The 71480-nt window shown below is 35.3% G+C and overlaps 6 protein-coding genes across 14 annotated transcripts in view; 2 read left to right on the forward strand and 4 right to left on the reverse strand.

The window, feature by feature from the left end:
* Nucleotides 1–4568, reverse strand: part of LOC108992365 (probable protein phosphatase 2C 12) — a 5554-nt gene extending 986 nt beyond the window's left edge. For 2 of the 3 annotated variants that reach the window (XM_035686135.1, XM_018966918.2), the window contains exons 1-8: nucleotides 4417–4568; nucleotides 3727–4016; nucleotides 2724–2895; nucleotides 1950–2103; nucleotides 1810–1873; nucleotides 1231–1338; nucleotides 565–690; nucleotides 170–405 (exon numbers count right to left, since the gene is read on the reverse strand). In XM_035686135.1, the coding sequence (XP_035542028.1) occupies nucleotides 170–405; nucleotides 565–690; nucleotides 1231–1338; nucleotides 1810–1873; nucleotides 1950–2103; nucleotides 2724–2895; nucleotides 3727–3924 (1058 nt within the window). In that variant the 5' untranslated portion in view covers nucleotides 3925–4016; nucleotides 4417–4568. The remainder of the gene's footprint in view (nucleotides 1–169; nucleotides 406–564; nucleotides 691–1230; nucleotides 1339–1809; nucleotides 1874–1949; nucleotides 2104–2723; nucleotides 2896–3726; nucleotides 4017–4416) is intronic. The other variant, XM_035686136.1, reaches the window with a different exon arrangement.
* Nucleotides 4569–12022: 7454 nt separating this feature from the next.
* Nucleotides 12023–21119, reverse strand: LOC108992356. 4 transcript variants are annotated; one of them, XM_018966893.2, is made up of 7 exons: nucleotides 20600–21119; nucleotides 14269–14326; nucleotides 13866–13946; nucleotides 13687–13722; nucleotides 13183–13422; nucleotides 12926–13067; nucleotides 12023–12570 (listed from the first exon to the last, which is right to left on the reverse strand). In XM_018966893.2, exons 1-7 carry the CDS (start codon nucleotides 20776–20778, stop codon nucleotides 12077–12079), a joined length of 1230 nt encoding a protein of 409 aa, XP_018822438.1. In that variant the 5' UTR covers nucleotides 20779–21119; the 3' UTR covers nucleotides 12023–12076. The 4 variants fall into 4 exon arrangements, with proteins under 4 accessions (XP_018822438.1, XP_035541589.1, XP_035541590.1 ...); XM_035685696.1 differs by lacking the exon at nucleotides 20600–21119 and adding an exon at nucleotides 19247–19643; XM_035685697.1 differs by lacking the exon at nucleotides 13866–13946 and having other exon boundaries at nucleotides 20600–21118.
* A 1982-nt stretch (nucleotides 21120–23101) lies between these two features.
* On the forward strand, nucleotides 23102–30437 carry LOC108992357. The gene is made up of 7 exons (XM_018966896.2): nucleotides 23102–23604; nucleotides 23739–23827; nucleotides 23938–24076; nucleotides 29012–29113; nucleotides 29264–29386; nucleotides 29509–29771; nucleotides 29926–30437. The coding sequence occupies exons 1-7, from the start codon at nucleotides 23460–23462 to the stop codon at nucleotides 30034–30036; spliced, it is 972 nt and encodes a 323-aa protein (XP_018822441.1). The 5' UTR covers nucleotides 23102–23459; the 3' UTR covers nucleotides 30037–30437.
* Nucleotides 30438–31461: 1024 nt separating this feature from the next.
* LOC108992367 (DPH4 homolog) lies at nucleotides 31462–34418 on the forward strand. Of its 3 annotated transcripts, none has more exons than XM_018966925.2 (3): nucleotides 31462–31727; nucleotides 32446–32629; nucleotides 33649–34418. In XM_018966925.2, exon 3 carries the CDS (start codon nucleotides 33682–33684, stop codon nucleotides 34231–34233), a length of 552 nt encoding a protein of 183 aa, XP_018822470.1. In that variant the 5' UTR covers nucleotides 31462–31727; nucleotides 32446–32629; nucleotides 33649–33681; the 3' UTR covers nucleotides 34234–34418. The 3 variants fall into 3 exon arrangements, with proteins under 3 accessions (XP_018822470.1, XP_018822469.1, XP_018822468.1); XM_018966924.2 differs by having other exon boundaries at nucleotides 31540–31727; nucleotides 32379–32629; XM_018966923.2 differs by lacking the exon at nucleotides 32446–32629 and having other exon boundaries at nucleotides 31540–31727.
* A 7574-nt stretch (nucleotides 34419–41992) lies between these two features.
* On the reverse strand, nucleotides 41993–44853 carry LOC108992347 (succinate dehydrogenase subunit 5, mitochondrial-like). The gene is made up of 4 exons (XM_018966879.2): nucleotides 44512–44853; nucleotides 43378–43688; nucleotides 43108–43293; nucleotides 41993–42304 (listed from the first exon to the last, which is right to left on the reverse strand). The coding sequence occupies exons 1-4, from the start codon at nucleotides 44693–44695 to the stop codon at nucleotides 42248–42250; spliced, it is 738 nt and encodes a 245-aa protein (XP_018822424.1). The 5' UTR covers nucleotides 44696–44853; the 3' UTR covers nucleotides 41993–42247.
* A 12447-nt stretch (nucleotides 44854–57300) lies between these two features.
* Nucleotides 57301–68245, reverse strand: LOC108992346 (patatin-like protein 2). Of its 2 annotated transcripts, none has more exons than XM_035686122.1 (7): nucleotides 68133–68245; nucleotides 59547–59728; nucleotides 59228–59417; nucleotides 58918–59079; nucleotides 58489–58791; nucleotides 58206–58378; nucleotides 57301–57567 (listed from the first exon to the last, which is right to left on the reverse strand). In XM_035686122.1, exons 1-7 carry the CDS (start codon nucleotides 68139–68141, stop codon nucleotides 57480–57482), a joined length of 1107 nt encoding a protein of 368 aa, XP_035542015.1. In that variant the 5' UTR covers nucleotides 68142–68245; the 3' UTR covers nucleotides 57301–57479. The 2 variants fall into 2 exon arrangements, with proteins under 2 accessions (XP_035542015.1, XP_018822423.1); XM_018966878.2 differs by lacking the exon at nucleotides 68133–68245 and adding an exon at nucleotides 59906–60153.
* Between the last annotated feature and the right edge of the window lie 3235 nt (nucleotides 68246–71480).

The raw sequence follows: 71480 nt of genomic DNA on the forward strand, positions 1-71480 counted from the left end.
TGAATTCCACATAAGCACATCTTGCATTACAAAGATATAAATTCACACGATCACTCAAGCACACGAGATCGTGCCAACATAATGGACAAGTATGAAAATAGGCATTGGTCACATGATACCGGATATGGGGAAAACTCAGACTAATAGACATAGTGTTCAAAGCACCAACCTCTCTGAAAGCATAGCAGATCCTTCCTCAAATAGTTCCTCCATCACATCAGGCTCAATGTATTCTTTATCAACATGAGAAGATGATTCCGAGGATTTTCTACGAAACATAGACTTAAACACGCCTTTTCCCAGCTTCTTGGGCGCTGGTAAAGGAGCAACTGGCTTCTGCTGTGGTAATATGTCAATTACAATGCAGGTTGTATCGTCACGAAGTCCCTTTGCTTGTAATGCTTCCTGGAGTAGAACAAGAAAGAGTAAAACAAGCCATACAAGTAGGCAAGCAGGCATGGACTTTGAAAAGTTTAGGAGTCAGGGCTGTAAATGTTGTGATTAACCAGAAGGAATTTTGAAGTGTTCTTAAAAAGCAGCATCTGTTTTAATTATATAACATACTTTAACAATTTGTGCAGCTGCAGCATCTACCGGCATCTCACGACAACAATCAAAAGCTGTCTCAGCAGTTAAAGCATCCCAAACACCATCACTTGAGATAATAAGCCTACCACCAGCTGTAGATAGCTGCAGATATAGGATTTGTTAAAAAAGGTCAACTAAATAGTTTAGTTGTGTTAATAGTTAAAGCATCCCAAACACCATCACTTCTGTAAATAGTTTACTTGCGTAATTCAGTACACTTCGTGCTGGGGTGTTACTGTTATAATGTACATTGTAATGTGTATATGAATAAATCTCAACTAGCAGTTTGAATAATATTGTGTTGTTAGAAAATTTAATATAGTTTCTCATGTATCTCCGGTTTGTATTGTGGATATTTTTTTAATTATCACGCTGGTGTATATGGCACATCCTCCATACCGCTAACCTGGTAAAATTTGATTTGCAAGATAATTTAATTTAAACTTCTTTTACAGCTCAAAGCGGTGTGGAGTGTGTTCTCCACACCAGCTTGCAAGTAGAAGGACTCGTATTGAAATAGGTACATATGCAAACAAGGAAGATCAAACAAAAAATTTGCATAGAGAGAGGATCCTCGAATTTAATCATACAATTGGAGATTTCCAGAAGTAGAAGAAGAAGAAAAGTAGAGTATCCTCGAACCTTCACTTGCTTTACATAAGGAACAGGAACAATAAACTCGCCAACATCCATATCACCAATTGATCGGGAAAGGCACAAACCACCAGGCCAACACCTCAAAGGACCAATCTACAAAAAAAAAAATTCATTAGACTAGTTAAATAACCAGCTTTATTTCATGGATGTAAAATCATATGTAGAATTCCTCAATGTGAGTGTTCAAAGATTCCAAAGAATTCGACAGGAGGAGAAATCGATTTAGCATCATATACAGGCAGATTGACATCATGGGTGCATCTGAACAGAAATATTTAATTGCAAAAGATTTTGAAAGATTCTAAAATCTTGTATGCTTTAAGTTATATGTTCCTATGATTCAAATCGATCATAACCTAGAAACTATGGTTCATTTGGTAAGAATTGCCCATGCTTTTATCAATGATTCAAGTTGGCCTGGTTTTCATTCAAATTTTCATGTCTTGAATCAAAATCAATGATGAAAAAAAAGAATTATAATTACGAAGAGCGATGGATTACAACTTTCTCACCACTTTATTAAGTTCAAGAATTAATTCAAAAGAAATTCAAACATATAGATACCTCTGCACCACCACCTGTATTAAGCCGACCCACCTCACCCCCACTAGAAGTGATTCGCTCCCTCCTAATAAAATAGAGAAAACTTAGGGCTGATAGGGGCATTGATAAGTGAGTCTAAACACCTTATATTGATAACTTACTCCTCTTCATTGCAATCAAGTCTGTGATCTGCCGACAAGTAATAAATACCACCTTCAGCAGGTTCAAGTATGCAACGGGAATCACCAACAGATGCAACTGTTATGACCCATCCTTCTATTATTACAAAGGTGACAGTTGTTCCTGATCTCTGTGCTGAGGTAACCATAACAAATGCATCAATGGCATGCATGGAAAGTATAGTACAAGAAAATGAAATAGAGACATTATAGGTAGAGACATAAAGCTACATAGCAAACTGTCCAACACACTAACCTTTACAAGAAGAAAAACAAAAGTTAATCATTGTTACTATTGCTTTTTTTATAGGTAATCATTGTTACCATTGTTACACATGTATACATGACGAGTAGTCTGTGTATCTGCATTTTTGGAAAGCTGATATGGAAAACCGTTAGCTACCAACCTATACAACTAGAACTACAAAAATGGCACACAAGTAGAAATACAGAATTCCAGAGCTTTTAAATCGAGGGCATAAATATAATTCTAAGCCTACATAAAAGCTCCACGACAACGAATCTGGCAAAACCTGAGGTCCTGAACTTGTGAATATGCCAGGAGTTACAAAGGCATTGATTAATAGTCTGAATAAGTTAGGTTAAAATTACAGGAGCCAACTTGATTATATCTACATTGAACCCGGATTAACTCTTTATATATATATATATATATTTTTAAAAGATAGATGCTATGAAGCCTACAAATAAGAAAATAAAACAAAAAATTAACATTTGTGTAGAAACTACTCATACCTTGCTCTTGAAAGTCTTTATCTGTTTTAACAAAGCCTGCAACCAAAGCCCTAGGAAGTGCTGCAACCCATTCATCTCTATTAAGATCTGAAGGAATAGCGCCTAACACATTATTGAGGAGATTCTCCTTAGAGTATATAGCAGCAGCAGATCCATTATGTCCATCAAATAGCTGCAAAACATGGTTTAGTAAGAGCAGCCTACAAAATATGAAGGGGGACTGTGAAGGATCAAATACTACAATATAACATAGATGAAATGTAGGCACCAGTACTCCAATGGTTTTCAAGCTCATAGATAACTAATGTAGTAGTAAAAAGGCACAAATATACCAAAACTGAACCAAAAACCACAAATCAGCATAAACAAAAATGGAGAAAATATAAGCAAAATCACATCAAGCTAACTGATGACTACATACCCAAAAGGCAAGCCTTTATATTCCTTGTCTGGCTTAAAATATTGTGAAGACCAAATCAATCTTTTGCCAAAAAGGGAAGACCTGTATACAGAAAATCATTCATGTCTAGCTAAGAGCCAACTCGAGATCAACCTAACCTTGACTTTCCCAAGGAACTCCCCATCATTAAACACCTGCATATTCTGATTCCTTTCAGCTATCAACTAGCATTTGAACGGTTTAGATCTAGACATGCATGTAATGGAATGTGGCACTAAGCAATTAAGGTCAATGATAGACATGGTAGAAAAAACATTATTTTCCACGTTTCCGAGCAACCATTTTTAATGTATAAGTTTAGGGATTCTAATATTAAGTTTCTGCCAATTCATCAACCTTAATTCCATTCAAACTGCTAAAAGATCATCAATTGACATCCTATACAATCAACCCATATCTCAAAAGTAGTCCACCACGAATAACAAGAAACTCTAAAGTCAAAGAACGTACTGAACGCAAGTACCAATCAATCAACATATCAAACCAGGCAAGAAATTTTGATGCAATCCCACACAATGTAATATTCAAACAAAAAAACCATACCCCAAAAACAGAGTAAGTAGAGATCCCATCTCCAACCACCCTTTGGCATTCCGTCTTCAGTAAGGTAAAATCCTCCCCTTTCTTGCTCTGGCTGGCCTGACCATGGACAATTTCGGGCCTCTCAATCCTCTCGTTCTCCAATTCACGCTTGAGCAGCAGCGAAAGCGGGACTGTGTGACGCTCACTCCTCGTTGACATTGTTCTCGCCGCAAGAAATCCCAATATAGACTCTCGCCAAAGAATGTACCCACCCACCAAACTCTAATCCTCCATGTGCTCTCAGCAAAGCCCTGAAACAATCAACCAATTCTCAAGAATCAGACACTTCATAAATAAGTTCCCAAAATTTCCAACTTTGACTGGAAAATCATAGATTTCGAAAGCTTCACAGCGACCACTGGGACGAAAGAGTTAGGATCTTCAAATAAAATGGATACACATAGAAAGGAGAAATAATATTACAACCAAGAATTTATTACATAGAAAAATAAACTGTAATTCTCCATAACGGAGTAACTCATCGTAAACTGATCAGAAAACGCATATGAGAAAATAATGTCGTAAACCCATGTCAATGTAGATGATAACAGAACCACAGAAAGCTTTAAAAAGGCAAGATTTCACAAATTCTGATGGATACAATCACAAGATCGAGAAACAAAAATGAATTGAAAAAGGGGATATATTTACGGAAGGGAATGGAAGCTGACGGTGGCTACGAGCGGCGAAGGGAACGAGATGATAGCAATCGGAACAGGCGCTGCGACCAAGGAACATGGATCCCGGCGTACTGCAAAAATTCCATCGTCGAAGAAAAACAAGAGTATCCAAAATTAAAAAAATAGAACAAGAAGAAAAGTGCAAGTGCAGCTGTTCTCTCCTCTTAAAGCAGCCAACATGGCACCAAAACGCAAAGTCCAAGCTCGTTCGGCGCCCACGACCCGAGCCGACGTGTGGGCTCGACCCAACATCGTTGTCTTTCGCTTGCGGCTCTTTCCGAACCGTCGGATTAGGCAATTTTAGGGACGTAAAGGCCGACCCCACCTTCAAAAATGTGGATAGTTTGGGACATGTCGGACACGTGGCTTCTTATATGGATGATATTTTTAAACGTTGAAATGAGTTGAGTTGAGATAATAAAATATTATTAGAATATTATTTATTATTATTATTATTATTTTGAGATTTAAAAAAGTTGAATTATTTATTATATTTTATGTTGAGATTTGAAAAAATTATAATGATGAATTGAGATGAGTTGAGAGGAATTGTGGTTCCAAACGAAGCCTTAATATTAGAAATGATATTTGTAGTGTTTTAATGCTGTTTAATCTTTAAAAAAAAATAAATAAATATAAAATTTATATAAAAAAAATTAATTTTTAATAATAAATTTTGTTTTTTTTTAAATAATTACGATTACATATTCAATAATTTTTTAATATGATATATATATAATTATGTTTTTTTATAAATTTATTTTTATAAAATTTTTTATGGTTAGAATATTTCTTATTTATCAAGGATAACAAAAAAATGTGATGAAGAAGCATTACTCCCCTTTTGTCAATGGGTTGGTTGGCGTTGGATAAGAAATCTTTTGTTCAAGTACATATTTGGATGCTCAGCAAAAATATTCTCAACTTTATAAAACTTCTCATCTCAATATATTTCATTTATTTATTAAAATATCTATTTTTAATACAAATAAGCATTAATTTAAATAATAAATATTATAAATTTATTATTTATATAATTTTTAGAGTAGAACCCACATTTAAATAAAAAAAATGCTAAATGTACTTTAAAAAACTTACAAAATCTCTCCATTTCTTGACTACTTTTAAGAAGTCAATAATTAAAGTCCGGTTTGGATATAAAAAATATTTCATCACATCTCATCTTATATTATCATTGTAATATTTTCAAATTCACATATAATATAATAAAAAATTTAATTTTTTCAAATCTTAAAATAATAATAATATTAAAAAATAATATTTTAATAATATTTTATTCAACTTTTAACTTTCATCTCAACTTACTATTGAAACGGCATCTTATTCTTTTAAGAAACTTCTTAACATTTTACATCCAAATATCCTCTTCATCATTTAATTTAATTAAATGTTTCACATCAATAAGCATTGTTAATAGTAATAAATATTATTATAAGAAAATACTATCCATCATAAAAATGATTATTAAAATTATCATTAATAATATCGTTTTAAGAGTATCATGTCAATTTGATCAGAACCAAAGGTTTGTCTCTTGTGGAGGGGTAGCTATCGGACTCTTGTTGCTTGAGTAGTTATTAGTTAATTTCAAAGTATAAATATTATAATATTGTCATCGTATCATAAAATATCATTAGGTCTAATCATAAAATTTTCGACATAACCACTTTTTAATGACGATATGTTGACACGATAAAACTATCACGTTATAATATAGAGAAATTATATTTATATTCGTTGAGTGAGCAAGCGTCACGTAATTGTTTTTTAAAAAATGAATACATATAGAACTTATATGAAAATAAATAAATAAATTTTTAATAGTAAACCTCATTTTTTTTTCAAAACAATTATACGACGTTTGCATACTCCACGACTGTATATAATATTACTCTATAATTTATAGTCTGAAAACACTTTATGTATGTTTGGATAATTAAATAAGATAAAAATTATGTCAACAGTAGTGAAATAATTTAAGATAAAATATTTTATTTGAAAAAAAAAATTTGAATAAAATTATTATAAAGTTAAAATATAATTTGAATATAATTTTTTAATTTGAAATTTGTATTATTTTTTGTGTTTTGTTTGGAAATTTTGAAAAGTTGTAATGATTATGTAATAATTAAATAAAAATGTAGAAAATTTGAGATTGAAAATTATTTTGTATTTAATTGATATTTGAGAAGGAAATTATAAAAAAATTTGAGATAAGATGAAACCTTATCTAATAATTATTCTATTATTTTAATTTTATCCTCAAATTGTTCCGAGTTTGATAACATTTCTACTAGATGTCAACATTTTTTTGTAACGTGGACTAACGTACAAAGAAAAGTTACCATGGGCAAGTTGACATATTGTCATATGGCTTTATCTTGTTACGAGGATTAACGCCCAAAATAAAACCAATGCTATAATTTTTTAGGCTTAAAAAAAAAAATTGTTTTTAACTGCAAATGAATTTCAGAAAACAAATTTAAAAATTGATGTAATACCTCAAAATATAAAATTATTTTTATTATAAAATAAATATAAATATAACATATTATATAAAGTCATGATCGATTTGTAAATTGAAAAATATTTTAATCACGAAAATATTTTATAAAAATAAATTTATAAATTAATGTGATTTGATGTAATATATTAAATTATAAAATAAATTTAATATATTATATAAAATTAAAGTTGATTTTTATAGATTTTTTTAAAAAAATGTTATAACACTTTACGGTAAATTTACTTTTGAGAAATTGTTATGAACACTTATCAGCAAAAAAGAAAAAGAAGAAGAAGAAGAAAAAATAAAAAGTAAAAAATTGCGAGCTTGTTGTGTTATGTGTGGGGCCTGCGGACCATGGCGCGTGGGCCCTCTGAGAGACCAGGGGCAGGCACCCATGATTTATTTCATTTTTTCAATATAACCATTGTTTAACCTCCACGTGTATGCCCCGCAATTCTCGGCGCCAGTTAGTCCGTGAATAAATTCACCGGCAAGGCCCACACGCACCCAACGTGCTTGCACAAAGTGGCTTTTCTTTTCTTTATTTTCTTTTCATTTTATTTTTATTATTATTAAAATTCTATGTAACAGCTTTACATCACATTTTTATTTTTATTTTTATTAATGTATATACAGTAAGGTTGTAGAAGAACTCTTATTATTATTATTATTCCGGTAAGATTATTACAAATCTTACTGTAATAATAGTGCTTTTAAAATTATTACGGTCCCTTTTAATAAATTATATATTTGGTAAGTTTATTAAATATTTAAAACTTTTATTAAAAAAATTATGCAGATAATATTGAATGCTATTGTATATTTAATAAACAGTAAATAACTTTTCATTAATAGAATTTTATAATTAAAAATTTATATATTTAAAAGATAGATTATTTACAGAAATTCTAAATATTAACTTATTTCACGAATTTTTTATAGATTTTCTATGTAAAGAAGCTTTGGGGTCAATTGAATTGGGGCGTGTGGTTAAGGAGACGAGAGGCGCGTGTCGTGCTTCACTTCAAGCTATGTCAGTTATAGGACAAACACCGCGTGAATGAAAGAACTTGATTAATAAGAGCGAGCCAAACGGCTGAATAGCGCTTTACGGCTTGAGAAAAAATGGCTTAGCGGCTTGGTAGTTATTAGACCCCAAAACAAGAAATCACTAATATTCCATAAAAATAAATAAAAATTTATCACTAATATATTTTATTATTTTAATGTATAAAAAATTTACTACAAATAAATTTGTGTATTTTCTAAAATATTTTAAAAACAGAACGAATGGATGAACTAACAATCACACCCAACCGAGTTGGGTGGCCAACTAGTAAAACCCAAAATAAATTAGGTAATTTTTAGATTTAAATAATTTTATAATGATTATTTTTATAATATTATCTTAAGATATGTAAGGATTGCGTAGTTTATTTTAAAAAAATAGATAAATATAAAATTTACATAAAAAAAAATTTTAATAGTAATTTTCACTTTTTTACAAAAAGAATATCATGAATTTGTATACCTTAAAATTGGATAAAGCATTACTATTTTTATAAGTTAATATATTATATTAAATCACCTCAATTTAAAATTTATTTTTATAAAATAACTAAAACATTTCTTTAATAAAAATTTATGAATAAGTTGTTAGCAAAATTTTAAATTTCGTACCGTACCGGCCGGTACGGCTAAAATTTTTCGTTTCGGCCGTCCGGCCGGTACAAGTACTATATGTGTTCCGTACCGGCCAAAATACCGGCCGTACCGGACTGTACCGGCCGTTTCGGCCTAAATTTCGGTCTGTACCGGCCTATATTTCGGCCGGTACAGGCCGATATTTCGGCCTGTGTATTTTTTTTTTCGTTTTTTCAAATTACAAATTTATTTTTTAACCCCTAATTCAGACTAGACTATTTATAATTTATATATATATATGTATTTATATATAATTTATTTATATATAAACTATTATTTTGAAATATAATTTTTATATATATTTTTATATATAATTTATTTATATATCGACTATCCCGAAACGTTATCCCGAAACACTATCTCGAAACGGTATCGGTACCGAAATATTTCGTTCAAGGTGCCTTGACCGGTACGTCGTCCGGTACGGTATTCAAAACATTAGTTGTTAGTATAAACAAAAAGTTTTTTTGAAAATATTATTTTATTTTTTAAAAGAAGAGGAGGGTATCGTACAATGTATTCGTAGGATTAGAATAACATGATTAAAGTTGTTTGACAATTACAAGACTCACATGAAGAACAAAAACTGAAATTTATAATATCCTTTTTATTTCGGACCCATTATATATTTTATGTAAATATAATATTGTGGAGTTTATAACTTTACATATTGTGCTTCTCTGAATTATTAAAAAAATATTTTAATAAAAAAATCATCATTCACTGATGAAAAACTTCATTCATAATCACCGCACACTATATATTTTTTTTCTTAACAAATATGTAGTATATGGATAATTAGTAGAAAAATTCAATTAATTTAAGAAAAATAAAAAAATAGAAAAAAATATAATATGTGATGTGTGAAGATGATGAGTAGCAAAACTCTTCACTTATTAGCAATGAATCCTATTCTATTTCAAGATTTTATCACTTCAAGTTTCAATGGTTTTCATATCGTATTTTAAGTAATTTCTTGCATTAATTATTTAATATTAAAAGCTACTTAAAAACATGATGCATCACTTAACATAATTTATAAATTCATGATAGAAACTAGAAAGTAGCATTGCTTGTTCTAATTTATAAATTTAAGTAATTTCTCAAGGTGACAAACTTGTTCTAACTTTATAAATAAAAAAATGTCAGGTTGAATAGTAACATGAACAATAAAAAATATTGCACTTTTACATGCAAATTTTGTAAATTTCTCTTGTGAATATATCGAGAGTAATATTACAAAAGGCTACTGCTACACCCACTGACTAAAAGCTCGTTTGGATAATGAAATAGTTTTAGATGAGCTGAATAAAATATTATTTTTTAATATTATTATTGTTTTAAAATTTGAAAAAGTTGAATTGTTTATTATATTTTATGTGAGAATTTAAGAAAGTTGTAATGATGATATGAAATGAGATAAGATGGTTTCTGTATCCAAATGAGCCATCAGTCAATGAGTGTGCATTTTTTTTTTTTGGTTTTTTTTTCAAACATTTTTTTAAACCCCTTAATCATTTTCTAAAAATAAAAATAAAAAATCACAAACTCATTAAAAAAATATTTCTTTTAACCATTAAATAAAAAGAAGAAAAAAAAATACAATCGGTGACTTCTCTTGGTGATATTCTTAAGTGGGAATATCATTTCCCTTACAAAAAAACAGAGAAGGGTTGCTATCAACCCTCTTGAACGACTTTTAACCATATTTTATAGGCCGGTTTCCAAACGTGAAAAATCAAAAAGTTCCTAAAAAGATGGCATAGAAAAAGGGAAAAGGTGAAGAAAGAAAGAAAGACACATTGGCTCTATATCTTAGGCCAAAGAAATCAATGATCTAAAAAACAAAAGGGATATTGACTTTCTAGGCGGGTGAAAAAAAAAAGGACGGTGTAAATGCGAAGGTAAAAATAAAAGTGTCGGCGTAAAATCTAAATGGATATTCATAAAATTCATGTATAAATTTATAATTAATTTATAATATAGCCAAGTTTTTATTTAATATAATAACTTATTTGCAGCCAAATTGTCATCTCCCCATTGCCCATCATTCCATTATGAAAAAATATATAATTATTATATTAAAATATAAATGTTGTTATTTTAAAATTCCAACCTAGACCTCCATTGCATATTTCATCACACACACACATTTCAAAATAAGGCCATCGCTTGAATGGTTGAGAACTTGCCCTTGAGAGTAATTTTTCATAAAAAAAATAATATATATATATATATATATATATATATACAGTCATTTTTATAACTTTTTATACAATCCCTTTTTAAACCATGGATTTTTTGTATAAAATAACTTATAAAAATAATGTCATTTTATAGAAATATTCTCAATTTAAAACATAATTGTATAAAATGTTGTAAAAATGATTGTTTGTATTGACATTAGTCCAAATATGAGATCAACTTGTCAAGAGCTTAATGACATATGATGACCTTGTTCTTTAAATGAAAAACTTGGGTTCGAAACCCCACACTCTCATTGTATAAAAAAAATATATATGAGACCAACTAGACAGGAATTTCCGGAATTATGTACTCTTAATTTTTTGTTTTGTACTATTTGATTTTTTATTTTATCTTGTAATCAAATCATAAAGGGGAGGTGGGGCGGTCGGCGTAGCTACCCCCTGAGCGTGATCATAGAAGCTCCTCTCCACTGTGGAATGTTCGGATTGAGCCATAACTACTGCTCAATGGGCGTGCCTATCACCACACCACCACCAAGCTGTTAGCCGGTCCAAAGCCCATCTCATAGACACTTAGTTAGGCACTACTCCCGCAAGTGGTTTCGACTTACGCCTAACTCGAACTCCTGACCTCAAGGCTATGAAATACCAGCTTGTACCAATTGAACTACCACCTTAGTGATGTTGTGATTTTTATTTACTTTACTGCATCCTATTTTATCCCCAAAAGGGAGAAAAAAAAACAGCCAAAGAAGGAAAAAAAAAGCTTAAAAACATGTCTTAGGCCTAGTTTGTTTTTGTAAATGAGATGAATTGAAATAAAAGTTAAAAGTTAAATAAAATATTTTAAGAATATATTTTTTTAATATTATTTTTATTTCGAGATTTGAAAAAATTATATTGTTTATTTTATTTTGTGTGAAAATTTGATAAATTGTAATGATTAGATAAGATGATATAAAAAGTTTTGTTATTCTTATTGACTACAAAAACAGCACATCACTCTCTTTGCAACCTCATTATATATCTCTCTTCCCCTCTTTTTGTCTACCCGGACTCTCTGCTGAGTCCATGAGCAGAGTGCATTGGATCTAGAAAGAGATCTATTTGCAAGCCTATTTTTTGTGTCGCAAAACTCTTGGACCAAAGATCAGCTTCATTCATAAAAGGGTGAACCTGTCATCGAGAGATTAAAGTCTAGAGCGACGCATGCATTTGATGGGATTAAAAGGAGCATTCTTCTTTGTGGGAAGAAACCAATGACCATTTGAAGGACTTGATTTGAGATCCCAATCTTCGACATTCTTGGGAATACAAACATCAAAAAGCATTTGACCAAGGACACCATGAACACTAATGCTTGGTAGACTATGCAGATGGATCAAACCTTGCTTATGTTCATCTTGCATTGAACCAACACCTTTGCCATTGCAATACTCCATCGAAGTGGGTAAGAAGTAATTGTCACTTGGTCTGGTAGCAACTTCGCGTAAGCTATTCGAGTTCTTTGTTGCTGCTTTCCTGAGGTCACCATAGATTGGCTCGGGGATCTCATCCCCTGTTCCCTCCATGCCCATCCTTTCTCCATCAAGTCGAGTTGTTCGCAGAGAATAAACTTTAGCTGCCTTACCAAGAAGCTCGGTCAAGGCAGCTTTGTATTCAATTGGATAATGCCGAAAATGACCTGGGACAAGATCAAATCACACAATATCATTTAAGAATATCATAGAAAGGAGTATTCGGAAATGAAACCAAGTTCGGTTTCATGAGAAATGGGAGGAATAAACCAAGCACCGATTATGTCTTTGTCAATTTGTCTAAGGAAAAACACAAAGAAATTTTTTTTTTAAATTGTATCATAACCGGTACATGCTTACGGGTTACTACCCAATTTTGTATATAAATGATGTCTTCCTTTTGCAACACTGAATGTGTATTTGAGCGCATTCAGGATGTAACTAGGATGGTTTCAGCACTATTCAATATATGTAAGATAGTGTATGTTAACTAACACAAAGGCATTAAGTTTAGAAACAGACCTACGTGAGGAGAGTCTTTCCACTTCACCAGCTTAACATCACCCCCAAGCTCTTGAATTCGTTGAGTAAAATTGCAGATAACTTCACAAGGAGCAAGATCGTCATTTTCAGAGCAAAAAATGAGATAGGGAGCCTTCATGCCCTGTAGAAAAACAATATTCGATAAATGCAGAAGAAAATGAAGTAAAAATGTAAGGACGGTAAGTTCTCATACTAGGGAAAAAAAAAAAAAACAATAGTAATTCCCCCATACTTACAATAGAAGAGTACAGAGTCTGCCAATATTCAGCACGCTGTGATTCAAATCTGCTGAGAAAGAGGGTATCAAGACCAGAAGAAATGCTGTGGGCAATCCATGATGCTAACCGTGGTGGATGGGACATTTTGAGAACAGTTGGGTGAAGAACAAATCTTGTGCCCAAATCGCTGGTAAAATCAACCGGACTGGAATCATAGATATGACCAGATATGCAGTATCTAACCAGTCGGAAGTCATCCTTCACGAGAAAATAATAATAATTATATTTGGGTGCTGAAGTTCTTAAATCATTTTAAGAGCTCTAAAGTTCTTAAATCATGTGAGCAGCAAACATGTTTGCCCCCACCATATAAAGCCGGCTAGAAAATTTAAAAAAAAAAAAATGATGATGATGATGATGATGAGAGTTTCTCCTCAATATGCATTTTAATACAATGGAGACTACTCTCTGCTTGATTGCAAAATAGAAGGGGGAGGAGGGTAGAAGAAAATAAGAGAATACCAGATTTTCCTGTCCTTCACACTTTCCATCAATTATCTGCCACAAAAGATAAATCTTTTTTACTTATCTATCTCTAAAGGATTTTTTAATTTCATATAGCTGCACTGATACTTTATACCAACTGACAAGCCCTTTTCAAACTCACATATAAAGGCCACCTTTACTTTAAAAGAAATTACCTGAAGGACCTTGTACATGCAAGTTTTAGGACCACCAGAAAAAGAAGCAAGGACTACAGGGCATGGACTAATCTTTAGCTCCTACACATCCAAAATACCAGAAAAGGCATTTATCAGATGACCTCGTCCTATGGATGAAACTTGCAAAAACTTGAGCATGAAGAGCACTAAAGTTTACTTCTTGAAAAGGTATATAGAGTGCTGCTACCTTAGTTTAAAGGAAACATTTGGTTCTGGAATGAAATAATACAAAACAAAAAAGGTAAAAGATGGCATTGAAACTGAAGCAGGAATTCCAAAAGATCACAGTTCCAGAAGCATTCAAAAAAGAATAGGTTAAAGAAACAGCTGAATAAAAGCTTTCATCACTTGTTATTGTAGGATAACTAAAATAAGCACTGACCTGAGCAAGTTCATTGAGAACATGAACTGCTAGAGTTGTGGCTTTTTCAGGGAAAAACCTGCAGAGATAACAGATGAGGTCCAAAATCAATATTACATTAAAAATGAAAAAAAAAAGAAATAGAAAAGAGGAATTACAAATTTCATCTTTTAATTCTGGTGCCAGAAAATGAATACGCGGGAAAAACTGTAGTCACTTCAAACAAACATATCTAAGATTATCGAGTCGACAAGCACTAATACTACAAATGAAATTTGTCAAAACAAACTCATTAATATAAGAATTGCATACGTGCTGGTCAATATACTTCCATTGGTGTGTTTTCAACAAAAGCAAACATGAGATAACAGATCCAGTCTTTCGCTAAGATTTCAAATAGCTGTCCTGATTCAAGTTGTAATTTTTTGCAACTGAATTTGACATAAATGATTCATTGTTCAAAGAGATACCAATATCCCCGTGCGCAATACTTGTGTTGTCAGAACCCATGTCTCAAGGCAAGATCAGCAGGGGCGCATACATATCTCAGTATAAATCGATAGGACCTTTGTTTATTTGCAATATATTGAATCAACTACCGTTAAGAAGAATCATGAATTAGAGAGTAACCTGTAATGGACCCACGCTTGACTTGTTCGAGAAGTCACTCTCCAGAATGTACGAAGAGAAGAGAAGAAGAATGAAGATGAAGAAGAAGGAAGAAGTCGGCAATTGTATGAAATTGTTCTCCTCTGTTTTCCCTCCGTTTCTTCTATTTATAGTATTTGTTTGAACAAAACGACAGTGTTTAGACAACACTTATTACAATTCTTGTAAATGAAACGACTGTGTTTACAACTAATAAGAAGAAAGACATTAAACGACAACGTTCTATTTAAGACTGAAACGAATTATACATCATACGACGCCGTGTGTAATTGCTCAGGATCAACTAACTGCTCTTAACGACCTTCTATTTCAGTTCTTATGCAGCTCAGGCCAGCCTTCCTTCGTCTGCACCTTGCCACAATGCCCATAACCAAACTGTCATTCTTCCACTCCAGCACGTCCTCCGTCCATAACACACCCTCCCCCTTTAAAGCACCTTGCCCACAAGGTGGGGAAACTGCTGACGAAGCTGCCAGTAAGGTTCCCATGTATAATCTTCCACTCCAGCACCTTCCCATTGAATTAAGACCTCCACCACTGCTCTATTATCTTTCTTGACACTTCTCCTCTCCAAAATCTTCTCAGGCTGAGGCCGTAACTCTCCTTGTAAGTCCACAGGAGGTAAGGTAGAGATAGGTGTAAAATGGTCCCCAATCTTTTTCTTCAAAACAGAAACATGAAAAACGGGATGTATGAGTGAGTCTGAAGGTAAACATAAACGATATGCCACTTTGCCAATTCGATGAGTGATCTGAAATGGGCCAAAATATCGAGGTGAAAGTTTAAGGTTTCTTCTAAGAGCCACCGATTGCTGTCTATGGGGTTGGAGTTTAAGATAAACCCAATCCCCCACAGAAAATTCCCTGTCAGTTCTGTGTTTGTCATAATAAAACTTCATTCTATCTTGAGCCAAGGACAAATTGGATTTGAGGGTAAAGAGAAGCTGTTCTCGAGTTTGTAAGAGCTGGTCCACTGCCTGATTAGAAGTCAAACCAGGAATATAAGCCTGCAGTTTTGTTGGAGGGACCCCATACACAGCTTCAAATGGAGTCAGCTTTGTGGAAGTATGAAAGCTGGAGTTGTACCACCATTCAGCTAAGGAGAGCCAATCCACCCATAGCTTGGGTTTGTCACCAGAGAAAGACCTCAAAAAATGTTCAAGACACTTGTTGACAGCCTCGGTCTGGCCATCAGTTTGAGGGTGATAAGCTGATGAATAAGACAGATTAACTCCTTGCAACTTGAAAAGTTCACTCCAAAAAGAACTAGTAAATGTTGAGCCACGATCAGAAACAATGGTTTTAGGCAAACCATGTAACTTAAAAACATTATTGAAGAACAGTGAGGCAACTTGAGTAGCTGTAAAGGGATGCTTTAAAGGCATGAAATGAGCATATTTTGATAATCTGTCCACTACCACCATAATGACAGAATAGCCTTTCGAGATGGGCAAACCTTCAACAAAATCCATTGATAGGTCAGTCCATATTTGGTCAGGAATAGGTAAGGGTTGTAAAAACCCTGCTGGAAGAACATTCTGGATCTTGTTCCTTTGACATGTGTCACAGTCCCGAATGAACTGCTTAACATCATGTTTGAGACCAGGCCAATAAAATTCTAATCTTGCTCGATGCAAACATTTGTGGAAGCCAGAATGGCCAGCAGCAGGACTAGAGTGCAAGTAGTTCAAAATCTGTTGTTTCAAAGGAAAGGAATCTGGCACATATATTCTGTCTTTTTTAAACAAAAGACCATGCCTCAGTTTGAATGTAGGATGGGAAGTAGGGTCAAGTTGCAGAGCAGTGACTAACTGCTGTGTGTTCTGATCTGTGGTATAAGCTGCTTTCAACTCTGAGATCCATGTTGGTGTGGGAAATGACAATGCTGCCAACTCTCCAAACTCAGCCACCTGATCCTTTCGAGACAAGGCATCAGCTACCTTGTTCTCCACCACTTGCTTATACTCAATGGAAAATTCATAACCAAGAAGCTTAGAAAGCCATTTTTGCTGAGCAACAGTGCCAATCTTCTGCTCAAGCAAATATTTAAGGCTATGGTGATCAGTTTTAATCACAAAAGCACTTCCTAAGAGATATGGCCTCCACTTCTTAACAGCTAGCACTAAGGCTAGAAGTTCTTTCTCATAAGTGGAAAGGGTTAAGTTTTTCCCTTTCAAGGCTTGACTGAAAAAAGCTAAGGGCCTTTGGTCTTGCATCAGAACTGCTCCTATGCCAGTTGCACAAGCATCACACTCAATAACAAATGCCTTGGTGAAGTCAGGCAAGGCAAGAACAGGAGGGCTAGTGACAGCAACCTTCAATGCATTAAAAGAGTTTGTAGCAGAGTCTGTCCACACAAATGCATCTTTCTTCAGCAAAGAAGTCAAAGGGGCAGCAATCTGACCATAACCCTTAATGAATTTTCTGTAGTAGCCTGTCAAGCCTAAGAAACCCCTCAATGCCTTTAGATTTTTTGGTATTGGCCAAGTGACCATAGACTCCAATTTTTTTGGATCTGCCCTCACTCCTTCCTTGGAAATCAGATGGCCCAAATATTCAATCTCCTGACATGCAAACTTACATTTCGACTGCTTAGCATAAAGTTGATGGTGCTGTAAGGTTTGCAAAACAGTAGAGAGATGATCCAGGTGAGAAGACATGTCACTACTGTAAACCAGTATGTCATCAAAGAAAACAATGACAAACTGTCGAAGGAATGGCTTGAAAACTTCATTCATAAGGCCCTGAAATGTTGAGGGGGCATTGGTGAGACCAAAGGGCATGACAAGAAATTCATAATGCCCTTCATGAGTTCTGAAGGCAGTTTTAGAAATATCCTCATCCCTCATACGTATCTGATGATAACCAGCTCTAAGATCCAATTTAGAAAAAATTGTTGAACCAGAAAGTTCATCCAAGAGCTCATCCACAACAGGAATGGGATACTTGTCCTTAATGGTGGCTTCATTTAAGGCCCTATAGTCAATACACATTCTCCATGTGCCATCAGACTTCCTGACTAGCAACACAGGAGATGAGAAGGGTGACTGACTTGGTCTAATAACCCCAGAGTTCAAGAGTTCCTTAACAATTTTTTCAATTTCTGCCTTTTGGTAAAAAGGATATCGATATGGCTTAACACTGATAGCAGAAATGTCTTGTTTCAAATTGATCTTGTGGTCATGAGACCTATTGGGTGGCAATCCAGTAGGTTCATTAAAGACTTCCTTATATTTCTGCAGAAGTTGCTGCACGTGTAGATTCTGCAATGATGGAAGTTCAATGGAACTGCAAGGCACTATCTGCAGGAAGATGCCTTTGCTTCCACAACCAAAAGTCTCAAAGGATTCCTCATCATCGATAAGATTTGACTGAGGCACTGTCAAACCTTTTAAGGAAATTTCCTGGCCATTAAATCGAAACTGCATGCTCATATTGACAAAGTCCCAGAGAATAGGACTCAAGGTAGATAACCACTGAATTCCAAGAACTGCATCACATCCTCCCAAGGGCAATGTGAAGAAATCAACTGTGAAAGGTATGCTCTGAACTGTCAAAGGCACAGCCACACATTTACCCGTGCTCTCAATGAGCTGACCATTAGCCACTTTAACACTAATAGCCTGGCCAAGTTGTACATGTAATTTACATCGAGCAGCAGCCACAGTGTCCACAAAATTATGTGTGCTACCAGTGTCAATTAGAACTATCAACTTCTTCTTGCCAATACAAGCCATAAGTCTCATGGTTTTAGGTCCTCCTCCACCTACCATAGACTGTAATGAGATGGAAGCCATCTCAGCCTCCACTTCCACAGGTTCAACAACCAACTCATCATTAGCCTCAACTCTTTCTTCACCACTTGAGTCACCAAATTCCATACCTTCTAGTAGAAATAACTTTGGTCTTGCACATTTATGACCTGGTTGCCACTTATCATCACAGAAATAGCAAAGGCCTTTTTTACGCCTTTCCAACATTTGAGACTCAGATACCTTATGGTAAGGAAGCCTAGGTAAAGGAGAAACTCGTGGAGCTCCTAACAGTGAGGGAGTCTGTCCAGATTTTAACAAATTCGACTCTGGACTAAACTTACTCGAATCAGTAAGTGAATTTCTCCAAGGTTTCCTTATACTCACCACATACTGTTCTTGAATTTTAGCTAAACCAAAGGCATCATTCAAGGATAAAGGATTCAACATCCTAACAGGTAATCTGATCTCATCTCGCAGGCCACTCAAAAAACAGCTCAACTTGTTTTTCTCAGACAAGCCTCTAATACGATTGGAAAGAATCTCAAACTCAGATTTGTAATCATTAACTGTACTAACCTGTTTGAGTCGAGTAAGTGACTCCATAGGATCATCATATGGAGTAGATCCAAAACGGATCTGAACAGCCTTGATGAAGTCCTCCCAAGACAGAAACGTTCCAGCCTCACTAGCATCCTGGAACCAGATCAAGGCTTCATCATCCATGTGGAAAGAAGCAATGAAAATACGTTGACCAGGAGGAACCTGGTGATACAGGAAGTACTGGTTCGCACGATAGATCCATGGTGATGGATTACCACCACGAAATCTAGGAAAATCCAATTTAATACCCCTGGCAAAGCCTCTGTTTACAATCTCTCTTTGGTTCACGTCCCCTGTGTCATTCTCCATATCTTCATGTCTGTGCCTGAATTGTTGATCGTGATTATCTTGACGTATATTACCAGGATCTTCAGAATTGTGACAAGAAATCTTAGAGACCTGTTGTAAAACCTCTTGAATTTTCTTGTCCTGTGTTTCTCTTTCCAATCTTGCCGCTTCTTGCTGCTGCAACAATAAACAAATCGCATCTTCGATCTGCTTTTGCTGACGTTCTTGTTGTTGACGTAAATGATTCATTGAATCTACTATTTGAGCATATGAACGCGTCCCTTCTGCCATGGCTGATACCAACTGTAATGGACCCACGCTTGACTTGTTCGAGAAGTCACTCTCCAGAATGTACGAAGAGAAGAGAAGAAGAATGAAGATGAAGAAGAAGGAAGAAGTCGGCAATTGTATGAAATTGTTCTCCTCTGTTTTCCCTCCGTTTCTTCTATTTATAGTATTTGTTTGAACAAAACGACAGTGTTTAGACAACACTTATTACAATTCTTGTAAATGAAACGACTGTGTTTACAACTAATAAGAAGAAAGACATTAAACGACAACGTTCTATTTAAGACTGAAACGAATTATACATCATACGACGCCGTGTGTAATTGCTCAGGATCAACTAACTGCTCTTAACGACCTTCTATTTCAGTTCTTATGCAGCTCAGGCCAGCCTTCCTTCGTCTGCACCTTGCCACAATGCCCATAACCAAACTGTCATTCTTCCACTCCAGCACGTCCTCCGTCCATAACATAACCCAAGTCTCATCCAAAGCAACCCAATTTAGAGTCTAGCCAATAAAGCTCTAATTTACTGAAAAAATAGAAGAACAGGCTCTAGTCTTTTCACAATTTTTATGAACAATAACCAGGTTATTCAACTTCCATTGATTAAAAAAAATCAATAATTCAGCAGCAAGGTGTAAATTTCCCACTAAAACAGCTTATTATTAACCCGCCAATATAACCCCAAACGCTCAATCTCACAGATTCAGATATAAAACGTAATCAAATCGAGAAACAAATAAGTGAACTCACATATTAAGAAACTCAGAATGGCAGACAAGTGAATTCCATCCCAAAGAAGCGTAGAGCTCCACGTAGCTCTTCACGTGCCTCTCCTGGCTCGACATCCATGCGAATACCACCACTATCCCCTCTACTTTCCCACCCTTTTCCCTTCTTCCCCAATAACATCTGCCCCCAAATCCCCACATTTCCTCCTTTTTCTCCTCTTTTCAGGAACTCAAATTCCTGGAATACATTTGCCAATTTCTGTACTGGGACACACTTATCCAAAAAAGTGGGAAAATCTCACCGCGGTGAAGCGAACTTCGACTTTTATCAATGGAGTAAAGAAAACAGAGCGGTACTAACAATTGGGCAGAGAAGATGACAGAAAGTTCTCGTTGTTCAGCTAAAATTATGCAGCCGTTTGATTTTGTAAGCAAAGACCAACTTGATAAGATACAGTCATTAAGATAAGATTATGTCTTTTGAATGATTTATTTTATAATATTTTTTCTTCCTCGGCAATTTTGTGGATATGCTCGTTGAGATTAGATGGTTGACCCAAAATCCTGAACGCTGGAGACGTGGAAGAAGTCTTGACAATGGCTTGAACTGGGATTGATGATGAACACCATAAGAACTGGTTTATTAATATTTATAGAGCTTTTTTTTAAGTGTCACAATATGTGACGCGACCCGTAAACTCAACACAAATACAACATGAAATTAATAGATTAAGTTTAATATTAATGAATTCGGATCAAAACGAATTAATTTGTTAAGATACTATTTATAAACTGATCTATAACAGATCAATTTGTTTAATACGAAATCAATCCGTTTTGATCCATTTATAATTTATTTCAAAATTAAAATTTTATTATTGCAAGTTGTAATATCGATATTTCTCAGTGTGCTTATGTTTTATTGTTGAGATTGTAACTTTAGACCTATACTCATATTTATTATTGCATAATTTGTAATATTTGTTTTATTATATGCTAAAATTTAAAAAATATTGATATATATTTTTTTAAGATATTATGGTTATTAATAAATATAAATTTTAATTTTTATGTGAAATTATATTAATCAGGTTAAATGTGTTATGCGTTTTAGTTCAACCCATTTATATGAAATAGACGAGTCTAAATGAGTCATGTCGTGTTAACATATTTCTAATTAATTGTTAAATGGGTTAAAACAGATGACACTACACGACCCGTTATCTAAATGAGTTAGATAATTATTTGAAAGTTTGACACGTTTAACTTAGCAGATTGGGTTCAAATTGATTTATATAATTAAATATTCATGACTTGACACGACATAAACACGATTAAAAAATACGATTTGATCCGCTATTTTTTTTTATATTGTGGTGGATTGTTAAAGGTATTTAATTTTATATATACTGTTTTATTGCAGAGTAGCAATGGTGTGAAAGACGAAAACTATGATTTCGATTTATAAAATAATAAAGATTTAAAATATTAATTTTGTAATTATATATATATATTTAAAAAATGATCATATTTTATTGGAAACATTCCTTGGGCCGTGGCTCCGATATTGGTTGGGGGATCATGATTGCAGATCCAAAGTGGTCCCCAATTTCCCTCTGTTCTTTTGTCAAGAATTTTCTAGTGCATGACAATTATGTTATTTCCATAATAAATGAGGGCAATAACATAATTTTATTATTCCTGTTGACCTAGGAGTGAACTTATAATAAAAACTCCAATTTAAAAGGTAAGTTGTTATGAATAGCGTATTTTACAAGTATTAAAAAAAGAATAGCTATTTTAGAAAAAGATTATAGTTTGAGGGTTTTTTAAACTACATTTTAAATAGATAATAATTAGGTAAGTTGGAATGGTTTCATTTATTTGGATCTCTTAAAGTTCACAAAATAAATTTTGATCATATTTGATTGTTTTATTTTTGAGGGATTCTACTCAGAAGTCTTACATTACACCGCTGTTGTTATTTTTCATCTTTTTATTTATTTTTTCACAATAGATGCGAGGTGTAAGATTGTTGAGTAGAATTTCTTTTTTCTTATTTTTATTTAGACACATAAGTGTGAGTTAATTTTGTATTTGTATTTATCAAAATTTAAGTTTGATTGGTTTATACATATATATATATATATATATATATATTTATGGTATATATTTTTATCTGGTTGTTTAGGAGTAAGTCTCGTATATATTTTTTTAAAGAATAATTCTTTTCATCAGTTATTATTCACTACTTTACATTTTATAAAAAATATTTCATACTTTATGAAAAAAAAAAAAAAACTGTCAGTTGTGAGATGTGGAAATGATTAATAACTGATATATAATAAAACTATTTTTTAAAAGATGAGATTCATCGTTAAAATGTGAGTTTTTTTTATATGAATTTTAGATTTATTCATCTTTGATAAAGAAGAAGCAAAATATTTTAAATAAATAAATTAAAAAAATTAAAAAAAAAAAGGGAAAGAAGAAGCTAAAATGCTCTCTGACATTCAGAAATTATACTAGAGTGCACACCGTTGCAGCTAAAAGGTTCGTGTCAATTATAAGGCTTAAAGCACACGATTAGCAGACAACAACACATTTACAGCACTGCACGGCATAAAGAAGCAATCAAAATCACCGCCCTTTTCACTCATATTTGCAGGAAGCAAAACAAGTTGGGGGGGTTTATCATCAATAAAACGAAGCAAAGTTCTTTGATTGATTATTGCGATCCGGTTTGATCTATCTATTATCTACCCTGAGGTGGACAGAAAAGGATCTCCTGTGCGAGCTAAATTGTTGTGAGAGACAGATACGGTGACAGAGAGATGGTGGAATGAGGGTGAGGAAGAAGAAGAAGGGAGGGAGAGAGGGATATGGCGCTGGGGAGAGTGAGGTGGGGTTGCTCGTACAGGAAAACCACTCTGGTCGTTTGCTCCATCAACATTGTAATCGCTCTTTACGTTCTTCGCTCTCTTTATTCTTCTCTCTACATCTACTCCGGTAACGTCTCGAGAAACAGTAAGTCTCTCTTTTTGTTTCCATCCTCTTCAGCTTTAAATAATTCTTGCTATTTTTGGCTCCGCCCACTTTCTGTTTTGGGGATTTTATGAAAAGCCGGTTCTAAAGTTTTATTTTTTAATTATTTTTTTCAGTTGTTAACTATACCCCGGATCAGATTAGGAAAATGGAAGAATCGATTCGGATTCGGAGAGCGTCCGAACCGTTGGAGCTTGTTAAATTGGTAAGATCTGTTTTAGGTATATGTATATATTTTGATCGGCATATTGAGCGTTAGTGTTGTTTGAGCTGTTTTGCCTTAGGGTTCCTGAAATTCGTTGTTATGGCCTATAGGTGAAGGAACTTAAGGAGGGGCTTTCTAGAGGAGAGGTTGTGGTCGAATTGTCACGCCCTTTAAAACAGAAGATCTCCGACGAGATTTTGAAGAGTTTGAAAAACTTGAATGTCAGTGCCAACGTCACTGAGCAGCGAGGTGGGTGCAACTTAATTCCTTCTAATGTGGGTCGGCTGATGGTAGTGAAGGGATTGATTTCACTAATTGTGCTCTGCGGTTGATAAATTTTTTTAAGACTAATGCTAGAGACTACACTGCTCTCCCATTGTTTAATAATAATTGGATGTATATATATAAACTTCAACCTTTCACCCTTATTTGCCATGACTCTCTATTAAATATGGCGGATTTCTTTGATTTGGCTGATACATTTTTTCCTGGATTTTGATCTTTATCTATAAAAAGAAATATTTTCCTTTTAACAATGATTGATCTGAGCTTATTAAATATTGCCACGCCAATAAACTGGGATAATGGTGGGATAGTTGTGCACTTTATAGCATTTTCCTTTTCCGAAACATTTAGTCAGTTATGTTTAAGATATGGCAGTTTGTTCTTTAAAGCATTAAGTTTCTTGAAGTCTCAGTAAAGCTTTTGTCCGATGTAATACTAGATTTTTTTTTTTATAAGTGTTATACTAGTTTTAGCTAAAATCTTAATCAACTAGGCCCTTTATATTTGCAATAAGTTACCTTTGTTCTGGACTTTTACGTTTGGCTTTTCTGTTCGATGTCTTGTTTTACTATCAACATATGATTATGCTTTCTGCTTCCAGTTCACATCTGTTTCTTGTTCTGATTTTTTAAGCTGAATCATTCCATATGTTCCAAACTAATAATTTAAGTGGGAAACTCCTTGCTGAGGGCCTGTGCAGCCCCGGGATTTGGGACTTTGCGGAACCAGGTGCCAATCAAAAAAAGAAAGCAGGGTGGGCTTGGGGAGGAGACCATGAAAGGGCTTTTTCAGTTCCATTAGGAATTAGTATATAACTAATGGTCTTGCTCTATCTGAGATAATAAATTCTTTGCTTCTACATCCTCTGAAACCTTACCTCATTACCATCACGCACATTTTACTAGCTAATGTGTAGTTCCATGATATGATTATGAGGTATTGTATACTGCAGAAGTTTTAGAGTAATTTGCTTTTGGCTGGGGATCATATTCTACTTGTATTTCGTCTGAGCTGTCTGTTTTACTCTTGAAGTCTAGTCATACCAAGTTCACTTTTATTCTTAAAATGTAAGCAAGATTGCATATGAATTAATGCTAGATTCAGCTTTACCTCTGTGTTCTACTAAGTTCCTCTTTTGTTGTTACCATATTTATCTTGGCCACCATAATCACAACCATCATTGCAGTTGTGAGGCCATTATTGTTGGCACCATTGGTCTTGACCCATCAATGCCATGATCACCTCTGTCACGGCGATTGGCTGACATGTATCTTTGAAATATTATACCACTATTATCATCTACCAATAAAAAAAATATGCGTACTGCAAATTTACTAAGGTCTACCACAATTCACCTAGAATTCACTTGCGACTTACTGCCTCCTTGAGACTGCTGTTGCTTTTACCAACAGTATATATAGATCTATTCAATACCATCACCACTAGAAACTACACTATCGCCAAATTAATAGTGTCATATTATTGCAACTGTTAGTATCACACCATTGCACCTCCTTGGAACTACTTATCTCATTGCCACTACATGACCTCCATTGCCAGCTCCATGGAGTTGGTTAGTAAACATATCCTTTGATAGGGAGTTTTAATAATTAGTTTCAGAACTTTTTTCTTCTTGATAGGGAGTTTTAATAATTAGTTTCAGAACTTTGGTGTACCAATTGTACTCTACAAGACAGGTTTCCTACACTTTTCGTGATTGCAAATGCTAAAGATGCCATGGTGGCGGAGGTAATGGAAGTTGTAGGTAGAAACATCCATTGGAATATCAATTTCTTTAGGGCAGCACATGACTGGGAGATGGGGAGTTTTATAGATTTTTATAGCCTTTTATACTCTTGTCGCCCAAATACCCAGCATACAGATGATTTGTGGTGGTGTCCAACAAGGAAAGGGGTCTTCACTGTTAGCTCCTTTTACAAGGTACTCACACAAGTTCCTGACAGACAATTTCCATGGAGAAAGCTCTGGTACAATAAGGCTTCTCTCAAAGCTTCTTTCTTTGTGTGGACAGCGGCTCTGGGGAAGATTCTTACTACGGATAATCTGAGAAAAAGAAGCATAATTATAGCAGACTGGTGTTGTATGTGTAAAAGAGGGGGTGAATCGGTGGATCATTTACTTTTACATTGCGAGGTAGCCAGGACTATTTGGAATGCGGTGTTTAACAGAATAGATCTAGCATGGGTTATGCCAGAAACTGTGATGGATGCTTTGGCCTGTTGGACCTCAATTCGAGAAGTGAGACAGATTAAAGCGGTTTGGAAGATGATTCCAAACTGTATTATGTGGTCCTTATGGCAGGAGCGCAATGAGAGGATTTTTGAAGACAAAGAGAGATCAATAGCGGAGCTAAAAATGTTATTTTTTAGGATCCTTTGTACTTGGGCTCATGCTGTGGACTTTAATGGCATGGAATTTCATGAGTTTCTAGTTTCTAATGTTCCCACCTAGTTAGGATGGGAGCAGTAGAACTTTTCTTTGTAATTGACACTTTTTTGGATGAATATATACTTATTTTACTTATCAAAAAAAAAAAAAACTTTTTTCTTCTTGATATAAGTAATAAAAGAAACTCAAATAAAAAATTATGAATTTGCTGCCCCCTAAATTCTCATCTAGAAGTAGCTGGACGTGGTGATTAGGTTTTCTTCTCTATCGGTAATAAAGCGTAAAAGGCACAATTCAAAGAATGGAACCTCCTTGCCGAGGGAAATTGACTTCTCTAGTAGAGTCTGGTTAGTAGGAGTTATGCCCAAAAGGCAGGTAGACCTTTTTGCAAATTGGAGAAGTTTATATGGCAGTCCCCAAATTGCAGCAGTGTGGAAGATGGCTCCCATATGTTTAAGGTGGTGTATTTGGAGGGAAGGGATGATAGAAGTTTTAAAGAATTTGAACTGACAATGGATGAACTTAAAAGCTTCTTCTTCAATACTTTGTTACATTGGGTAATTACTACAGATTTTTTTATTATAATTTCTATAGATTTTAACGGACGAAGCTTCCTTAATTTCCTTGTGGAACTGGGGAAAAAAAAAGAATGGAACCTTCTTACATTGTTTATACTGTTGTGCAAATGTTTTAGGCTGTGAGGTTAATAGATTGATTGTAAATGAAATAAGCAAGTTAGCTTTGCTGCTGAACTGCAATTTGTTTTTTTCATTCAATGGAAATGTGATTAATTTTGATGCCTAAGGCTGCCCTACTTTGTCTCTTTGACCAAGATGCTCAATAAAATATGGCCAAAAGGCTCTTTTTGAATTATGTTTGATCTATGAAAGATCCTACTGTGATATTGAACCTTAGAAAACTAGGCCTCGTTTGTTTTCGGAGATGAGATGATATTAAAGTTAAAAAGTTGAATAAAATATTGTTAGAGTATATTTTTTAATATTATTTTTGTTTTGGGATTTGAAAAAGTTGAATTGTTTATTTTATTTTGTATTGGAAATTAGGAAAGTTGTAATGATTAGATGAGATGAGATGAGATGTTTTCCCAAAACAAACGAGACCTAAGAGGGAGGCCTCGTGGAAAGTTGTGGTGGATTCTAAATCTGGTGTGCTTGGGGTGGATAATATTCTAATGAGGTACATGGGCTATATGGAGTGGGGTTATGGAAGAATATCTTAAGAGGATGGGGTGTTTTCTACTTAACTAGACTTGAGGTGGGTGGGTGATGGCTTTGTGACTAGATTCTGACATGATTTATGCTGTGGTGACAAAGCCCTCAAGTAAGCTTTTCCAAAGATAAATAATATCGCACATGCATAAGAAGCTTCTGTGGCTGATCTATTGGAATTCTGCAGTCGCTCCCTTCGGTGAAATGTTAATTTTTTCAGAGCACCCTAAGACTAGGAAGTTGATGCCTTCACAGAGTTCCTTAATCTCTTACACTGTACCAGATTACATCTTGGATGTATGAATAATATGCTTTGGACCCCTACCAAGAGAGTGAAATTCACTGTTAGTCTTTCTATAAGGTCCTTAACACCTCAGGATAGGAATCCATTCCCTTGGAGGAATATTTTTCAGACAAAGGGGCCTATGAGAGCCATTTCTTTTTGCCTGGACAGCCTCCTTTGGGAAAATTGTCATCATGGACAACCTAAGGAAGCATCACATCATTGTGACTGATTGGTGCTCCATGCGCAGAAAGAGTGGGGAATCTGTTGAGCACCTTTTACTCCATTGTGAGATTGCCTGTACATTGTGGAATGACATTTTTGGTAGGAAAAAATCTATTTATCATCATCTTCTCAACATCCCTTGACGTGACATTAAATGATAGGCCTACAAGTGAAACATAATAAATAGTCTCCAATCATTTAGTATCATATATGGGATGATGAGTAGCATTACTCTTTCGGTCGAGTTGGGTTGGCTTGATTTATGCCCAAGAGGATAGTAGACCTCTTCGCCAATTGGAGACGATTATATGGTAGCTCACAAGTTACAGCAGTCTGAAAGATGATCCCAGTTTGTTCAGTGTGGTATTTGGAGAGAAATGAATGGACATTTTGAGGACTGCGAGTAAGATGAGGAGCTTATAACCTTTTTTAAAAAATACTTTCTTCTTTTGGGTAGCTTCTATACATTGTATTGAGCTGATTCTCCTTTGGTTCTTTTTTTTTTTTTTTCCTTTCTCTTTTCCTATTTCTACTTAGGAGTTCCTCCTGTATACTGTCCTGTCCATGCACTTGGGCTGTCTTTTGCATTTCTAATAAAATCTTTGTTTACCTATAAGGAAAGGTCTTTGATTACCCATCTTTATCATTATGCAGTAAGCTAAAAAAGATCGTCCTTTAAATTCTTGCGTTGCTGTAGTTAGTAATTTGACTCTTTATTTGGCTTATTTTTGCATTGTTCTCTTGAACAAACAGAAGCAGTTGAAAGCTGGCGCAGAGAAAAACTAGAAGAAGCTAAGCGACGGTTAACCAATAAGGGAGGGACTTTGAATTCTACTATTCCACATGAGGAAGCCAGTATGGTCTTTGCTTTCATGGTTGTTTCTTTCGTGTTTGAGTCTGTTTGTATGCAGAAAACCTTTCAGATCACCATGCTCGAGTCTTTAAGGGATTCTAGTAAAATCATTGTTTTGACTGATGGCTAATTTCTGAAATGCATTTTTCCAGGGATGCTAGTCAGAGCCTTGGAGTCTGATTGGGCAGTGCTGTCAGAAGAAATTGGCCTTTGGATACCTGTTGAAGTCATTAACAAAGAACATGATGATAAACCCGAGGGTGAGGAAGAGTTAGGTAATTTATTTTCTCCCCCTCTCAACCCTGTCTCTTCTCTCTCTTGAAAAGCACTGTATATGATTTTGGTCTGGTGGAGATGTATAATAACGATCGCTGTGGTATATTTTTATTTTCTCCAGAGGATCAAATTTTACCGGGCAGGCCTGTTCCACCTGAATGCCATGCTGAACTTCATACAGATTATGGTGGTGCAGCTGTTAGATGGGGCCTTACCCACCATAAAGAAAGTGCAGCTGACTGCTGTCAAGCTTGCCTGGATCAGGCTAAACGTGCCAACCCTGCTGAAAAGAAATGTAATATATGGGTTTATTGTCCGTCTGAGGCAGGGTGCCACTCTCCAGATATCTATAAACACAAACATCAGGAATGCTGGTTGAAATACGTAAGTTCGAGCCTTCCTCTTCATTATGTTGGCACTCATCTTCTTAAATACCCCCCCTTTACTTATAAAAAAAAAAATCAAATTGTAGTATTTCCTCATTTACATTAAGTTTTCATCCCCATTCACATTATTGGTTTTGACTATCAAAATGCAGGCAGAAAAACCCAAAACAAATTTCAAGGAAAAGTATTCTGATTCATATAGAAATTCACACCCTACTGCCCCCTTTGTTGTACCATGGGTTTCTGGTGTTGTCAGTGCATGATTAGATTCGCCAACATTGCCCGGACGATCGGCACAGGATTGCGAGCTGCAGCTTGTATTATAACTTGAAAAGCACATGAAGCTAGCTACCTCCAAGTTCTTTGTGATCCGGTCCTTATTCTTTGTATTCTGAGAAAGAAAAAGGTATAAGAGATGAGGATAGGGATGGTGATGAACTACTTCCTTTTTTGTCAATCGATTTTTGTAACATTGGGTGTGGTTGTCTTGGTGCTGATGACTTTTTAAATCGAGAAGTCTGTTGCCAAGGCAAGGTGACAAATAGGTAGATGGCAAAAATGCTCTCTTTGTGGATTCAATGATCTGCAAAAACGATTCATTGTAGTTGGGAATGTGAACTGATTCTATCGAAATTATTCATTATTATGGGGTTGTGATTACTAAGGCACTTGTTAAAATGATTCATTTTAACAGATGATTACTGATGTATTAACAGGACTGATCTGATAAAGTTAAAAGTACATAAGAGTAAAAAACAGTTTACAACTAGAATATATGGAGAAGAGGAATACAATGCATTAGTCACTATTTACTTTTACACCTCACACTTATAGCTTTATTTATTTAATTATTTTTTTTATAGAATGTGGAATTTGGAGTAGTGAATAGTAACTGATGAGAAGAATTTTTCTACGGAGGAATCTATTCAAAAGGTAAATCACATGGATTATAGTGATAATAAATCCTAAAAGAAAATATGCTTCTTACATGTAAATGGGATACATGGATTGATGGGGTTAATTTTATTAAAAAAAAAAAAATTAGATTGTTTTGGAGGAACTTCCTTCAAACAAAAAACTTTCAATTGGATTTTTTTTTCATGTTTTCCTAGATTGATTCAATTAGAGACATGCTAATTTCCTTTGAAAATCATGCAAACAATCAGCAATGGTTAATATACATGCTAGGAGATAATAAAAATAGAAATTCCTTCTAATTGTTAGACAAAATTAGATGGTTCAATTCGTATAAAATATGAACATATTATGCGCAAAATAGCATCACTTCAATAAAAATAATTTTCAATTTTATAAGAGTACTGCTATTCTAAGGTCTTTATACCACACACTACTTAGATGACAGTTTGACTCGGAAGATAAAGTATAAAATCTGAATTTTACAAATCAAATCTTAATATTTAAATAATATAGATGATGTGCTCGACACACTGGCAATAACTCATATAAAACTATCTTAATTTTATTAATCTTGAATAAAAAAGTATGGTCTCATTTGTTTTCACAATTCCTTTCAACTCATCTCATCTAATCATTGCAATTTTTTTAAATTTACACACAAAATAAAATAAACAATTCCACATTTTCAAATTCTAAAATAAAAATAATATTAAAAATATATATTTTAATAATATTTTATTTAACTTTTAATTTTAATCACAATTCATTTCATTTTATTTCATCGTAAAAACAAATAACTCCTGAATCATTTCCGTTTGAAAAAATTCAAAGCCCTAAATCTACAGCGTGCGTACACCATTTACATTTACACCCACCCACAGCCACGCCCGCTCTGCTTTTTCTCGTCGCGGCAGCAAGTCGCTCGTCCGCGTCCGCGACGACATCACTGTAAATCTGGTATCTTCCGCATGCGGCATCGTCTAGGAATTCGAAAACTCTGACGCTCAGGGAACCTTCTTTCGCGTCGGTACCGCAGGTACGGCACCGGAAATTGCCCCATAGCCTCTGGATTTTGGTCTTTTAGGATTTTGTAACGGGGGGGAGTTCCAGTTCTTAGCTAGAATTGTACTCGCTTGGGGTTTGGGTTATTGCGGAATTAGTACTTGGAATGCTGAGAGTTTGATTATTGGAGCGTTGTCTGTAAAATTTCTTATTGTTCGCTATTTTGGATTTTAACTCTTTCGGGCTATTTTGAATTCGAAACCTGGAAGGCCTTCTTTCTTATTGTTGGCTATATTAGTTCTGCTTTACTATCAGTAAATTTTTTTTCTCATTCATGTTAATGATCAATGAAAAAAGGATCTTTGGAATATTATTATGGTGTTCTTCTTCTCTATGAAAGGCGTTTTTGATTGTTTCTGCTAATTTCATCTTCAATTTCTATCTTATTCCTTACTACTAATTACTTCCTGTATTATAGTGAATGCTTTTATTAAAGATCAATATATGAAAAGCGGGTTTCTAGGATTGGAAGGAAACTATGTTTACGGCAGCTTTCTTCTACTCCTTTGCTTGATGTCCTGTTTAACTGAGTTTCTGTCCTTGCATTAGATAATTCTAGGGATATATTGTGTTAGACATTGAGATACGTTGTGGATGCAACATTTAGAATCTTTCTTCTGCGCAGATTGGTGACTTTAAGTGCCAGGGTTCGCATCTGTGTAAACTAGCTTAAAGGACTTTGTATGTATCAGGATTAATTAAAGCCTCTATCTAGGCCCACTTTTTCCCCATAAGCAAGTCATGCTTAAGCAATGCGAGCATTTATACATTGAAGGGCTAGGAAATGTGCAAATTGATAGCGAAGTCTCATGAGTAATCATCACACCAGCAGATGGCTGCAAACTACCTCACATAAGTTGTGCCTTCAATTCTTAGGTATTCACATCTTTCTTGACCGTAGAATAATTCGCACAAAGCTATGTTAGGCATTTGGATTTGTGGTTTGGCTATTTTGGATATTGAGACTCCAATTTTAAGAATGAGCACTTAAGATCCTCCCCCCCCAAATTTTTGAATTATGTTAAAAAACTGTCTTTAAACTAAAGAAATATGAAAAAAAACAATTATTCCCTCAAATGAAAAAGCAAAAAGTGGCTGGAGAGCCACTGTTCATGGTGGGTGACGGGCAGAGTGGAATTTCTGCTGTTCTGTTCACACCCCATGGGGGGCGAGATGAGTGGTGATGGAGGATCCCCCCCCTTTGCCAGTTGCCCACCATGAACAGTGGCTCTCTAGCCCCCCTTTCCTTGTGTTTCTTTTTTTATTTGAGGTTATAAATTTCATTTAATATATTTATGTTTACTTTTTTTCGTGGATGTTTAAAAACTTTTAGGATGCTTTTAAAATTAGAATTTAACCTCCCTGAGTACTTGTGTTGCGCCTTTGTGCTTATGAATAAAGATTTTTTACTTGTAAAAAATATTCAAGATTTGGAGTCTTGAAAACTTTTTAAAAATGGGGTCTTAAACCCAAAAAAGGGTAACACTACTGAGGGTGTATGGCACATGTCCTAAATACTATCACATGGTTGCCATTTTTTTGTGATAAATATTTGTTTTTTGGGGGAGGAGGGAGGGTGAGGTTAATATGGTTCATAAAAAAAATTTCCTTTTATGAATTCTTACTGTGAATCAAAACAAATTTTGTTAAACTGGTTGATGGCTAAAGCATGAGCAAATGGAAGTGGTTGGGGAGACTTTGGTGATTAGAATGGTTTTAGTAGATACCCATCTCTCTTCTACAGAAATCCTTCTTTCACCAAGCAGTGCAGAAATTTGTAATTCAGCCACTCCTGTTAGTGCTTGATCCTGAAACCATTTGCAATACTTTGGTTCTTAATATCAAGTTTTATCATTTAAGTACCCTTGTGTAAAATATTTTCATTGATTTTGCAGTGGGAGATATCTGATAGCAAGCAACTTCCTATCATGCTTCTTGGTGTGAAAGCCATTGTAGAAACCCACTACAATATTTTATCTGTTAAGGAAGATGCAAGCTATGAAGAAATTCGTACAAGCTACCGTTCTGCCATCCTTAATTCCCATCCAGATAAGTTGCAGAAGACGTCGGAGACATCTGATCCCGACCAGGAGTCGACGGAAAGATTTTTGAAGGTACAGAGAGCTTGGGAAGTCCTCAGCAATTTGAGGTCACGGGCAGTTTATGATGGTGAGTTGCGAGATTTGAGACAGGATGCTGTAGCTGCAGATGATGTCAGCTTGGAGGATATGATGGTTGGAGATTCCGGAGATGCATTGGAGCTCTTTTATCAGTGTCGATGTGGTGATTACTTCTCTGTTGATTCTCTGGAGTTGGGAAAAATGGGATATGTATTGTTGAGAGAGGGGAATAAGATTTCTTTGCAGACCCCAGATGCTTCACCGGCATCGGTGGTTCTTCCATGCGGGTCTTGTTCATTGAAAGTTCGGCTATTGATTAACTCGGATATTTTCATTTCAATCGACGATAGTTTGGCTTGATTGTGCCGTTGTCGTGAAAAGGCTTAGATTTGACCATAGCTCCTCATCCTAGTGCTTGAATTCCATGTCATAATATCTTTCTTGCCTAATGTCTTCCAGGCAGTCAGTTGGAGCTGTGGAGGAAGACGCTATAAAACTGCAGCTGTGAACTGTGAAGAAAACAATGAAAACAGAGATGAACAAAATATGCATCATGTGATACACAAAACGATCCTTGAGAACTCAATTTAACTTTGAATTGGCTTAGACCTTTTTAAATTTGTATTTTTTTTCCCCTTCAAATGGCACAATTGTGATCAACTTGTTCAATGGCAATTAGTAATGAGATAACAAAAATATTATTTTTCGTTTTTAAATTTTGTCATCCAAAGTCACAATAATTGATGTTTATTTTTTAATTAGTTTTTCATTTAATTAGATTTATAAAATCATTTAAAATATACTACTAAACCTGCTCATTTGGATAATGAGATAGATAAGTTGATATAGTTTATGAATAGTAATGAAATTATTAATTAAAATTAGATAAGATGAGATGAGATGAAGTTCATCTCACTCAATATAATTCAACATAAATAATATATAAATCTAATGACTCGATAGAAGCTTGGTAAAAAGGTAAATTTTAAAAGGGTCTTTCAGGACAAAACACCAATGACCAGGATGTAACAAGTGAATGTTGTAGAAGCTTCCCTCATGAATTTAAGGAACCTTGGAGTAGGGGTGGCAATATGTGATACGACCCGTTAACCCAACTTCCCTCATAACGGGTTTGTGTTTAGTCTTAACGAGTTCGGGTCAAAACGGGTTGACCCGTTAAGACACGATTGTTTAACAGGTCGATAACAGGTCAACCCGTTTTGACCCGTTATAATATGACCTGTTAAGAAAGTTAAAGTTACAATTATACCCTTATACCTAAAAGAAAAATTGTTGAAATTTTAATTTCGATATTTTATTGTTTGGATTGTAATTTTAGACTTGTAGTTAGTTTTATATTTTTTTTATAGATATTGTGATTTTACCATTTATATAAAATTATGCTAAAAGTAACCAGGTCAAACAGGTTAATTTCATGTTTGTTCAACCCATTTACATAAACTGGTCAAAACGGGTTGACATGACACGACTCGTTATGTTAATATGGGTCGTGTTAGGGTTTGAAGTTTTAACATGATAAACTTTACAGGTTAGGTTAGGGTTGACCCATATAGTATAATATACATACCTTGACACGATACAGACACGACCCGTCAACACAATTTGACTCCCATACTTTGGAGGATGCCTTGTCGCCTACTACTAATTGCCAAGGTTTATCTCATTTTCTTCTAATCAAACTTAGATTAAAATTAAACTGGACATTACAAAAGGTGATGGGGGAATTTGGAGTGTAAAAAAAATATCAGTTGAACCAAATTAGGTTCGGTCCGATTTGTAATAGGTCTGGTGCGGTACCGATTCTTAAGAATCGAAACCAATCCTAAACCGGTGTAGTATCAATTTTCATATTTTGAAAATCGGTTTAAACCAAACTGGACCGATATATATATATTTAGTTTTTTTATATTATATATAATTTTTTATATTATATGTTAAATTGTTAATTAATATAACATAAAATTCTAATCTTATTATTCGTGTCTATTAATCTTATAATATAAAATTAACATAACATTAATGTAAGTTAGACACTACTTATACTAGTATAATTAGACATTAATAATATTATTTTAATCTAATTATTCAAGTTTATTAATCTCACAAAAAAGTTAGACACTAGTATAATTGAACATTAATAAATTAGCAATTGTTAATAATAAATGCTAAATTCTAACAATTAAGTTTAGTATTGAAAAAATTATAGTATTAAACTTATATAGTGTCACACGTATAAACGGTAAACCGGAAAACGAGACTGGACCGGATCGAAATCGGAAAAATCAAAATTTTTGATTTCGGTGATGAATTGGTCTATATCGGTTCTTAAGTTTCCAAAATCGGTGTAAACCAGTTCGATTTTAAATTTTGTCCAAAACCAAACCGAACCGGACTGGTTACACCTCTACCAACAACCCTTTATAGAAAGAAATATGCTTTAGTCATAAAAGAGATCCCACATAAGTAATTTTTTAAACTAATGTGGTTTGATGTGATACATCTTAGTGTAAAACTACTTTTATTGTAAAGTAGATCTAAGTCACATTAATTTATGGACTTACTTTTGTAAGATTACTTTTATAGAATCTCTTTGTGGCTGTAGCACAATAAAATATATGGGCAATGGGAGCAATTAATTAGACCCAGATCCATGTTTCTATGCTTGAAGGGATCGCTGAAACAAGGGTTTTGTAATCCAACTGGTGGACTCGTTGAATGCTATCAGAAAAGAATGCCAAAGACAGTATATTCTGGAATTCATTTGTATTTCCTCATTATATATTTACATAGTGTTGATTCCCTTTTATAGACACCATATACGGGTGTACAATGTAAGTGGGGAATAAGGCACAGAGGATAAAAGTTGTTACACCAGCTATCAAAAGTAACAAAGTACAATAACAGAATACAACGGGAAGAACTATTCTTGAACATTCTTGAAGATTCATTTTTCTGAGATGATTCTGCCAGGTCACCAACTGAGTTATTTTTCTTGTGGTGGGTTGATATGCCCCCGCGAGTCCACTGCGGTATCAAGCACAGTGAGACTCGTTTTGAGTGAGAGGAATTTGTCTGCTACCAGAGGTTTAGTAAATATGTCAACCAATTGGTCTTTACTACTGCAGAAGGAAACTCAAAGTGTTTTGGCAGCGACTCTATTTTGCACAAAGTGGAAATCAATATCCATATGCTTAGTCTGAGAGTGATATACTGGGTTGTCAGTCAAATATGTGGCACCCAAGTTATCACACCACAAAATAGGAGATTGGGACAGTGTAAAACCAAGTTCTTTGATGAGGGTCTGCATCCATATTAATTCGATAGTAGTGTTTGCTAATGCTTTGTATTCGGCCTCAGTGCTTGATTGCGCAACAATTTGCTATTTGCGGGAACTCCAGGAAATGAGATGGTGACCCAAAAAGATGCAAAACCCTCCTGTGGACCTCCTATCATCTGGGCAGCCAGCCCAGTCTGCATCCGAGTATGCATGAAGGAAGAATTTTGATTTGTAGGGAAAGAGAAGACCATGATTTAGGGACTGTTTGAGGTAACGTAGGATGCGTTTTACTGCTGTCCAATGGCTGAGTTTTGGGTCATGCATGAACTGGTAGACCTTATTGACGGAGTAGGATATGTCTGGTCTGGTTAATGAAAGGTACTGCAAACTACCTACTACACTTCGGAAAAGGGTGACATTATCAAAAGAAGGAGAGTCAAATTTGGACAATTTTGTAAATGCTAACATGGCTTCGAGCATGTTAGTTCTCTTGAGAATATTAGTAATGTATTTCTTTTGAGAGAGATGTATTCCATCAGACAAGTAAGTTCCAAACCCAGAAAATAGGATAAATGACCCAAATCAAATGCAGGAAAAACATTTCTGAGTGTAGTGATTAGAGTGTCAACAACAGAGGAGGAGGAAGAGGTAATTACCATATCGTTGACATAGACGAGAATGAAAATGCAGAGACCATTGTGGTGGAGAATGAACAAGGATGAGTCTCCTTGTGAAGCGGAAAAACCATAGTTGACAAGCTGGGAACTTAATCTCGTGAACCATGCTCGAGGTGACAGTTTGAGTCCGTAAATTGCTTTGTTGAGTTTACAGACATGATCAGGTCACTGTGAGTCAACGAATCTGGGAGGCTGTTGCATGAACACGGTCTCGGTGAGATTGCCGTGGAGAAATGCGTTTTGGATGTCGATTGGTCGGAGAACCTAGCCATGGGAGATTGCAATTGAGAGTACCAGTCGAATGGTGGATGGTTTGACAACGGGACTGAACGTCTCCGTGTAGTCGATGCCGGGTTGTTGATGAAACCCCTTTGCAACAAGCCTTGCCTTCTTCCGTTCTATTGAGACATCGGCATGTAACTTGGTCCTAAAGACCCACATGCAACCAACTAGGTTAGAAGCACAAGAAGATGGAACAAGAGTCCATGTATTGGTCTGAACTAGAGCATCGTATTCTCTGGTCATGGCTTGGCGCCATTCGGAGAACTTAGAAGCCATGGAGAAGGACGAGAGTTCATCTGGAATGATTATGGTGGAGATGAGACATCTTCGAGTAGGGTAGGGAACTGTACCATCAGTTAATTGGCGCGGTTTGGATGAATTAGTTTGAGATCGAGTTATGATTTGGGAATGGGGAGGAACGATGATGGAGTGAGATGGCGCACTTGGGTTTAAATCAGATGAAGACGACGAGGAAGATTCTGATAGAGGGAGGTTGGGCTATGTGAGGGAGGACTTTGTGAATTAGAGTTGGCTACGGGCTGGGCTGAGGACGTTTGATTTTGAGGAATTGAACGGAGAGGTGAATCTTGACTATGAATGGATGAAGATGTGGGAAGAGAGGATGGACCTGGGCCAAGGATTGATTTAGGAAAAATGGGAAGGGAGACCTTTCGCAGAATGGGATGTGAAGGAGGAGTAAATGACAGTGAAGAATATGGAAATGTATGTTCATCAAATGTGAAATCACGTGATATATACAAACGATTTGTGTGGACATCAAGATACTTGTACCCTTTGTGGGAAGGGCTGTACCCAAGGACGAGACATGGAAATGATCAGAATTGTAGTTTGTGACGGTTGTAAGGTCGTAGATTGGGCCAACACAAGCATCTAAAAATTTATAGAAATGAACAATCCGATGGTTTGTGATTAACCATAAAATATGAGGATTTATTTTGGAGAACTTGGGTTGGAAGAAGGTTAATTAGATAAGTGGCTATTTCAAAGGCGTCACTCCAAAAGGATAAGGGAAGTGATGCTTGAGAGAGAATTGTGAGTCCTGTTTTGACAATGTTGGTGTCTACATTCGACAAGCTCATTTTGTTGATGAGTATGAGGACACGAAAAGTGATGAGAAATACCAAGTGATTTGCACAAGGATGTTAGGGGGCGAAATTCATCCCCAGCATCAGTTTGGATTGAAATAATTTTATTTGTGAAGAAATGCTCGGCAAATTTTATAAAGGATGTAAATACATGCAATACATTAGATTTCAATTTAATTGGGAAACACCAAGTGAACCGGGTAAAATGATCAACTATTGATAGGTAATAAGAAAATCCATTTCTTGAAAGTATAGGGGCCAGGCCCCATACATCAGCCTAGAGAAGTTCTAAGGGCCTTGTTGTTCGTGTTGAACTTGTGAGAAAGGGAAGCTGTTGAGCTTTGCCTAATGGACAGTCAGGACATGAGAAACGAGCACTTGGGAAAAAAGGCAAACAATTGGTGTTCAAGATGCTGGAGACGATATCAAGGAAATGGTGATCCAGGCGCCTATGCCACTGACTGAGAGGAGCCTTTTCGCCGATATGAGTGAATGGTGGAAGTGACGAAGATGGAGAAGGGAATTAATAGAGGCCATCATGCAGAGGGCCGCTGATGAGGAGTGTCCCTATCATCTTGTCCTTTACCAGGAAATGAGTAGAGTGAAATTCAAAGAAACAAGAGTTATTAGTGCAAAATTGTGAAACAGAAACAAGATTTTTGGTAATGGAAGAGACATGCAACAATTTATGAAGATGAAAAGAAGAAAAATGAGTTCGAAGAGAAGAGTCACCAATGTTACTGATGTGTAAGCCATTTCTGTTGCCTACTCGTTTTTGGTCAGTTCCACCATAGGATTCAGATGAGAGATTAAGATTGAAGAGGTCATGGGTAATATGATGGGTGGAAGCAGAATCAGGATACCAGGTGGAGTCAGGAATGGTTGTAGGAGCAGTGTAATTTGCAGCGAAGGAGCGTGGGGCTTCATATTGATATGCATGGTCAAAGCGATAGTGACACTAAAGGGCAATGTGGCCAGGTTTATTGCAAACCTGGCATGTGGGGCGGTTCGAATTATAGGTTGATGTGTTTGGGTTGGGTGAGTGAGGGGAAACACGACTCCTATTTGGAGAGAATCGGTTTCGTCCTCGGCTGAAACGACCTCCACGAGATGGGAACCTGCCTTGTTGGTCACGAGGACTGCCAGAGGTAAGATTTGTTGAGGGCTCAAAAGGATTGGCGGAAGAGCTGGAGCTGGTATGAGAGAGGTGAGACGTACGACCTTCATGGATAAGAAGAAGATGATAAAGTTCATGGGCATTGATGGGGTCTAATCGAGTGGTTATGGATGTGATAAAGGGCTCATAGGAGGGACCAAGTCCATTTAGGAGATATGTTATGAATTCTTTATCTGAAATGGGATTTCCAATGGCAGCTAGAGTATCAGAGAGCATGCGCACTTTACTGAAAAATTCAGAGATGGACTGATCTCCACAAGATAGGTTTGTGAGCTGGAATCTTACTTGAAATTCTTTGGCCTGAGAATGAGAGCTGAACATGGACTCAAGAGTGAGCCATAATTCACGAGACGTGGCTACGGTAACAACATGGCTAATGATTGATTTGGTAAGGGAGGAGAAGAGGATGCTAAGTATGAATTGATATGTTTTTCTCCAGGTAAGGTATTTGGGATTGGATTTCGAGGTAGACTCTGAAGAGGTAGTGAGTGTAGCAGAAGGGACACGTTGTGACCCATTGATGTAGGAGAAAGAGGTCTTGGCCTCTAAGGTAGGTGGAGATTTGGACTTTCCACAACAAATAATTGTTTGGATTGAGCTTTATGGTGACTATATGGGAGAAGGAAGTTGAGAAAGAGGTGGGAGGAGCAGATTGTTCTGTAGCTTTTGAAGCCATGAAGATAAAACAGATCAAGAGACTACTAGTTAGCAGCTCTGATACCATATCATAAAAGAATGTCAAAGACAGTATATTCTAAAATTCATTTGTATTTCCTCATTATATATTTACACAGTGTTGATTCCCTTTTATAGACACCATGTACGAGTGTACAATGTAAGTGGAGAATAAGGCACAGAAGATAAAAGTTGTTACACCAGCTGTCAAAAGTAACAGAATACAATAACAGAATACAACGGGAAGAACTATTCTTGAACATTCTTGAAGATTCCTTTTTCTGAGATGATTCTGCCAAGTCACCAACTGAGTTATTTTTCTTGTGGTGGGTTGATAAATGCAGTTGTGATTTACATCCACAACTACACCCGAAAAGGGACATTACAATAATATATTGAAGAATTGTTTTTTTATTTTTTTTATAAGTAATAATGTATTGAAGAATTGTCAAAGAATTTGAGCTCAATCCCTGTATGTGTGTTTTCGGGTTATTTAGCATTTCTGTATGAGTCCTGAAATTAGTGATTGTAATTTGTGTGTAGGGTTGCTAGGGCTTGTGCCTCATAAATTGCGCTAACACGTTCGGGGGTTACCCTGTTCAAGCCCTAGTTTTCTGATCATACATAGCCACATGAATGGACTAACCAATGCTTTGTCGAAGACTGATAAACAACTTGTGCCAAAAGTAGTGTTGTTATTGAGTTTGTTGCACCGGGCAGCCAGAACACAGACCTTTTGTGATGTATTACAGATGAAACACACGTGTATATATCAAGGATAAATTGAACGTTTCAAACAATTGCAGAGCTAATTTCTCTCTCTCTCTCTCTCTCTCTCTCTCTCCCCCCTACTGTCATGCACTAAACGTTCTGCAAGTTTTGACCAACTTTGTCAGCAGAAGCATAAATGGAAGAGGTCAGGCAGACATTGACATTTCTTTAGCAAGAGACAGAACTGAAAGCACCACCATTACAAACACGATACCACATTGTTCCTTTCATTTTACTTGACAAACATAACTCTTATTTAACTGCCTCTAACGTCGACCATTAATGGCTTTTAAGGAGAGAATACAACACCAGCCTGTTTCCATTGTGAAAAACATTATCCTAAGCACAATTCTGGCAATTAACATTGAACTTCCCAAAAACTATGGATCTAAGCTCTATGCTCAACATATGATCCAGAGAGTCCTGAAGTTCCAAGAACTGTGATCTGCCAAAAAAATAATAAAAAAGAAACAATTTTTGTTAGGATTAATCCACATCACCAGGAAAACACTTGATTTTTGCCCATAATGAATGACATAAATATTTGTTAACGAGAATATACACTCATTGCACGTAGGATATTTGCAGTGCCACATCATAAAGATTCTGAAAGAGACACTTCAGGGCTTATGCATAATTTATTCCACGGGTAATAATTTTCTCAGATAAGGGGAAGGGGGTGTTTAGAGGTTAAGTTTATAGTTATTCTTCAAACAGTCTGATCTTTAGCCACTAGTTCTCCTAGGTGGTCCACGTAGTAAGGAATCAATTTCACATATACTACAGGTCAGCAAAGGACTATAATTTAAGATTACAATGGCTTGACTAGAGCTTTCATCCTCATTTTTGTATCCATTTCTCAAAAATCACAAAGATACATATATTTGTATATTTCGAAAATTACAAACTAGGCCAGATGCTGAAGGTATGAAGCTTCTGATGGCATACTGAACCATTAAATAAGTTCCATAGGTATGCAAGTCCAGAGACTATGGTGGACATTCTGACTAAAAGAGTTCAGTAAGCTCTAAAAGGTAGAGGGTGAAAACATTTGCCACGGTAAGAATCTTTTGTATCTGCTTCGTTAAGAAGGGAAAATTTTTAAGTCAAATAGCACACCGGTCCCCTAGAATTTCTAAAACTGATGTCGTTCTTAACCCTGTTACATTCATAGTGTATATGTCTATGGTGGACATTAACTAAAAGAGTTCAGTAAGGCTCTAAAAGGCTGAGGGTGAAAGTTATTACCTTTCCCCACTCAGAATCAAGTCCACTGCATCTCATCTTTAAATGTATCATCTTTGTTCCCAACTCTGTCTCCACTTTCTTCCGCAAATAGGTCTCATCGGGCCCAAATGCATCCAAATAAGAGGTGTAGCGGTTGTAAACTGTTTGAAGCGCATTCTTAAGCTCATCTGACAAGGGCTTTACATCCTACAGAAGATTTGAGATCATCAAACTACAAGAACAGAACAGACAGAAGAATAGCAGGTCAATTGTGTATATAGTTTACAATACCTCACCACTCATTCCAATTGAGTCATCAATTTCCATCTTCAAAGTTACAAGAATACCACCAAATTCCTCAGCTGCTTCGGCCGCACGGAAAACATTTTCCACGACCTCCTTGCCAGCTGTGTCATCAGTGCTTTTAGACAATGCAGCCTTCACATCATGGACGACAGAGTTGGGAAGCTCATCCCAACTGGCAGCCAATAAATCCTTGAAGACACCGTGAAGCTCCGGGTCTTTTATGACCGGCATATGAGTTACACCTTCACTATAGAACCGCTTGCTTCTGATGGCTATCGAAACAGAAGACAAGCAACCTGTGGATTTTCCCTATGAGTAACAAGTTCAGAACGTAAAATGCATGTCAACGTTATAACAATCAAATAATATGCCTATTGAGACCAGCTAAAAGCTAACCCACTTTGCCAACTGTGGGAACATACCGCTGCTCAGATGTCCACATGCTGAATAGATACAAGCAACACTCAGACCAAATTACTCACATCTCATTAAACTCTGCATGAATAATTTTTTGATGGGTATACTACGCATTAAGTATTGTCCTAACAGCCCAAAGAATACAAACTATAACCATTCATCGAGCAAATTTCGTCACAGAATATGAGTATTATAAACTCTCGGCCAAGTTAATTTCACGGAACTTTCACAGGGCATGTCCCAGCACTTGCCTATGATTACATGCACTGGAGAACTTTTATGGTACACTCTTCACATAGAAATGTGCACACGTGCCCACGGACGAAAATATATAGTGTCACACTCTTATTGCAAGCCTTCTGTACCTCTTGCGGTTTCTGGAAAAAAAAAAAATTTGGTTTTGAGGAGCAACTTCTTGCAGCTCCACAAGCTACCACAGAAATAAAACCGGGCACCTGACTGCGCCGCCGTGCAGTGAGGAGACCAGTAACGGTCATTAACGAGCTTGAAGAATGAAAAATGAACCAACCGAAACGGTAACAAAATCGCAGGAAACGGAAGCGAAGAAGAAAGAGATCGGCCGCGCAATCCTAGGGCAAACTTTGTAATTTAAATAATCGATTTCAGCCGGGACAAAAAAATTCAAAAAGTCGGACATGATTCTTCATAGGGGAAAGTAAAAATCAAGAATGATAAAAGTACCGGAGAGGGGGAGGTTGAGAGAGCCGGAGGGAGACGGAGATGCGAGACTGAAGAGGCTTCGAGTAGCGACGTGAGTGTTGAGGTGGTGGCGGCGGAGGAGCAAGGTGTGGGTGACGGAGGTGAGACGGTAAGATCTGGAGCAAAGAGACCGGTATAGCGATCTCAGAGCCAACGCCTTATCCATTTTTAGCTCCCTCACTCTGAAGAAGAAGGAGAAGAAGGTGACGGACAAGAAGAGAGAAGAATTAGCAAAGCGTGAAGTGACAGAACGCAGAGAGCTTTGTGTCTTTCGCTAAGCGTGCCGAGCGAAGCGTGTCTTTCGCAAGTGTTTTCTGTGTTTCTTTCGAGGGTATGTCTTGAGATGCAAATTTTATATTTTGTTTTGATGTTTAAAATATTATGTTTTTGTATTATTATATTAAAATTTATAAAATTGAATTAAAATTTAAAAAAATTAAATTATTTATTATAATTTATATAAAGATTTAAAAAAAGTATAATAATGAGATAAAATGAGAATTTTATATTTCATCCCACCTCCAACCTACCCTACAACATTTTGTATGGAAAAAATGCTAGATATTCTGCTGGGTCTAGCAATCGTATTTTCATGTGTTTTTCAAAGATTTTTTTTATATACATTTTTTAATAATTTTAAATATTTAAAAAAATAAAAAAATAATAATATTATTAAAAAATATTTTTTTAATTACGAAGTAAAATAAAAAATCATAAAAAATATTTTTTATAATTTTTTATTTTATTAAGTATTTTTAATGATTTTTTTTTTATTTTTTGATTAAGAAAGTATTTTTTTAATTATGTTCTAAATTTATTTTATTTTTTAAAAATATTTAAAAGTATTAAAAATTCTATATAAAAAATAACTTGAAAAAAAATGTATGTAAAATAATACTACACCCCAACGGAAGCTCTCAATGGAAACTGTAGCATTATCCTTCTTTTAATATTACTCATCATTTTTTAATGTTTCTCGTCATCTTAAATTTTATTTTATTTTTATTATTTTATGATATCATTTTAAATAATTAAAAATTATTTATTATATTTTATTTATAAACTTATTATTTAACATCACATCAAACGATGATAAGATGACGATGATGAAAAAAAAAAACATTTACTCTTGTTAAAACAAACAAAAGATAGATACGCTTCATTTATTCCAATCTTACTTGGAACCAAACCATTTTTTATTAAAAAAATAAAATAATAAAAAATATAAACATAAAATAATAAAAAGAATTAAAAATTTTATTTTTTATATTTTTAAAAGTTATATTTTTAATAAACTATGTGTCACATCAATACCATAAAATGAACTATAGACGACACAACAGCAATCCTTTTCTTTTGATAAATATTTTCTGTATTTTTTATTCAATAGAGTTTTCTCTGAATTGGAGCTTTCCTCCCCAGTATTTAAAATATTATCTCGTATTATTTTAACCACGTGAAAATTATATATTTCTTTAATCAAGGAATACATGATAACTTTTTTAAATTAGCTTTTAAAAAAATAATATACAAATCTGACATAATCCTTTTATAAAAAAAAAAATTCATTAGAATAAAGTAATTTTTTTTTTTATAATAGAATCTATAATTTTTAAAAAAGGTTTGAGCGAGGCTCATATATTTTGAATCCGTACAAATTATTAATCTTTAAAAAAATACGTACATGTTTGGTACTTAATAGAATTACTATAAAAAAAATTCTATACACTATACTACCATTCCATTAAGTATGATGTGTCATATTTATCATCATTAAATTATTATTTATTGCATGCTTCTTTATCATTTAATGGTGATTAATGTGCCACAAACTACTTAGGCCTCGTTTGTTTTGGGAAAACATCTCATCTCATCTCATCTAATCATTACAACTTTCTTAACTTCTAATACAAAATAAAATAAATAATTCAACTTTTTCAAATCTAAAAACAAAAATAATATTAAAAAATATACTCTAACAATATTTTATTAAACTTTTTAACTTTAATCTCATCTCATCTCTGAAAACAAACGAGATAGTATGATCAAAATAGAATGTGAGTGTGGTATATAGAATTACTCGTTGTGATAAATTGGTCCTTTGGTAGAGAATCCAAAAGCACAAGATATAGAACTGGTATCGCCAGCTATAATCCTAACTTTGGAGCAGATATCCCTAAGCTAATATAAAACAAACAATCCTGATTTCTAACATTGTTAAGAAGAACCACCCATGACCATTTTGCAATGCATATAAGAAGCCAGATTTCAAAACTATCCCTTCAATCAAATCCTTTTTTCCAGTCCCATAGCTTTAGGAAGCAAGCACAGAAGGAAAATTGCAAAAACTGAAAACAGAATGAAAGGGGAAAAAAAAAAACCCCACTAATTTGGGTAAAGACAACAAATCAAATAAATAATAATCCATGCAAACTGAAAAAAACAACAGATCAAGGAATTGAGTTTCCTAAAAATCAAGAAGATAAGGACTTTTGGCAACAAAAAAAAAAAAATAATAATTCCCAAAACGCCAGTAAGAAAATAAACAAACTAAAACACATAACACATTGATTAAATAAACACCCATAAAAAAAGAGTGATATATATGAAACTTATTCAAAGCCAAAGAGAACAAAGAAAAAAAATATGAAACTTGTCCAACCCAATTACATGGCTTAATGCAGCCGGTTCGTTTGGTTCCTCAACTCCTCTTAGCACATCTAAACTCGAACTCATTAATTAATAAATGAATGAGTTGATAAATATAAAATATAAATCAAATATTAACTGAAAAGAGCTTGACTTATCCTACCCTACCACGCTTTTTTAATATACAAATTTCACTTTCAATCTTTTGTGAATCTTTCTTTTCTCTTTTACTATATATTCGATCACATGCTTATGATTAATTTTTATCGAATTAACTTGGGCTTGACCCATATAACCTATTTCAATCTATTTAACTCACTACAATTCATTTAACCTGTTTTATATAAATTGGTTGAGTTAACCCATGATATATTTATTTTTTAATCTAATTAATATAATTTCATATATAATACAAAAATAACTACATATAAATAATTCACAATTACAATTGACTTCATAATAAAGTATTTTATTATCAATATTCAAACCAATAATATAGAAGAAAACTAATATTTTTATAAAATAAAATTACATATTAACAAAAAAAAGTTTAATAGTTTGAGATATAACCTAGTCAAATACTAATATTAATATTACATATTGCCAACAACAACAACAAAAATACATAAAAGACTAAACATTTATAAAATTTAAATATAGAATTTGTTTGTGCTATACGGGTTAATGATTGAGGGTTTCGTGGGTTGACCTGCAATTAACTCATTTTTTAACTGTATCTTATTGGGTCAATTCATTTTGATTCAAACACAGTTATATCGAACACAATTAATCTACTTATTTTATATCATATTCGTGTTAGATATTGCACAGATTGTGTCATATATAATTTTACATGCAGATATGTCACTCACTTTTCTCATTAATTGAATTTTGTAATTAACTTGATATCTTTTTAGTTAAAAACGGATGCATGGTAGGCTGCGGGAGGTGGCTCCCTATTGGAGTAGAGCCATTCGAATCACTGAATGTAGAAACAATTAAGAACACATAAATTAGAGTAGATTGGAATTGATTGAAAATGACAAAGCATATGTTATACGGCGGCTCAAAGGTGTCGATGGCTACCAGGGGGTTAGAAGCAGCATTTGGGCGGTGGCATGAAAAGGGAGGCAATGGGCTTCTCCTAATCTTTTTCCATTAAGTCCAATAAACATGAGTCTATGTTAATTGTTCAAGAGTCTGAGCTTGGCCCATAGTAGTTATTGTGAGCCCATCTATAAGGGACGTCTGTCTGTTATTTCCATTATTGTGCTACTAGGTAGTTTTATCTTTATTACAAGTTAGTTACAACTTTACAGCATAAAGAGTTTATGTATGGAGGATTTTTCGGTATACAAAAAATATCAATAGAAATGGAATTCATTTTCCTTTATCTCTGGAGGCTCTCACCCTCAAAGTGAGTTATTTTTCCTTATTTTCCATCAGGCGTATAACAGTATAGTACAAATTATTAAAGTAGTCATGCAGAAAAAAAAAAATTTAATTGGTAGCAATCGCAATCTAAGTTGACCATTAGATATCAGTCACTTTCAAAGTCCAAGTCCAGAGATCAACATGATAAGTCAATTGTCTCGTGCAATTCCAGAATATTAGTTGAACTAATTAGAATCAAATTTCTTTGAGTTTTTACTCTTTTTTTTTTTTATAATCAAAGATTTAATTGAATCAAGCAAAACAATTGTCCTTACACAATATTGCTTCTATCAAGCCAAACAGCTTGAGATACAAAAGAAGGACACCCCTCCCTCCATATTTCAATATCTTCTACCCCCCATGCATATCTTGCTAAGAGATGAGCAGTTAAGTTTCCCAATCTATTGACATAAGAAATCTGAATATCTTTGAATCCACACAATAAACCTTCTTATATCTCTGAGTAAATAATCAAAGTATGTTAAAAAAGTAGAGCCATTCGGTAATGCATTGACCAGAACCAAACAATCAGTTTCCAGTAGCAAATTCGGCACCCCCCACTGAGCACACAACTGTAAACTTCTCAACATAGCCGTTGCTTCAATAAATTCTGAAGAGAACACCTCCCTTTCTACTTTACTGCAGGCCACAATTACCCTACCTTTCTCAGAATTACCCTACCTTTCTCATCTCTGAGAATTACACCGGTACCAAGTTTCTGTTGATAAAAAAAGTAGTACCATCAACATTCATCTTTAATTACCCAACTGGAGGAGGAGCCCGACAAGCCACCCTTTTAATATCTCTATAGCCCACATCAAATGCTTGCACCTGCTGGAACTCGTAATTCACAAACAAAGAATAGCAGATAACATATTTAACATCCAAAAGTTTGTGTTCAAACAGAAACTGGTTTCATCTATACCATAATCCCCAAACAATACAAAAGAACTTTGAGAAATCATCTATTGAGCCATTTTCCTTAATAAATTCAATTATTTCCCAAAATGATAAACCAGGTTGAATATTATGCAAAATAGGCAAATATTGAGACTAAACATTAAAAGCATCTAAGCAATAGAACAACACATGAGCTACATGCTCACTAGCCTGTTTACACAAAGCAATTTTCTTTCTCAAATTAAAAGAAATAGGGAGATTCTCAAGACACGCTTTCCATTCAAAAATTTTTATTTTCTTTGGAATCTTCAAATGCCAAAAGTACTTCCAAAAAAAATTAATGGATCTCTCCCTAGGGCTTTCCCCCCCTCCTCGTCCATCTAGATGCAAAAACAGCGTGTAGGCAATTTTGATAGAGTAGTGACCACTCTTCTTTGAAAACTAAAACAAAGTATCTTCAACATTTAAAGACACATTAATTTAATAATCTGTACCACAATGGATTAAAGAGAGTTCTGAACACCTCAACATTCCACTAACCTGATACATTATCCAGTAAATCACTAACTTTTAAATTCAAATCCACATCTGGACCACATGTTTGAAGATCCTATACAGCAACATCAGGGATCCAAGGATCATGAAACACCCTCACCCTCCTTCCAGCAACACCCACTTCTGAAATACTTAAAGGCCTTGACAAAACCTTGCCAAACAAAGGAAGAATTTACACCCATCTTAGCTTCCAATAGAGGTGTTTTAGGAAAATATTTAGTTTTGAACATTCTAAACAAAAGAGACCCATTTTGCAAAAGTCTCCAAACCTGTTTAGCAATGAGAGCCAAATTAAAAATTCTAAGATTTTTGAAACCCATACCACCTCTAAAATTTGAGTCACACATCTATGCCCAGCTAACCCAATGAATCTTCCTCCCTTGACCTTTACAACCCCACCAAAATTAGCCATTAACATTTATAATTCATGACATAAGGAAGTAGGGAATAAAAAACAGCTCATGGCGTACGTGGGAATGAACATAGCGACAGCTTTAAGGACTTCCCTACCTCATTGAGATAACAAATTACCCTTCCATAGCTTCCATTTCTGCCATAACGTTTGTTTAATATTGGCAAAAACTCTCTGTTTTGACCTTCCCACCATAGGAGGCAACCCAAATATTTTTCATACTGTTGTTGAGTGTGCCCCCCCCCCCCAGGCCGCCCCAAAAGCTGCATGATGTCAGATTTTCCAGCCTCACAAACATTTTTACTAAAGACCATAGAAGTCTATTCTTTGTTTATGCAATGCCCCGAAGCTTTCTCATACTTATTGAGAAGAAAATGAATCTTTTCAGTAGTACTCTTTTCAGCCTTACAAAATATCACATTGTCGTCTGCAAACAACAAATGATTAACTCTAGGAGCTCCCCGACATATCGTAATACCTTCCATCCCCTCTCGACAATCATTCATTTTTAATAAACTGATTAGTCCCTCTGCACCTAATAGGAAAAGGTAAGGAGACAAATGATCTCCTTGCCTTAACCCTCTACTTAGAAAAAATGTACTTGTTGGACTACCATTCACTAGTATTTAAAAAGACACAATCCGCACACACTTCATTATTAAACTGATAAAACCAGAGTCAAATCCCAAAACACCCATTTTTCTTTACAAAAATCCTCATTCCACTTTATCATACGCGTTACTCATTTCCAATTTGAGGAAAATAAAACCCTTTTTCCCATTCCTCTTATGACAAAGATAATGTAATAATTCATAGGTAATTAAAACATTAACAGTAATCTGTCTTCCAGGTACAAAAGCACATTGAGATTCAGAAATAACCTCAGGTAAGACTTGCTTTAGATTATTAGCAATGACTTTTGAAATAATCTTATAAAGCACATTACATAGGCTAATAGGTCTAAAATCTGTCACTTTAACCGAATCTGACTTTTTAGGGATTAAGGTAATAAATGTATGATTTAAATCCATAGGAAAGTCCTAACCACTTAAAATAGATGAAACATAATCAGTGCAAATTTACCTAGCACCCTCCAATGCTTTTGATAAAAAAACTAGAGATATCCCATCTGGTCCTGAAGCTTTGGAAAGATGCATTTGATTGATTGCCACCTCAACTTCTTTAGCATCATAAGTCCTTGTTAAACTATCATTCATCTCTCCAGCCACCTTTAATGCTACTCCTGATAAAACTTCTTCCATATCAACATTTGCGGCAGCAGTAAACAAAGATTGAAAGTAATTTTTGATCAAATGCTTCATTTGTAACCCATGTTTCCATACTCATCTTGAAGCTGTAGAATGCTATTTTTTCTTAGTCTTCCCGATGCCTTTGAATGAAAATACTTGGAATTACAATCGCCCTCTTTCAACCACATAACTCTTGCCCTTTGTTTCCACATGATTTTATCCATTTCCAACCAGTTTTGGACCTCTTTACTGGCCTGTTTATGGTTTGAAATATGCTGACAAGTCGGATCATTTTCTTTAACCTGATGTAGTCTCATCTTTGCTGATGCCAACTCTTTTTTCACAGTTCCAAAAGAGTTTTGATTCCAAATCTTTAAATCATCACCATCCTGCTTAATACAGTCCATCAACTGAGAAATGGAACCTGAGCCATTCAATCTATTCCAATTCCTCTTGACAATGTTAGCACACTCAGGATTGCTTAACCACATAGCCTCAAATCTAAACATATTCTTTCCATTCCTTCTAACAACTGCCCCAAGAGTATCCATCCACAAAGGAACATGATCAGAACAAGAGGCAACCCCATGTTGTACTCTCATGTTTGGAAATGTTTCACACCAAGCTGAATTAACCAGAAAACAACCTAACCTCTCAGAAATGTTTTCCAATCCTCCTCTCCTGTTATTCCAAGTAATAGGTACCCCTGCAAAACCCGCATCTCTAAGAGCAATATCTGCCAAAACAGATTTGAAAGCAGCCAACTGACGTTCACTTTTCATTCTTTCCTCACATTTCTCATGTTGATACAAAACTTCATTAAAATCTCCAAACAACACCCATGGTAAACCCTCATTTGGTCGCAAACTCTCAATTAGGGCCCAAACTTCAGCTTTGTGTGCCAGTTCAGTGTGCCCATAAACACCCGTAATCCTGATTTCCCCACCCTCCACAGAACTAATTTTCATCTTAGCGTGAATATGATGTTTGGAAAAACTGAGGATAGATAAATCCACTTCATCCCTCCAAAGCAAAGCCAACCCTCCACTATGACCCACACTATCTACCAGAGAGCAATTTCTATAACCAAATTTAAATTTCAAACAATCCCAATGACGAGAATGTAAAAGAGTTTCTTGTAGAAACACTACCTCGAGATCTTCCTTCATGAGCAGATCATGAAGTGTGCAAATGCGCCGTGGGTTTCCAAGCCCACGAGGATTCCAACTGAAGAGATTCATGGCATCCGACGGGACTGTTCAACAGCCACTGCCAATATCTCATTTCGTAGTTGTTTCCTCGACTGAAGCTTATTCCATTGTAGAGTATCATCAAGTTGGGAAATAATAGAACCCTCTACTGTCGCATACGGGTTGTGTAGACCCGACTACATTTTCTTACATTTCCGATCATCATCACGCTGAGAAATTGTGGAACCCTTTCGCTTTCTTCCCCTCAATAGAAACTTAACACTCTCCTTCGTCCCCTCCACTGGATCGGTGCCCTACGAAATAGAGTACCCACTTACTAGGTCAACAGGGGAAGGTGGGTCAACAAACAAACCTGGGTCAGCAGACTTTAAGCCCAACAGAGGGCCCATGTCTTCAATTATCGGAACATTTGTTAGCGGCCCAAACTCCACTTCCTCAACTACTCATTGAAATTCTCCACTATAAGATCACTCTTTTTTGAAATTTAATCACCACCTAGGATTACGGAAGCCTCCCCTCCTCCATCAGGAAGTAACTTCGAAACTGACCCCCCACTTCCAACACCTGTTACCGCATTTTTCGTAGCTACTAAGCATGCTGCCGAACCACCTCTATTAACTACATCTTGCAGTTTGTATTGAGACCCTTCTTTCTTGTTTAGTTGAGACTATCTCACCGCCGCTTGCACTGGTGGCTCAGTCACCCTTTGCGCCCCGTATGGGCTTGTTGCCCCGATTTTCCACCCCTTCGATCAATAGAAAAACTAGCCAGTAACCAAGAGCCATAAGCAGAGCAAGTAAAACTCGAAGACTCTAGGCAATAACAGTCACATTCACGTTGAGTATGCCCCAATATTCCACAAGTAAAATAGAAATCAGGTAATCGTTCATACGACAATCAAACCTAGCAGGATTTTCCCGCACCAAATTCAGTTGTTTCCTACGTTGCAGAGGTTGTGATATATCCAGCTTCACTCTTACCCTCATAAACTCACCCCACTCCATTTCACCCTCATCCAAGTCAACTTCTAAGACCTCCCCCAACAATCCGTCAATCAAATTGCCAATATACATATTACGGGCCATTAAAGGGAGATCATAAATCCGGATCCAAAAAGGTGCATGAAGAATATCAAGACTATTTATCTGAATCATACCATCAAACTCCTTTACGAGGACCAATTGTTTGTCGAAATACCATGGCCCCTCCCTCAGCACTTTTAACTTATCTTGTGGATCTTCAAATTCAACTAGGGTGAATACTGGACTAAGATCACGGTACTTAATACTTCTCACAGGCCTCCAAATTTTCCTCATGGTTTGCTTGAAAGCTTCATGGTTGTAATGCTTATGAGTCAACAACTTCATAAGCAAACAATTCTCCCCTCGAGCAAGAACTTCCTCCACTTGGTGGAAACCCACCACAACATCCTCACACTCCTTCTCAGTTAATGATAAGTTAGCATACAGACTCTCAATATCAGCATCCATCATCGAACCCGATCCAAAATAAACTCGTACCAAAAAGATGAGAGAGAAGAACCTCCACTTAGAGAGAGAGAGAGGGAGCCTAAAATTTGACTGTGTGGACGTAGACGCGACAATTTTTACTAATGTGCATAAGTCCATAAAAAAAGTTTTTCCTTTGAGTTTTTACTAAATATACACATAAAGTTAAAAAAAAAAAAAATCAACTATGGGTAATGTTCAAACGATATAAGAAATGAGGAATGCTATGCTTATTTACTCCCATGACACCCCACACCTATAGCTTTTTTATAGGGTGTGGGATGTGGGGTGGTGAATATAGCGACTAATGAGAAGAAATTTTCATAAGAAATTAGTTACATAATTAATAATTTCATTTGTTAAATAAAAGATATTTAATTCTACAAAATCTTTAAAAATTATGTCAAGAAATGTCATCCAAGTGTACTTTTGTAACATAAAAATTTAATATGCTAAGTCATTTTTTTTACACTAGTCAATTCCTTGAAAAACATAATTAATTAATTCAAAATTATATAATTTAACTATAAGTAAAATGATTTATACAGTCACAAAAAATATATATACAAAAGTACTATACGTGCACTCTCTTTAAAAAATAAAAGAAATATAAGACCCGGCCCACTTGAAAAAGATCAATTTTTTTATAATAGACTGTACTAATCTTTTCAAAGAGAATGAGACGGGATTTGTACACCGACTATATCTATCATTACTACCTCTAATTATCAATCCAACATGAATAATTAATAAGATTTAACTTATTTTTTTGTTTTTGTTTTTCCCCTCTTTCGGTAATTAATCTGCGTTTAATTTTAGTAGGCCCCATGACAGGTACTACTGCAATACTATTTGGTTGTTGTGGAAAAGGAAAACCCATAAACAGACTGATCTACAACTTGATCGATCCGTACTACTGATCTTGAAATCGAATGCGTCGGTCGCATTGATTATTGGCTCTTGAATTCTAAGTCTAAAGATATATAATCGAAATCGATTTCATGGTTCACATTCTGGCCACAAACTGTTCCCATTCTTTAACGTATAGGCTGGTTTCAAGTTGATAGAAAACGACATTTCATATTTTATTAATTTGGAAGTTAAAGAGCTCGTGAGTACAGCTAGCTAGCATGTTCAGCGCTCATGGATAAAATTGTAAAGACTTTCAATAATTTGAAGAGAGATGTGCAATATACATATAGATCTTACGATCACGTTATGATATATTTTTATATGAGTTCTGTTATATACAATCACTTTTGTACATTATACTAATATAATTGATCAAAACAGTTATTTTATATTAAATAAAGTGACGCAACTAATCACATTAATGAAATGCATAATGAGTATATGCAAGAGTGTCTGCACATAAAATTTTATTTTTATATATAATAGCCAAGTTTTTTTTTTCCCTAACGTGGCATCCATTCCATGCAGCAACGAATACATGATTGTTTTGGTCATAATTAGAATATATATAATTACCTGCATATTTATTATAGAAACTTTTAGGTTATGGTAATATTTATTGCTCTTTACAATAATATTTAGGTTAATTATTCTAATTATATATTGTGGATCAATTAGCATTATTGACAGATTTGTATTTATTGAACTTAGCTCATTCAACTATAAATAGCCGCGCTTTTTGGCCTATATATTAATCATACAATTTAGATACATAAATATAAGTTTATTTAATTACAATTACTTTCTTGCTCCTTTTTCTAAATGATTGTTTGGAAGGAATTAATCACAAGACTTATTGATGCAGGAGGATCCAATTTAGATAATGCTGAGTTATCAGATTGTATATTGATTGTGCGAAAATACCTTGAGTGGTAGATCAACGCAAAAATTGCAAGAAATTGTGATCTTATTTTGATTGGGGCAGTTTTAGACACATTTCGATATTTTGGTCATAATTTTGACTACAGGTATTAGAATCGCACATATGATCCCAATTCGAAAAATTTTTTTCATCACGCAGGTCGTGGTCACTGAGCTATGCTTGATGTACATCATTTTCGAGCCTAAATTCTACTATTTTTCCTTCTGAATCCCTGTTGTTAGTTATTTTTTGCCTTTTATTGTAATATTTCATTTATCATTTAAGAAATGATTCTGAACTCGATTTGTACAAAATTTTTGACAGATTACTTCTTTTATTACGTATTTATTTATATTGTGATTATTGAAATTTTGCTAATTTTTGTAAAATTCTAATACGGTCGATTTTAAGCTATTACAACCCGACTTGTGGGTTGACTTCTTCATTTTTAAATTTTGATAATTTTGAATTGAACATCATATGCGTTTTCTCTGTATTTTTAGATGATTCTCTTGTCTTCTTATAAATTATCTATTGAAACTACCTTGCAGAATAATCACTATTCTGTCCGGCATCGCTTATCAATCAAGAAAAAGAAAAAAAGAAAAAAAAAAAGAAGATCTAAAAACAATAATCCATCAACAGAATGCTGCTGATCACAATGTCTAATAAATCGCTTTATTAATTTTCTTTGCAACCAAACAAGAGGCTAACTAAAGGAATTAAGAACCATCCATTTGATCCAATCGGACAACTGGAATACATAAACCAAGAAACTAAAGCTAAAACTTTCAGAAATATTCGAGACAACAGAACCAATAATTATTGAGAGAAGGAAAAAAAAAAAGAATTAAACCCAAATTAGGGAACAATATTAATTGAGACACACATTGATATATAATTAAAGGAAACATCTGAAAATATGTTCTAAGCTCTCAATTAATCATGGGTGCTTAAAACATAAAAGATGTTTCTAGTACTGTAAGGTGTGTATATATTATATATATATATATATATATATATATATATATATATATACGTTGTAGCTGTTGTTCGTTAGCGTTTATTAGGTAGGTGAAAGAACATTAATCCACTGCTGGGTTTGGTATGCATGCACGTTGACACTCTGAAAGTTTGATTTGGAGGCCAGAAACGAGAGGAACAGGGAAGCCAAAACCCTATTAAAAAGTAACGTCATCATTTGTGATGATCATGACTTTCAGCATTTCCAACGGGAGACCTAGCATGGCGAAGATGCCTCTCTTGGGAAAGAAGTTTTGCAAACCTGCAGCAAAGACATATTTTATGCTTTACATTATTATGTATCTTAATGTAAAAAATAAACTCCAAACAAAAAAAAAATGTTTAATATATATAAAAGAGTACTGCTAGCTAGATATAGTCTCAGAATGTGCAAATTTCGCGCATTCTCAAGGCCTATTTAGATATTTAGAATATATCTGTATATCTGTGAATAGTAGTAAAATAGTTTGAGTTAATATATTTTATTGGGTTTTGAGAAATGAGAGAGAAAAAATTGAATGAAAATATTATAAAATTTAAAAATGATTTGAATGTAATTTTCTAATATAATTATTTTTGTTTGAAAATTTGAAAAAATAGAAATGCTCTTTGTGTTTTGTTTTGGAGTTTGAGAAAATTGTAATGATTAGATAAAAAATTTGAAAATGTGAAATTGAAAAAGTGTTTTGTGTTTTGATGTTTGACAAGGAAATATCTGAAAATATATGAGAATACTTGAAAACAATTTTGTTACCAAACAGACATTCATTGAAAAAAAGTAGAGTTCACCATTAAAAAATATATATTTTTTTTTATGTAAATCTCACTTTTATGATCTATTTTTTTAAGAAGACTTGCACACTCTCTAGACTGTACAAATAATTTTCATCAGTAATATACCTTACGAGAGCTTCTGCATTTGTTTCACTATTTGAAGGTTCAAAGAGGCCAGTATCCAGATTCACCCTAGAGACTCGTTTTTTCAGCAATTCTTCTCCAACTTTGACAAGATCATCCAAGTTCTTCGTTGTGGCAACGTCCACAGAAGATACGACCCCACTCAATGTATCGTCCTGCATTATTTTGATTCAAATATTAAACATGCCCAATGCCCATGTAAATCGAGTGCATAAAAACATGCCTACTCGTCCTGGAAATATGGATTTGAATAAACATGATATACCTGAATCCGCAGATAGCTTTTCTCAGAATGAAGGGCTTGGAAAACCTCAGAGAGATGGACGTCAACCATATCTGCACTTGCTTGAGAAAATACATCAATTATTGGGGTGGAACCACCTCTGGTTAACCAATCTAGTATGCCCCACTTGGCAGCATCACGAGCCTTGTATTTCTCTTCGTCTTTATGCGAGCCAGTTCCTAATGATATGACGAAAAACCGGCCATAGTCCATTGGTTTTATAGGGAAGAAGTCGGGACTTCCTCTAAGGATCTCCTTTGTCACTTCACCAATGGCAAGTAAAGCCTGGAAAAGACACCAATTTAGCAGGTTAACACCAGTACTTTGCATTATATTTTTCACAGGAAAAAAAAAGCATGCTAAAATTACTATTATTGGTATCAGGTAGATCTTAAACAGCTTGAAAGATACCGGATTATTAGCAGCAACCCCACCATCTGTAAGGTTGAATTCTCTGACGTTCCCTACTGGGTCTTTGGTTTCAAAGTAATAAGGTGGAAGATAGGTTGGTGCAGCTGAGGTTGCAATGCATACATCTGAGAGTAGGGCATCTAAGCTTGGGTTTTTTTTTACCTGATGCATAAAAGAAGGAAACCAAAGTGAATCTTAGTATTCCATCATTTGCAATCACTTCCTAATTGAGAGGATAAGAAAAGCTAGATCAAGTCTGTAATAATCAATCTTGAAGATTGATCTATTTGAAGAGAAGATGATATTCAACCTCATAGCTAGAGAATATGGTTGGCTGCAGCCGCTTGAGATCAAATGTTGGGATGACAACATTAGTCAAAGTCTGATGCATTCTTGTACTTCCCAGCTTTTCCCTAACAAGGTTATGTAGATACTTCCCATCGTACTTGGGTCCGGAAAGGGCTTTGAGGATCTTTGTAGTAAGTGGAAATAGCGGACAACTGCAATTTTGGAAAAAGTACATAAGTCGTTTTTGTAACTAAAATGAATGGAATCAGGCTAATAATCAAATAGGAAAGCTTTGTTCTTATGAAAAGTACAGTTTCATCTCAAATGAGTTCTAAATTTACTTGTTTTGTGGGAATATTTTAGGGCAATGGTTTAAGTAGAAGTCCTTGATATCCTTAGCAGCAAAGACAGGTCTGTTCTTTTCATTTGGAGCAGTTAGCATGGCAGTTACAAGGCCGCCTGTGCTTGTTCCTGCAATCACATCAAAATAATCTGCAATTCTTGCATCTTCCCCGTCCAGCTTCTGCACCATGCACAAACAGTTCAGTGTAAATGATAGAAGATTACGTGCATGCTGAAACATTCTGCTTATATATATATACAGCGTGCATGCTTGAAAAGTGAATAAAAATGCAATGAAGGATACATTGGATGGAGGATTCTCTAGGCATGAAACATTATATTGCTGTATATATCTAACCTGAAGCTCAGATTCTAAGAAATCAAGGATGGTTCCTGGGATAAGCCCTCTTATTCCTCCGCCATCAATGCTGAGAACAGTGATTACATTTCCATAAGTGGGTGGCTGTAGGGGTACAATATTTTTTGCTTCCATTAGGGATAAGGGAAATCGAGGGACAGAGAGATAAGGAGGGGGAGGTGGTTTTCGAGACTTGGAAAGAAACTGTGAATTCTTTCAAGAGGCAGCAGCTTGCTTAAAAGTGGTAAGTTGAGATCCTGATCCATTCTTTGATAGGAATAGGGGTATATATAGTCCTGATTCCTCTGAATTTTCAAGATTCAATCGCGTCATTGGATTGGACCAAACCCCAAAAGAAAGTCATTCAATGAATGTGTTTCAACTTTGACCCAACTTTTGCATGCTTCCTTGGATAAATGTTAAATGTTAAAATTGGACTACACTTGAGGTCATAAATCAATGGGAAAATTGAAAAGGTCATGAATAAAATATACCCTCTTGCTTTGGCATAGAAATGGTCCCATAGGCTTTAATTTGGCCACAGTAAGCTAGTGGAGAGAGGAGAATTGTAGTTGGGGCATGAGAAGAATTGTAGTTGAGCATAAAGCATGGAAGAGTAGCTAGAACCACAGGCCAAACAGGTGTCTAATCCCTATCATGTAGTGGCTACACCTTAGTTTAGCATTATCCAGAACTTTCTTTTCCCTAGATCACATGCAATGAATTCCACATTCAAATATGAACAATATAATCAAACTATCATTTTTGACACGTTAATTTTGATTCGCGAAAGGCGGCACCCCAGCAACCAAAGGAGGGTGATAACATTGAAAGGTACATTGGTTTGAGGATAACTTGATTCCAACTTTTCACGCAAAAGGAAAAGGTACTTGTTAGGAATTGAGTATTCAACAAAAGAGTACCAGTCAAGTACTATGCCTGCATAAGTTCCAACATAGTAGACATTTCAATCTGCTAGCTGCATGCACAAGGAAATGTTAAGAGACTTGATCATTCTATGGGCCTCGTGCAAAAACAGCAGAACTGTGAGTCATTCTTAGCCATTTGATTGGAAAAATAACCTCCAACTACTGGTGAACACAGACAGAACTCATGCAGCATGATCGGTAGTTCATGTTGGATGTTTTGACATTAAGGTTTTTCTTGGTAGGAGGATTAAGCAGCACCTGTATACAACTTTCTGTGGTTGTGATTAACACACTTGATAACATTTATATCATATTGTAGTATTAACTTGGCCAGATTTTAAATCTAATGTTCACTGTTTATCTTTTAATTGCTACATCAGTTCCACAGAATGAAGCTCGAGGATGGCAATTGAATTACATAAATGGTCAAGAATATTGGCCTGGATTGTTTTGCAATTTCTTTAATTCACGTTGCAAAATTAACAAAAAAGTGGCCCCCAATAAAAGTAAACTGTGAAGAAACGTATACTTAACTGCAAAATTTGCCTGCACAAACTGATGAATTGACTACTTTCTAGATTGAATATACATACAGTAACCATGGTGGCTGCATGCTAGACATGCATGATTATTGTGCGTGTAAGCTATATAGTAAAAAAAATCACAAATAACAGATCATCCTGAGCATAGCTAGAAACAAATAATAAAAAGGAATATAGAGCAATCAATCCTTGTACAGATTAAAAATTAGATATTCAGACTAGCTCATAGGGATGCATATGTAAGGTTAACATCTCGAGCTATAGCGCACTTAAATGCACTTTTAAGTTAAGACTATAAAACTTTCCATCCCAGAACTTAATTGATTAAAGCAAACTAGAAACAATTGTGAAGGCAGTCAAGAAATCCTACTTCCGAAGAACAATAAGACGTTACTACCAAATTGCATGGTCTATCAAAATTGCAAAATTAATTTAAGTAAAACAATAGAGGCATGAAATTGATAGTGAAATTGAAGTGACAAGATTCTTGTGGAATGAGGTTTTGAGTTGGACAGGATTACATTGGGTAATGCCCAGGGAAGTGGTGGAATTATTGGTAGGGTGGAAGGGTGTGAAGGGCTGTAAGAAGGCAGCAAGTGTTTGGAAAATGATTCCTACTTGTCTTATGTGGTGCATTTGGCTAGAAAGAAATGGGAGACGTTTCGAAGATAGAGAACGTTCTTTGGGAGATCTTAGGGTTTTCTTCTTGAGTACTTTGAGTTCTTGGGCTAAAGCTTTTGTAATGGTGGATAATTTTCTGCAACTGTTTTAGCTTTTTGGTGTTAGCTTGATTTTTGTTTCTTGAAGTTGTAGGTATTTTTTTTGTATACGTCCTGTGTACTTGGGCTTATGCCTATTTCTTTGAATAAAATTATTACTTATAAAAAAAAAAATTACATAAACTATTTTCTATTTTCATGGATATTTACATGCAGTATTGATAAGCCACACGAAAGGAGAGAAAATAAGCTACCAAAATCCCCTAAGTCCTAACTGTTATTTCCAACCAAAATCCAACCAACCTCATTAGTGAAAAATATTAAACTACCCAAGGTATCGATCATTAAACTACGACTCCTTGACCAAGAGAAGATAATATTTCAAGTCCATGCGCTATTCGTATGTCCAGACATTGTATATTCATTCTGCTAGAACTATATTGTTCAAGTTAATCAAGTTGAAATAAATTAATCAAATCTAATGGCTTCACACAGTAAGGAAAAAAATCTTGCCCGAAATGTTTTTTCTTTCTATCCTACGTTTCTCAATAACCAAACAATGCTCTGAATAAACAAACGAAAAAAAAACCTGATTTCCCCACCATTTTGTTAGAGACAGTGATTATACAGAATATGAATTGTAATTGATAGATGGCTTTCGAGGAGCCACTGCCTCCACTTAGATAATTTGAGTTGTAATTGATCTGATGATTTCATTCATAAAGAAAATACACTTAAATATGGACTGTAAATAGCCCACGACTCCATAAACGACACGACGCAATACGTGGTCCACTTGACCCACGATTACTTCCTACAGACTCAGTCCACAATACCGGACTCAACTGAAATGATAATTAAATTACCAACATAACCTTGCTAAAATAAATAAAGACAGAATTAACCTTGAACCCTAATATAAAAGCATCCTAAGCTACAGTTGCACGATTCTTGCTTCTGCCGACTTCTACGCCCCCTTGTCTGTGCCAACCCTAACAATACCTCCTCCATCAAAGGATCTTGCCCACAAGATCCGGGAATCGGCTCTTCAAGGTCTCGAGATCTTCCCATGTCGCATCTTCTGCCATCGTTCCCTTCCAGTGGGTAAGAACTTCAACTCCCGCACGGTTTCCTTTCTTCTTCAATCGGGGCTCTATAATGTTTTCTGGTTCTGGCGTCAGAGCACCATCTGCCGTCACTTGAGGGAGCTGTGTGTTGGCCTGCACGTTTTTCCCCAACTTTGGTTTTAAACATGATACATGAAACGTGGGATGAATCTGGGCTCCCTGAGGTAGATCGAGGCGATACGCAACCCTGCCGATTCGGTGGAGGATGCGATAAGGCCCAAAATACCGGGGTGAAAGCTTCAAATTCCTTCGCATTGCCACTGACATTTGTCTGTAAGGCCTCAAACGTAAATAGACCCAATCTCCTTCTTGGAACTCCCGATCTGTTCTCTTTCTATCTGCATGCTTTTTCATCTGACTTTGTGCTTCTAAGAGATTTTCTTTTACCAGTTTACTGATAAAGTCACGGTCTTTGATCTCCTCTTCAACTGCATGTACTTTAGTTGACCCTGGTTCATATGGGAGGAGTTTGGGTGGGGGGAAACCGTATACTGTTTCAAAAGGAGAGACTTGGGTAGAACAGTGAGTTGAGGTATTATAAACATATTCAGCGAGGGAAAGCCATTTCCTCCAATCCTTGGGTCTGTCACTACTAAAGCACCGAAGGTAACACTCCATGCTTTTGTTAACCACTTCTGTCTGTCCATCCGTTTGCGGATGGTATGCTGAGCTTAGCAACAAATCAGTCCCACAGAGTCTGAATAACTCAGTCCAAAATTGACTAGTAAATACAGGATCTCTGTCGCTTACTATTGTCTGCGGTAGTCCATGCAACTTGAACACATTTTCCATAAAAACCCGAGCCACCTTCAGGGCAGTGTAAGGATGATGCAGTGGTATAAAATGAGCATATTTGCTCAGTCTATCCACTACCACCATTACTACTGTGTACCCTTCCGAGGATGGCAACCCTTCCACGAAATCCATACTGATGTCTACCCAGTTCCTCTCGGGTACTGGCAGGGGCTGAAGCAATTCTGCTGGGTGGATGGTTTCTACTTTGTTTCTTTGGCAAGTATCACATTCCTTGATGAAGATTCTGACATCTTTCCGCAGACCAGGCCAGTAAAACTCCTTTTTTATTCTTGAGTATGTTTTATATACCCCTGTGTGGCCCCCTAATGGACTACTGTGATACTGTTGCAGGATCTGTTGCTGGAAGGGTACCAATGTTCCTAAATGTAGTCTCCCCTTGTAAAAGAGGAGGTCATTTCGGAGCTGGTAATGGGAAAGGTCCAAGGTCACCTGATGGTAGTTGCTCAACAGCTCCTGCAACTGGGGATCTTGGGGGTAAGTTTTCTTCAACTCCTCGATCCACTTGGCTTGTATCATGCTAATTGCTTGCAAAACTGGTTTATTGTTCTGTGGGATTGGGTTGGCATTATGGGCTGATAGTTGGTTGTTGGTTGTTTGTTGGGTTGAGGGGTTGGCCTCATCTGTGGGTGGTAATCTGGATAAAGCATCAGCAACAGCATTAGTCTTACCACTCTTATATTCCACCACGAAATCATACCCCAGTAACTTTGAAACCCACTTCTGCTGAGCAGGGGTGCCAATCCTCTGTTCCAATAAATGCTTTAAGGCCTGCTGATCAGTGCGGACCTTGAATGATTGCCCCAGCAAATAATGCCTCCATTTCCTTACTGCCATCACCACAGCAAGTAATTCTTTCTCATAAGTTGATAAAGTTAAACTTTTACCTTTTAAAGCTTGACTCAAATATGCTATGGGTCGTCCCTCCTGCATAAGTACAGCACCTAATCCATCCCCCGATGCATCACACTCCACTATAAACTGTTTTGAGAAATTTGGGACACATAATACTGGTGGATTGATCATTGCTTGTTTCAATTGAGTGAATGCCTGTGATGCCTTCTCTGTCCACAAGAATGAGTTCTTCTTTAGCAGTGCTGTAAGTGGTGCTGCAATCATGCCATAACCCTGCACAAATTTACGATAGTACCCCGTGAGGCCCAAAAAACCTCTTAGGGCTTTTAGATTAGTAGGTGTAGGCCACCCTTGCATGGCTGCTATCTTTTGTGGATCGGCCTTGACTCCTGCCTTAGAAATGAGATGCCCCAAGTATTCCACCTCTTTGCTTCCAAATATACATTTAGAAGCCTTGGCATAAAACTGGTGGAACTTCAAAATTTCCAAAACAGTGCTTAGATGCTGCAAATGGTCCTGCAAGTTCTTGCTATAGATTAAAATGTCATCAAAAAACACCAAAACAAATTTCCTTAGGTAGGGCCTGAATACTTCATTCATTAACCCTTGGAAGGTAGTGGGAGCATTAGTGAGGCCAAAAGGCATCACTAAAAACTCATAGTGCCCTTCATGTGTCCGAAATGCTGTTTTGGGAATGTCTCCCGGATGCATTCTGATTTGATGGTACCCCGAGCACAAGTCCAATTTAGAAAAAATTTCTGCCCCATAGAGTTCATCCAACAGTTCATCTATGTTCGGAATTGGGTACTTGTCTTTTATAGTATCCTTATTTAGTGCCCTGTAATCAACACACATCCTCCAACTACCATCTGCCTTCCTTACTAGCAGCACCGGAGAGGAATATGGACTTTGGCTGCTCCTTATGACTCCACTTTTGAGCATTTCAGAAACTAGTTTCTCAATTTCTGCTTTTTGGTAGTAAGGATACCTGTAGGGACGAAGATTTGCTGGTTTTGCTCCCTCTTGCAACTGAATCTTATGGTCATGACTCCTAGGTGGAGGCAAGCCATTAGGTTCAGAAAAAACTGGCTCATACTCTTGTAGAACTTGCTGTATTTCTGGTTCCACCTCCACTGCTGCCGTGTTTGAGTTTATTCCCAGCATCTGGACCCATATCCCCTTGGCTGTACCCTTCTTCAGTTTAAGAGCACACTCTTCTTCTTCCAATACTTCTCGAGAAGGATGAATCCCCTGCAACTTGGAAGTCTCTCCATTAAAAGTAAACTGCATGGTAAGATCAGAAAAATTCCACAAGATTGGACCCAATTGACTCAACCAATCTACCCCCAATACTACGTCACACCCTCCCAAAGTTAACAAATAAAGCTGAGCCATGAATTGTAAATGCTGTACTTGGAGGGGCACAGCCCTACAGTAACCTTGGCAAGGAAGGCTATCTCCATTAGCCACCTTTACTGCCAGCTGGCTGTTTCCCACTGGTAGTCTTGATTTCCTTGCTATATATGGATCCACAAAGCTATGTGTACTTCCTGTATCAATCAAGATTAGCACTTTTTGTTGATTAATACTCCCTACCACCCTCATAGTTTTAGGAGCAAGTGAGCCTGCTAATGCATGTAAAGAAATTTCCAGCAGCTCCCCCACCTCCTTTTCTTGTTCTACCGTGGCTTCAGTTTGTATAACTGCTAGATTAGCTTCATCATCTTCCTTTTCCTCATCCTCACTTTCTAACCCTTCCAGTAGGAACAGCTTTGGTTTACTGCATTTGTGTCCCACATGGAACTTTTCATCACAATAATAACATAACCCCTTACTCCTCCTATCCTCCATTTGGGCTGGGCTAATTCTTTTAATGGGAAAAGTGTTTCTACGAGGTGGATAATTGGGATTAGATTGAGGCCTGGGTTCTGGTTTGGGGAGTGGTGCGGGTAATCTGAGTACAGGTGATGAGCTAATTGGTTTAGGGTTGTATATGGGGCTGGGTAGAATGTTTCTGGTGGTAGTACCCTGACTCCTTCTATACACTTCTTCTTCTTGTAATTTAGCTAACCCAAAAGTAGCTGATAGAGTCACAGGTTTGAACATTGTCACCATAATTCTCAAGTCATCTCTAAGACCACTAATGAAAGTGCTGATTCTAAATTCTTCAGTAAGACCCTTAATTCTGTTAGATAAGGCTTTGAATTGGGTCTGGTAGTCTTCCACTGTCCCCATTTGTCTTAACTTAGTAAAAGCCCCAACAGGATCCTCATAACTAGAGGGTCCAAATCTGACTTTTAAAGCAGTAACAAAATCTTCCCAATTATTTACTGGCCCGGACTCCATCAACCAACAATACCAAGCTAAAGCTTTTCCCTCCATATGGAAAAAAGCAATCTGTAATTTTTGATCTTCTGGGGTACTAAAATATGCAAAAAATTGTTGGGCTTTAAGTATCCATTCCATAGGTTCAGTACCATCAAATTTGGGAAATTCAAGCCTAATAGATCTAGCATGAATACCCCCTTCAAACAAAGGGTTGTTACTGACCTTATTATTATTTAAGGATCCTTCTCCAGAGTTGTGTTTTCCAGCCCATACCGCCAATCGATCATAACTGGATGCAAGGTTGTTGAGCTGTTGTAAAACTGCTTCCAGCATGTGTTTCTGTTTGTCTTGCTCTTCTCGCAGGTGCTCTGTTTCTCCTTTCAAACTGGACACAGCTTCAGCCAGCTGAGCTTGACGAGTACCATCAGCCATTGCCAGGAACACGGCTCTGAGACCACTGTTAGAGACAGTGATTATACAGAATATGAATTGTAATTGATAGATGGCTTTCGAGGAGCCACTGCCTCCACTTAGATAATTTGAGTTGTAATTGATCTGATGATTTCATTCATAAAGAAAATACACTTAAATATGGACTGTAAATAGCCCACGACTCCATAAACGACACGACGCAATACGTGGTCCACTTGACCCACGATTACTTCCTACAGACTCGGTCCACAATACCGGACTCAACTGAAATGATAATTAAATTACCAACATAACCTTGCTAAAATAAATAAAGACAAAATTAACCTTGAACCCTAATATAAAAGAATCCTAAGCTACAGTTGCACGATTCTTGCTTCTGCCGACTTCTACGCCCCCTTGTCTGTGCCAACCCTAACACATTTTGTCCCTTCTATATTAAAGCTAACCGGTGAGGAAGAAGTTCTGCTAAATTAAGAACATAACCCCTGCATTACTGTTTCGAGGGTGATTATATCATCAGACTCACACCGTTGTTGTCGTCGGCGAAAGATCCTTGCGGTTGCCGCGGTTGAAGGCAAAGAAAACGATTGGGAAAGGAGCGAGAGCGACAGGTGTTCGATTGGTGTGAGAAACAGAAGACTTGTTTGGTTGCACGGCTAGGTCATACTAATATCCAGGTTTAAAGAAATTCTCGGTCTCACTTGTTCGTTTGGTTGCGGGAATTACCCCTAATGATGTCAAATTGGATCAAATTCAATTTCAGAGTTCCACAAAACTTATTTATAAGTTTTATTTTTTATACATTTTATGTGAAATTATTTTACAAGTAATGATTATTTTTTGAATTTTTAAAAAGATAAGATAATTATGTTCATTATATAAAGCATATTGTTTGAATCCTATTAAATATAACATTTATACATTTATAATAAATTTTATAAAAATTATTTATAAAAATTTTGTATGTCGAAATTGAAATTTATTGATAAAATTATAAGATTTAATATAAGCAGTTTTTTTTCGACAAAATTAGTGTTAGTATTTTTTAATAATATATATATATATATTTATCTCTTACTGTTGCTTGTCTTTGCCTTTTGGTCTTTTACGTTATATTTAATGGGGGCTGGCTGGTCATTAAATTGCCGTTGGGGAGAGTTTTGGTCTTTAAGCGTTCAAACCGTTTATGGTTTTCAAGTGGTTTTTATGCCTTAGACGTTGTAAGTTAAATTCTTTAACGTTCCCGTGGTTTTAATTTCTTAATGGTTCAGTTGCCGTTGGTTTCTTTCGGGAGAACGTTGGGCTTTGAATAAAGAGTTTTTTAAGTTGTAGACGTTAGCTTATTTATTTTGTTAACGTTGGCCATTTATTTTTATTCTTTTTGTCATTTTTTTCCGCTTACGTATATCAACTATATATATGTATATATTTGGGTAGTCTTGCGGAGAGTATGTGTGTGGAATATTTGATAAAAAAGTATTATAAACAAAAATATACTTAGTGAGTATATATTTTTGAGAGATTTTTCAGATAAAAAAAAGGTGTTCTTTGAAAGGAGCTTTGGGTTCAACCACTTGTGCAGAGTTGATTCGGGCTATACGACGATCAGTTGGGCTGTTGTATCCTGGAGGAGTCAAGTCAAGAAGATTTCTGCTGCATCCGTTAATTTGAGATTTTGTACACCGAGTGATATTTTCGTGCCTCAGTCCAAACTGGCTTCATCTTAATTTTTATTTTAATTGTAATTTTTATTATATTATTGTGTATTTCACCAACAATTAGTAACTGGTGAACAAACTCAAACTTATTCAAAAAATAATGAACAGTTCTAAATATAAATTTATATATTCTGGCTAGAATTTGACTCATATACACTCATAAATGTAGAAGTTTCAGAATTTTGTGAAGAGTAATAAAATGGTTTAAGTTGAGATATTTAATTGAGTTTTGAGAAACGAGAGAGAAAAAATTGAATAAAAATGTTATAAAGTTAAAAACTTATTTGAATATAATTTTTTGATATAATTTTTATTTTGAAATTTGAAAAAATTGTATTGTTTTTATGTTTTGTTTGGAAGTTTGTGAAAGTTGTATTGAATTTTTGTTTAGATAATGATTAGGTAATGATTAGATAAAAATGCTAAAAATTAAAAATTAAAATATTTTATATTTGAGTAATATTTAAGAAAAAATTATAAAAATTTTTAAAAACATACAACATATAAGTATCCAGCAAGATGTTAATGTTCGATGAAATATGTTCCACAGTCAATTTTCTATTGGATAGAAAAGTGGCCAACCCACGACACCAAAAACAAAATGGACTTCTTTGCCTGCATGGTGTTGAGCTAACATTCCTAATCATCCAGAGTAAAACTCAGATGTACCAATATTCCGAAGCTTTAAATCCACATGTATTTATTATTTTATTAATTATCGATTTTTAATTATTTTTTAATATTACATTATATGATTACAAGATAAATAAAAATAATAATTTTTCAATCATTTGATGCTATGTGACATGATGATTAATAAAAATTTTGGATCCATACATATGCCATTTAAATTGAATAAATTCACACTAATCTTGTCAACACTATAATTGGTACTAATTTGGTGGTAAATATATGATTTCTAGTTGCAGTTTACTTTCCTTTATTGTTGTAAATGAACCGGTCTATTTGATTGCCCGCTCGATACCCGGCCGGTTAAACTCGAATCAAATTCGACTCATGAAAATAAAGCTCGACAGTGAAAACAGATATCCGTTCAATTAGTAAACGATATATACTCAACTAAACTCAACTCAACTCGAGTAAGACTCGTTAAGGCTTACTCGTTTATGTCCGAGTCGACTCGTTAGCTCAACTCGATTAAAACTTAATCATATATTGATAAATATATACATACACCTATGTATACACACACACACACACACACACATATATATATATATATCTATATATGCATTAGCTAATAATATAAGCATAACATTTTTATAATTAAATATATAATATGTAACCTAATTACTTATGCTTATATATTGAATATGTTTCATAGCTATATTTTATAATTTATATAATAATTAGTAGATAAGATTTAATAATTTCATATAATAGTATGTATGAATCATATATGAAATAGATATATACTATCATATTATGTGTATGTATTAATAATTTATGTAGACATATAATATATTATTATTATGAATAATATCAACTAGCTACATATTAGTTATTTATAAATTTTAAAAATCTTGTAATTTAATATATGTTCTATTTGTTAATTGTACAAAAATATTAGATTTTTTATTTATTTATCTAATCTATTAATTATCAAATCTTCTTCAAAAAAAAAAAAAAAAAAAAAAAAAAACAACTCAAGTCAAGTTTGAGCTCGAGCTTGAGTTGGGAGTTTAGCTTACCGAGTTAAGCTCGAACAAAGGTTAAATAAAAATCTTGAACTCGAGTTTTTTTAGTCGAGCCGAGCTCGGCAAGCTAAAGACTGGCTGGGCTCGGCTCAATTACAACCCTATTTTCCTCAAGATTCTCTAACTACTTGTTTAAATTTGAATAAATGTATCTCCTTAAATTCCTATTTGAATTTGAGAATCTTAAGTAAAAGAGAGATAAATATATTCTACATAATTTATTGCTGCATATACGAGTATTTTAGACAACATTAAACAACAATAATTGTCATAAGTTTCACTTTATCTGCATAATTCTCTCACTTAAAGCCCCTCAAATTTAGGCATGAACTTTGTTAATGATGTGTTTCGCACATCGGTCATGGGGCTCGATACTCCTGCACACGAGAAATGT

This window comes from Juglans regia, chromosome 15 (genome assembly GCF_001411555.2).
Source record: "Juglans regia cultivar Chandler chromosome 15, Walnut 2.0, whole genome shotgun sequence".
Taxonomy (NCBI): domain Eukaryota; kingdom Viridiplantae; phylum Streptophyta; class Magnoliopsida; order Fagales; family Juglandaceae; genus Juglans; species Juglans regia.

Bases quoted from the DNA above. Each gene is read 5' to 3' on its own strand.
- LOC108992347 (XM_018966879.2), bottom strand. From the start codon at position 44,695: ATGGATAAGGCGTTGGCTCTGAGATCGCTATACCGGTCTCTTTGCTCC. The intron at 43,689-44,511 runs GTACTTTTATCA...GAAAATCCACAG, and splicing joins TCTCAACCTCCCCCTCTCCG to GTTGCTTGTCTTCTGTTTCG. The intron at 42,305-43,107 runs GTAATAACTTTC...TTTTTTTGGCAG, and splicing joins TTGATTCTGAGTGGGGAAAG to ATCACAGTTCTTGGAACTTC.
- LOC108992357 (XM_018966896.2), top strand. From the start codon at position 23,460: ATGGCGCTGGGGAGAGTGAGGTGGGGTTGCTCGTACAGGAAAACCACT. The intron at 29,387-29,508 runs GTAATTTATTTT...TATTTTCTCCAG, and splicing joins CGAGGGTGAGGAAGAGTTAG to AGGATCAAATTTTACCGGGC. The intron at 29,772-29,925 runs GTAAGTTCGAGC...ATCAAAATGCAG, and splicing joins AGGAATGCTGGTTGAAATAC to GCAGAAAAACCCAAAACAAA.
- LOC108992346 (XM_018966878.2), bottom strand. From the start codon at position 60,040: ATGGAAGCAAAAAATATTGTACCCCTACAGCCACCCACTTATGGAAAT. The intron at 58,792-58,917 runs GTATCTTTCAAG...TGTCTTTTCCAG, and splicing joins GGGTTGCTGCTAATAATCCG to GCTTTACTTGCCATTGGTGA. The intron at 57,568-58,205 runs GTATATTACTGA...TCTTTGCTGCAG, and splicing joins AATGCAGAAGCTCTCGTAAG to GTTTGCAAAACTTCTTTCCC.
- LOC108992356 (XM_018966893.2), bottom strand. From the start codon at position 20,778: ATGTGGGGATTTGGGGGCAGATGTTATTGGGGAAGAAGGGAAAAGGGT. The intron at 13,947-14,268 runs GTCAGTGCTTAT...TTGGATGTGTAG, and splicing joins TTCTCAATGAACTTGCTCAG to GAGCTAAAGATTAGTCCATG. The intron at 12,571-12,925 runs GTCTGTTTCTAA...ATCTTGTCCCAG, and splicing joins GAAAGACTCTCCTCACGTAG to GTCATTTTCGGCATTATCCA.
- LOC108992367 (XM_018966925.2), top strand. From the start codon at position 33,682: ATGCTTCTTGGTGTGAAAGCCATTGTAGAAACCCACTACAATATTTTA.